We start from the raw sequence: 72,089 nt of genomic DNA, 5'->3' as shown, positions 1-72,089 counted from the left end.
GGCAGTGGCGTCACTCGGGTTGGTGTCACCCAGTGCGGTAGCTCATGGTGTCACCCCCATGGTCCTCCTTCCGTAACAGACCATTCAGAATCCTTAGTAATGTCATTTTGGTGTCACTCCCTCTGATGGTGTCATCCGGTGCAGTCCGCATCCCCCTAGCGACGCCACTGCTGTGCCTGCTAGTCATGTATTTAACTATGATCGGTTATCCGCTTATGAAATCCGACTAGACCAAGCAGTGTGTGCTCTGTAAAATTTGCAATTTTTCATTTTGGTGTCACCCGTCTGAGATGGTGTCACCCGGTGCGGTCCGCACCCCCTGCACCCCCCTAGCGACGCCACTGCACGGCGGTCACCTTAAAAATCTTGTTTTGGCAGCGCCTTCTGATGGATAGTTATAGTGACATTGGGTTGTTACTAAAAAACTTCTTATAACCTGTTAATGGTTCTAATACATATTTTACCAATAAAATGTCCAGCATGGCCGATAAGGTGGCCATCTTGAAAATCGACTTATTGTCCTTAACAAATGACCACATCGACTTATGGTTTACGCTAATAGCCTTCTTATGATGTCTATTTGGTCTTATATGAAAAGAGCTGTAAACATCTTGATACTTTTGTTTTGGCTTTTTCTCCTGAATAGATGGTTGTATTGACGTGAGATTTTCACTGAAGGATACCATATGACATCTAGTTGTTCCTGAATAAGAATTACGATGGTTACCTCCTCCATCTTGATGACCATGGTGGCCGTCTTGAAAGTCTTGTTATCTTTTGCTCTTGAATGTGGTAATATTGATATGGTACTGTTACTAAAACACTTCTTTAGTTAACCTTAACTGAATCAATGCCGATGTGATCAACCAAAATGAGAACAAATCTCGTCATAGTAACTTCTTCTCCATGTATGGCTATACCGACATGTTTAGCAAAGTTAATCAAATGAGACTTCTTCTGTCTTGCAAATACACAGTTGTTCTTATATTACAATGATGCTGATACAACCTAAAAAATGCAATCTTGACGGTCATCGTGGAAATCTTTATATGTCTGCTTCTCCTGAACAGATGGTCATGCACACATAGGAGGTTTGGAAAATACTTTAGCAATATATAACTGGTTCTGAATGAAACTTTTAATCATCCGACCTTCAACATGGCACCCAAATGGATATCTCGGAAATCTTGCTACACTACTCCTCTTTCACGGATCATGTTTTGACATGGGGTTTTCACTAAGCACCTTTAGCAATATGTATTTGGTTCAGAACAAAATGGTGACCACCAGCATATCTGCATTTGTGTGGAGGAATTCGAAAGCCGTATCTAATTGACCTTGGAGTCAAATCAAGGTCATTGGCTACCTTTTTGTACTTTTTGAGCTTATGAATATAGTGAATTTTACGTGTAAAGTTAAGTTTGACCAGTCAATGTATTTGGATGCATTCTAATTAAACAAGCTGATAGTCAGAACTCTGACATTGATGCAAAGGTCAGGGATCTTACCTAAGGGCTTTAGGTGTACTAACGTGAGAGCAGGATAACACAAATAAGTCTGATGAATTTTTATCAAACCCAGTTTGTGCATGTCTCTATAAAATTCCTTGAAGAATTCCAGTATAATAACTTGAGTTTCCTTTCTCTAAAAACATAATTATAGATTCAACCAAACTTTGCATTTGGTGATATATTAACAATTGTCTGAGACAATTAAGTTCAGCGATCTTTCATCCGTGATACCAGGTTCGAGGTCAATGGCCATGACGATGAATTTTGTACCGCATACACCACAGGTGCTCGACGCGAGCTTGATGTTAAGAAAAAAATAATCTAAAGGAAAAAAATCATACAGAGTGACAAAAATACCCTAGATTACCCCCATGACCCGTTCTGACATAGGACCTTCTCTATCATAATATATAAGAGAGAAGGTACGGAACTTCCAAATACTTCGCTCCACCCATGACCCTCGATTTCCTTCTGCTATTTCCGTCTTTAAAGGCACGCGACCATACTATATGGCTTGTTTTACTTCTGATATATTTTTCTATCTATCAAGCCATCATTGACTTTTCTGCGTTGTACCAAACTGAAGTTACGGGCTCCGAAACGTGCGATTTTAGCGAAATTTTCCTTGTGGACACTTCTGTGCTCATCCGAAAACCGGTGACAAGAGCGATATGGACAATGTTTTCAACTCTATGGTGCATCATTTCTTTTATTACAGAACAGCGGTAGATGCAAAAGTAAGTTTTTTACTTACCATTAACTCGATTCAACTTTAGGAATCCTGTTCCATGCAAGTATTATACATTGTCTTCTTCACTGCACAACACATCGTATACATGCATCTCTATTTTCAAAATAGGCGGCACTAACGTCAACGCCGAAATATGATTGGCTCAGAAGGTTATTCTTATTATCATAGGAGCACGGAAGTGTCCACAAAGGAAAACTTCGCTAAAATCGCACGTTTCGCAGCCCGTAACTTCAGTTTGGTACAACGCAGAAAAGTCAATATGGCTTGATGGACAGAAAAATATATCAGAAGTAAAACAAGCCATATAGTATGGTCGTGTGCCTTTAAAGACGGAAATAGCAGAAGGAAATCGAGGGTCATGGGTGGAGCGAAGTATTTGGAAGTTCCGTACCTTCTCTCTTATATATTATGATAGAGAGGGTCCTATGTCAGAACGGGTCATGGGGGTAATCTAGGGTATTTTTGTCACTCTGTATGATTTTTTTCCTTTAGATTATTATTTTTTTTTTAACATCAAGCTCGCGTCGAGCACCTGTGGCATACACTTGCTTATAAAACAAGGCCAACTGCAAACTACTTAGACCTAGATCTGCCGTCGCATAATGCGCTTTGTTGTTTGCAGTTTGACTCGAGTTATAAGCGAGTACATACGGGGATGCAGTTATCAACTATCTCCAGAACACATTAACTCAAAAATGTAAGAAAATATGTTTGCTTCCAAATTTGGTGTATTGCAATTTCTACAGAATATCCGATATGGGTTAAATACTCCGCAGTTAATAAAATACATAGAAGAAATAGACTTATCCTGAATCATTTAAATTCTTGTTTGCCCATTTAGTATTATATTTTATTATATTTTTCAAGTTTTTCATCATCGAAATGTATCGTTGATACAGATATACGACATCAGCTGTAGGAAGTGGATTCAACTAAATTAAATAAACACAGTTTGATACAGACCAGATATCATAACATATAGCTTGTAACACGATTCTTCAGAATATTCTTCATAGACCAATAATTCCGCGTGTAAGGTTTTCGGTCTTATTTTCGTTGTAGTTGTTTCCAATATTTTACATGTTCTGACTAAGAAGAATTTCCATTATTATTATTATTATTATTATTATACGAAGAATAAGATATGTATTTCTTAAAACAGATATGGTGGATTGTATGTGAAGACCTTTACCTTTGGACTTCCGGTAAGGACAGCAATGCGTAAGATGGAACAAAATGAACAAAAAAAACATTGATATTGATACAGCAAGAAACGTACTAAAAGTAATCTCGTTGAAATAGCTTGAAATGTACTCAAAGTAATCACATTGAAATAGTACAGAATGTACTCAAAGTAATCTCTGAAAAAGTATATCATGTACTCAAGGTAAATTTCTCTCAAAGAATGTACAGCATGTACTCAAAGTGATCTCAGTCAAATAGTACAGAATGTACTCAAAGTAGTATCATCAAAATAGAGAATGTACTAAAAATCACTGAATATTAAAGAATTTACCTAAGTTAAAATCATATCCTTATATTGCAGAAAGTCACATTGGATAGAATCATTTGTGTTAAAAACTGCCTAAGGTTGATGAACGACAGCGTAAAGAAAATATTTAAATACAACTAAAATACAGACAATAACAAAAACAGCAACAATGATGATGATGATAATAAAAGTGATAAAGAGGAGTATCATTATCATCGCCATATTGCAATGATGACACCATGAAAACGATAACGATTAGATGATGCAGAGGAACGTCGGAATATATGGAAATATACCTTACAAAACATTACTACGTTTCAAAAAGATGATACGACTTATCATATGATGCATTCACGTCCTGCTAAAAATGTATTTGTAAATCTAATTTAACATCTAAGCTTCTAGGGAACTAGCTTTTTGTGATAAAATTGTTTTTACAATGCAGTTTCATTCAACCTTACCTTTTGTCGCAGAATTGCAACCGAGTGGGTTTTTGGACTAAATGAATAAGACAAACACAATGTGAGAAAGATGGAAATTTATGAATGAATTAATAAAGAAAAATATATGATGTAAAAATACAATGATTCTCTCACGCTCTCAACATACGATTTACTCAAATCACTCTACACAACATTCACACATCGAAAATAAACAACACAAAAAAATTAAATCAAAATGAAGTACAGATCCAAGAACCCTCATGGACTGCACATACACCTCAAACAGTATTTTACACAATAAGAGATTCACATAATCTCGAACATAAATTCTGTTAAGATTCAAAATAATCTTAACACAACTAAGATTCAAAATAATTTTAACACAACTAAGACTCAAAATAATCTAATGAATATAAACAAACAAAAAATGCAATGGAACAACAATTGATCCAAACGTATGCTGCTAGACCCTTTGTACAGTCGCACGATTCCTTGGGTTGGTCCACACTCTTATCGACCGCTCGCACCCTTTATGAATCCACCACGAGTACAGTCATACGTTACACGTACAGACAGCATACAGCACTTTTTCAATTTTGCTACGCCTACGTCCGTGTCACAGACATACGTACATACATACATACGTATCGACAGCACGTAGCATTAATTGTTCTGGAAACTCCAGATAGCTCTAAGCGACTTTAGACGGCTTCGGACAGCTTCAGACCGCTCTAATCATATTCACAGTCACAATGATAATCACATTTCATAGACACAATCACAGCTACAAACACGGTCAACTACCATAACAATCAGCCACAAACACAGTCAGCTACGAACACAAGTCAGAATCAGCTACAATAAAACCAAATTGGACATAAAAATAGTTTCTGTATAATCTCTAGATATATGATAATACTTTAAATCTGCGTTGTAATAAACACATTATTACTCGATAAGAACTACAAACCGAATAAGCTTCGCATATCAAATAAAAATGTAAATTTAACACTTACCCCTATGGCTGGAGAACAATGGAGAGTGTATACTCCTTGACGTGATCCAAAAACGACCAGTGTGGTTTTTAGAAATTGGTCTTACTTAAATCCATAGGAGAGTGAGTACAAGTCAGGGTAGAATACCCGTGCATATCATGTTAGTCATGATACCTGTCACAAGTAATCTATGTGGCTAGGTACATGTTAATACAGTCGCTTACCTGGAAAAACACATTCACCCTAGATAACGTTGTACGCATGTACAACGAGAAATAGTCGAATTGTTTTAAGACAAAACCAAGTTATTTCTTTGCCTAATTCTGTGACACCTTTTTCTACGTGTAATCTTTGCTATCTGGGGCTCTGTTGAAAAAAGAACAACACAATAATAAATAGATAAATACAATTTTAAAAAAGAGCATAAAAATTAACGTAGCGGCTTTCACAGCAGTAGAAAAGGTTATTTCATCAGCTTTGAAAGCCGCTACGTTAATTGTTATTCTTTATTTAAATTGTGTTTATCAATTTATTATTTTGTTTTCCTGCATCATTGTGTTGATAGGATGACGTCACGTTGCACTTGCATATGAAACGTTTCATTGGCTGATTGAGAAATACCTCTGGCATCAGCTTCCGTGTTAATCTATATTATTTCATGGCTTTAATAGAATTTGATATGAAGGATTGCTGAAAAACTTTGCAGGCAAAAAAATTTGATAGATAAAATGTCTTTGTAGCTTCACTTCTGTAAAGTTTTACCATAGCACCTGCTATTGGTAACATTGACCATTTAAGCATTTTACCAGACAGTTGTAAGTCCAAGATTACAAGACGTGATAATATAATTGAATAAGGCTGTAGGACTACTTTTCTTTATGTACATAGCACATATTTTCTTTTCCTTTCTCAGGCAATTGCAATTGAATTTTCTCTATTCAAATACCTTCAATCGCAGGTAAGTTTATAAACATATAAATAACATTCATTGTTACTTCACTCACGCATTTGTATCAATCATAGTAAACTCATATTTTAGAAATATTAATAGGTATTGATCGTATAAACATCTATCTGCAATTAATAAAAGTTAGGCAACAAAATGAATACATTGTAGAACAAGTTCAAGACAATTAAAGATACACGTACAAGTAAGTACATCTGGTAATCTGTAAATATCCAATGACAGTTTATACTGTAGTTTCAGAAAAACTGATAGAGAGCAGAAATAATTAGAAAATATTATGTATTTCTGAAGAAATACAATCCTATCATCAGATCCATTTTTCCAAATAGTTTTTCGTGCTTATGATTGAAAGTCAATTCTGGAATGGTTTGTGTTCGTTATCCCTCAAAATGTTTGCAATTGTGAATATGCTGAATCGGTAAAGAAATGTGTTAATATGTCAATGGTGAGATCTCTTTCAATATCTCTGTGCTCATATTTATTCAGTGTAGAAGATAAAATAGCATCAAGTTACCTCCCTTGTGTAGCTCCAAATACATGCTATTGAATTTTAAGAAGAAAACAGCTACAATGAACCCTTCTTGATCAATCAATGTCGATCTTGTCATAGATATTGTTTTCAGTTTTGCAAACATGATGTGTAATATTATATAAAAGCTCTTGCAAGTAGACTTGTTTCTAAAGAAATCACTGAAAATACACCATGATTACATGATTTATACTTGTTGGAACCTTGGTGAGAACAAATATTGCATTATTCAATGAGCTTCGCACATTTCATTAGAAATAAACACAAATGGAAGATCCCATTTATGACGTCACTATTCCCCTCCCGATCTTATACATTATAGCGTTATGACTCTGAAATACATTAGGATGCCTTTTGGATATTTCGATCTGATTGCTGAAAGGGAATCAATTGTGATGCCACGGCTCTTATAAAACCGTGTATAGTATTGCAAAAAAAAAACCAAATTGGCCCGGATTTCATCAACACAATCCATTCTGTACTGTGTAACGTTACCGACTTAAAGTTTTGTTGGACAAATTAGTCATCGTAATTCTGGACTAACTGTATGACCTTTGTTGACCAGTTTCTTTAACATAAATAACACAATCGTCATGTAATAAAAGTGCTTTTTTTATAAGAATGTTCGATTACTCATTAAACTCAGAGCTCTGATATGATAATAAGGGTCTCATTCTTTTGCCCTGTACTTATGCCAGAGCATTGTCGCACCAAGCCTGGTTATTGGAGTCATCACAAACATATTGAATGCTGGAATGCACGGGTTAACCGTCTATCTCTGGGAATTTGGAATAAAGTAAGTCGGGGTAACATACTGTTTTATATATATATATATATATATATATATATATATATATATATATATATATATATATATATATATATATATATATATATATATATATATATATATAAAGCCATTGTATAGCAAATTTCTCACCGTTATTCCTATAATTTTCACTCAAAGAAATACTGAAAATAATTCACTAGCGAATGATCGGTCAAATGACAGCTGTCATATCTACGCATGCCCTGCGACAACTACTTGGAATGTTGGATTGGCTTATTAATGTACGTCACAAGGAGTTTATATGAATGTCACTATCATTTTAACAAGTTTTAGGAGATTCGTATTTTTGTTACATAAAGAAACGAAGGACAACTTAAGTATTCAATTTAATTTGTTTGTCATTATTGATGGAATGCAAACAGTATATATAAGTAATCTCTTCTAGACACATGATACAGAAATTTAAATTTAGAGTATCTTGTGAACAAATTATACATTCAGCCTATAAACTTGCTGTATAAATACTTATAACTGTAATGCATACATTCGTAATTATATAAGCAAGTCACTGCGTACTCATTGCAATTTAAAAAGCCATGAATTGTCAGGATATTCAACAAGGACTCAATTAAAGATTTAAAACATGTATAAGTTTTAATTCTATTATTAACTTCGTGAATATTTCTTTCGAGGGCATCAACATTTCTGATTGATTGGTTGATTAATTGATTGATTAACTGATTGATTGATTGATTGATTGATTGATCAATTGATTCTCTTTCAGAGGAGCAGCAGTTTCTCTTGTTTTAACTCATTGGTTTATTGTCGTGTTCCACGTTATCTATATCTATGTAAGCAAAGTTTACGTAGCTACTTGGTCCGGTGAGTAGTTTCTACCTCCTTTCTCTCAGAACTTTTTTTTTCAAAAGCATTATTTACTTTAAGGCCTTTTATGAAAAATGTTTTAATTTTTCAGCATGAAGCATCTACCTCCATAAGATTTAGAAGTCCGACAAGACTGAATGACATTTGAAACAAAGTGACGGACATTGAAGTTAGATAATTTGCATCTATAATTCATTGTTGTTTATTGTTATTTCTTTAAAATTTTGTCTCGTGTCAGACATTTTTATTATCATTATCAGTAAAAGCAAGCTTTGTACCAGAAATTGTTGCAAGCTAGACTTATTGTTTTGAAAAATTTATCTGTGTTTACAAGATTGAAACAAGTTATAATGGGCGCCTTTTCTCGGATGTATGTTTATGAAGAAAATAAATAAATAGTGGACTTGAACTGATTTAAGATCCTCATAAATCTTCTCTGACGGCATAAACTTTTTTCTGTCCTGCTATATACTTATTGAATAAACAGGTGCATCCACTTAACCAGCGGCCACTTTGTGAACAATGTTAAAAAAAATTGTACTACCATAAATTATTTACTTTGGCTTAATTACTCTAATTAGTTTTTCTTCTATTTCATCGACGTTATTTTTTCGGAAACATAGCAGTTGCGATAAGAAATTACTATCTTGTATTTTCACCGTACTATAATTCAGATATCACTGTTTTCGAACTATTTGTAAAGTCTTTTGTGAGTAATGAACAAAACAATTAGGAAATTTAACAGATGGTTTTGGCATAAGTTTAACAAATATCAGTTTTATGTCCAGATCAACCTTTTGATTTAATGAATGGATCCAAAGACCTGATAAAAGAGTATGACAGGACGATTCTATGTTCTTTTAGAAAACGTGTTCGTTTGGTGTTATGAAGCGGCCAAGTATAATATTATGTTCAAAATGTTCTGGATAGAAATAAAAATTCATTCACCTTTCTTCTCAGACTCTATTTTTGTTTATCTTGGACAATTCATCGTTATCGCAAACAAAAATACTGAACTTTAATTTTCTTGGGGTATCTATTTTAATCCTTTGTTTACCATGCACATTTAATTAGATTGTGTAGATTTTCTCGATTGGTAAAGGAATAAAGAACAAGAAACACTAAGACATTCTTAGAATCGCCTTTGATCAAAGGAATTTGCAGATACAGATCTACATGCTCAATGTTTAATACGCATTCTTCTTGTCTTTAAAGACAAATCTGTTAATTCCTCTTGTCATTATATCTGTTAAGGATATATAATACAAGTGAAATAGAAGAACATCAAGTGTTAATTATACGGAATCTTCTATTGTCATTACGTTTGGATGATACTATAGTGAGAGTAACATTTATGTTGCTCATCAAAAAGTGCGAGATTTTTTCTGGAATATAGCTTGGAAGTTATTGAATATTAAAGAATTTACGTAAGTTAAAATCATATCCTTATATTGCAGAAAGTCCAGGAAATGTTTTTATATTCGTGGATCTGCTTTACAATGAATTCCAATGTTTGCAGGATTTTCTTTCGAGTGTTTACAGGATTGGTATCTGTTCTTCCGCTTCGCTCTCCCAGGACTCGCCATGGTCTGCCTGGAATGGTGGGGAATTGAAATTCTGACGTTTATTACAGGTATAGTGTCTAGTCTTCCTTATTCTCTATCTGTGCGTAAAGACACGCAGGACATTTGGAAGCAATACTCTATAAGTGCTCGGAAACGGAAGAAAACTCAAGCTAAACTATCGCATATATTTGCAGCTTTTCGAAAAACGTTTGTTTTGATTGGAACTTTGTGACCAAATATACGTTCGTCCATTCCAGCGATTATTGTTGTTGTCGAACCTTAAAAGCAACATATTTTCATAAATTTATTTACATTTTATACGTCTTGTTGTCTTTTATAATTAAAAATGTTTTGCAGAAAATATATTTGTCACTTGATTATAATATCTTAATGGTGAAATTATTGCTTGGCAACATGCTTTGCGCATTTGTCAGTTGACATGGTTAGACTTTAGTTATTCTAATGACGGTTCACGACTGTAACCAACGCCGCCAATGTGATCAAAAACTATATATAAAACTAAAATCTAGTCTTACCACTGGTGAATTATCTGAAGTCAAGATTGTCTGGAAATTTGTTCAGCCTTTGCACGTGACAGGTCTGCTACACGTTTGATTGTTTGATTCACATAAATGGTGGCACCACTATGAAAGTTGAATTGTAGGGCTTTAAAATCCTGTTTATGATCAGCAAATTATCTGTTTAATCATATGTGGCTTTGTACAGTTTCAATATGACGATAATCGGAAAGCAAAAGTGAATCAACCTACAATCAGGCACCTTGTTTGTCAATAACGTCCATATCGTTTGATGAATGAGTCCTCTCTACCAAGCTAATTATATGGCGTGTGTGTATGTGTGTGATTTAGACTTTTAATGTAGCTTTAGCAATTTTCCAGTCATATTGCTACGATGTCTGCAGTGTGGCAGTTTATAGTGATGTCTAGCACTGGGGCATTATGCCGCAGACATGTGGCACCATGTCCCACCCAGTCACATTATCCTGACACCAGGCCGACCAGTCCTAACACTAATCTCTTAATAATGAGCGCCTAGCGAGACAGCTGTTAGTACCATTTTTAGAAATCTTTGGTGTGACTCTTCAGGGGTTCAAACCCACAACTTCCCGCATCCGGGGCGGACGCTCTAACCTCTAGGCCACCGGAGCGGTTATGTGGCTGTTAAACCATTACATATATATATGCTCGTATTTCATTGAGTTATCCACGGTACGTTTTCAGAGGACCTGTGGACCTGTCCTCGTTCTATATATCCGTATTTGCTTACAATACGGTAGTATTGAAATACGATAGAGGGGGTTATTGAAAGTTATATGCACATGCTGATTACCAAACATATTGTGGTTGTCGTTTTGTGTATATATGTCTTAAGGCGAATTTCTGAGGACAGATTGTCCATTTTCAGGTCTTCTCGGAGAGACGCAACTGGCTGCACATACTGTAGCGATAAACATAGGATCCTTTGGCTTTATTGTGAGTAAGCTTTGCATTTAAGGCTAGAAGGATATAAAAGGTACAGATTTTAATTTACCGTAATGTTTTACCACAGAAGTAAAGAACTTCCTTACATACGATTGATAAAAAGCACTAGTGAAGAAGGCGAAAGAAGCAGAACACAGAAGAGTAACTGTGGATCTAACTTTAATGAAAAATGAAGAAAATAATACCCTTGACTGGAATACGATATTCATACCGGTTTTGACTTATGATCGCGTGATTGCGAAGACTGCAAAAGCGAATAATCCTTTCGTGACAGGGTTTTAGAATTTTTAAAAATTTGCCCTTGTTCGCCGCAAGATATCTGGAGAACACATTATAACCCAAGACATTCTTTCACAACAAAGAAATCAGTAAACTTGCAGAGACAAATGCGTTATTTGGATTACAAAGTCAGCGGGTCATTGCAGATTTTGTTGGTTTTTAACTTTGCTGCAATAAAAGAAAGATCTTAAAGTTCAAGTGTAACTTATTAGAAAGAAGATGAATCATTATCCTCCTTGATATTTGGATAAATTTGTTCTAGGATGAAGTACAATGAAACCGATGATAGTACACATTTTATAAAAGGCAGTAAATTAACTGCCATTTTGTTAAAAAGATTTATTTGGCTTTTTGTATTGGCTTGTAAGTACTGTGTTGGGCCATAATATTGCTTCATATTGATTATAAGGAGACTGTTAACTAACAAAATTATTCTTTGAATGGTCAATGCATTTGTTAATTGTGCATGTTGGTTTATTTGTATGTTGAGAGAGAGAGAGAGAGAGAGAGAGAGAGAGAGAGAGAGAGAGAGAGAGAGAATGTTGTGCAAGTTGCAATATCCTATTTCAAGCTGAAAAAGTACAAGTCATATCAAAATTTGTCAGTACATTTTTGACCCCCGCATTTTTTATTTGACCCCCAGTTCTGACACCAAGGAGTTTTTTGTACCCTCAATTTTTACACCCCTGGGTGATACACTGGCTTGTATGCATGCGTGTGATTACGTATGCAAGAACGTAGGTAGTTGGGCAGGTAGACCACTGTATAACACATAATCCTACCTGGTCTGCCATGTTTATTATTGTCTATCATGCGATCATCATTAACTTTTGTTCTTTCTTTATAGATCGGATCCGGTATAGCAGTAGCCGCCTGTGTTCGGGTGGGTAATCACCTTGGTGCTCAGAATCCAGTAGGTGCCATGACAGCGTCAAGGGTTGCACTCACTATTGCAGGTTAGTTAAATTATTCAGGACCATTAACCTGTATCTAATTCTACTTTACTTTCCGAGATCAACAAAAGAACCTAAATTATTTTAGTGCCTTACGAAGTTTTCTACACCATTCATGGTTTTCCTGCCATAAACAATTAAAATCTCCTTTGTCTGGTTCAGGTCATTTTTCGTTAACGTAAACTCTTCATGCTCATAATGGTAACTTTAAACAGTAAAGGCTACAACTTTTTCTCCTTAGACTTTGTATTTTGTGATGATAATAATAATAATAATAATAATAATAATAATAACAACAACAACAACAATAATAATAATAATAATAATAATAATAATAATACGGTGGACATAAATTTTATGTTTTGTTTCGGTTGGTAGTTACAGGTTTCCATTGCTGCATTTGCATTAGTTAGACTTTTTCTCCATTGGATTGATATATTTGAACTGTTTTTTGTATGTGAAGTTTCCTCCCATTGTTAATAAATTTTGCTACCTTAAAAGATTGTTATAGTCATTTTCAAGTTTCACAATTTAACATGAAGTCACATATACTGCATGCAATTATCAAAGTCTCTCTATCTATCTATCTATATATTATCTATCTATCTACTATCTATCTATCTATCTATCTATCTATCTATCTGTCTGTCCATCCTTCCGTCTGTCTATATATATCTATATAAACACAGAGAGACACAATGAGACAGAGTCAGACAGACAGACAGATATGTATGACTGGTTTTCAAACACTGCAGAATATGTATATATTTATCCTTTACATCTTTTGTATAGTTTACATCTAAAATGCCTGTTTGATAAACATTATGTACAACGTGTCTTTGATTACTTTTAAATATTTTACTGTTATATAAAAAAAACATTGTGCTTTGTTAGCATGTTTCAACAGAGGACATATTTACGTTTGCAGTCTTGAGTGTTCTTCTTTATTATGATAGGTACTTTTTAAAGTGTTTCTCTCATCTATTCTTTCTCCGGTCTCTTCGTTACACTAAAGATTGCCCATTATACATTCGTTGTCTGTATCACCATCATTTGATAGTTATCTCTTTTTCTTCTGTTCTACTTCCATTTTCCAAAATGTTCGGGGTTTCTTGTTTCGTTTTTATTTTGTTTTCATCAATTACAATTGCTTATTGACTTTCTTCCGTATTACAATCTCACTGGGGCCTCCGAGGGGCCGAATGGTCTAAAGTGCTCATCGTTACGGATCACTGCCATCTCACCTCTGTCTGCTTGAGTTCGAGTCTCAGGCTCGGCTAACGTTGGCACGTGAGAAAGCCTGTCAGTAGCTTCTCGTGAGTGGATGGTTCTTCCCTGGGTTTTCCAGGGTTCGACCTCCACCAATTATACTGGCCGCCATGTATAGCCTATATTGTGCTGAAAAATGGCGTTAAACCCTACAACAACAACAACAATCTCATTGCAAAGTTATGGAGATTTATCTTTTTTTTTTACGAATATGTATCAACACGTTTTCGTTTCGTATTTTAAAACGTATCGAACAGACACACATACTCATCTTCATAACTCTCTTCCTGTCCACTGAACTAAACAAAATAAAATAATCTCTCAAATCTAAATTTGCTTAAATACGTGTTCACCATTTTCTGGCAAGTGGAGAAGATTCACGTCGCATAGGAGAGAAGACTGTCAATGATGTGCATTGCTTTATATGTCGACTTTAATAGCATGTCAGATATGTAGCACTTAACATAATACCTGTCCGTACAGACGATAGTACTTCATAACGAATGGGAGATAATCGCAGATGGTAGGTCATTTCCAAGAGCAACATGGCGCAGCTGTGGTTAAAAAATCACACGTTTAAATTGTATGCAATTTTCAACAACAGCAAAATTATGTATTTTACGAATATATGGTAAATAACAAAGTTTGTTGTTTTTAAAATCTGTGTCGTTCTTTTAAAAAAAGTTAATTTCAGTTATTGTTCTGAAAATAAAATCCTTTCAAGCTGACTGGTTATATAATTCAATCTGATTGATGCAATATGAAGATCACTCGAGAACAAAGCTAATATGAATACCAAATTGTCGAATTCATCGAATCGATTCAGACAGGATTCGAATGTTGGTCTATGTTAATACAATTATCAATTCCATCCTCGTCTCCTTGTCTACTTTTGTACTGATTGACACACGCACTCATACTACCACTCCGCCATGCCGCATTGTCAAAAATACTGAACTCAGTCGTCTAAATCTACTTAAATGACAATTTTGGGGTCCGAAATAAATTAAAAAATTCTGAAGATTTAGAGAATCAGATCAATTGATGCAGGTGTTATTTCCTCTGTTCATCTTCAAACTCAGTACTTTTAATGCTGAAGACGTATTGTGAGGAGGGGCAATCTTTTATGTTAACTACTTATAATACAGTGGAATTCTCTATGACGTGATTTGTTCATAATAAGAATCACACGGACATGCGACCAATTTAAATTAGCTAAAAATGGATATGTTGATTGCAGGTCTCTGAAAGTTGTCATATATACCAGACATGCCTGACGGAAATGACGTCTGACCGAGTATAAAATCAGCCAGTCAAGCATTGGGTGTTTTTACCAATCCGTAAGAAGCTCATACCAAGACGTATTAAATAAATACGTTAGCTGAAATCCATTCACTGGTATATACAGTATACAGCAACGTCTACCTGGGCTAGGTAGAATGGAAACTAGGTTTAGTAGTAGACCATACGTTTCCATGCATAAAACTGGATTTCCATCACTCACTCATGTCATTTTCAAAAAAGGCGTTGAAAAGAAAATGTGAAAGAAAAACTCCCTTCAGAAAAGAAAAAACCAGAACAAAAGAGATGAAATGAGAGCAAACTTCTTGCATTCTACAACTTAAACTGTTTTGTTTCAAAGTCATATATCAAGCTTATATTATATCTTAGAGATAAATTGCTGACTTAAAAAAAGAAAAGGATATCGTCGAATGTTTTAGCATATTGATAATTCCTTGGCTGTGTAATAACCATAAAAATAATTTTTAAAAATAGGAAACTTGGAAATATATTGGAGATAATTTTGAGAGAAAAGATGATCAGAGATGAGTCGAAGGGGGTAGTGGTGTGTGGAACTGACTACAACTGCTCGGGACGAAGCCACTGTCCGACAACCGTTAACAGCTTTTTAAATGCTCTGGTATATTGATAAATTAATGTTTCATTGCCAATATAATTACCTTCCTAGTCTGCACTTACATTTCATTTGATTTAGAGATTTGGAGTTGTTCCCCTTTAAACTACTTCAACGTTGCATAGTTTACTTTTACGTTCTTTCTCTTGAAAACTGTTACTCAACTCGCAGCGAAACTAAAGGAATATTCTAGTATTCGCATAAGATATTCTCATCCGAATGTTTTGTATTCATTTGAGTTCTTCACGAGAATAACTCACTATTTAGACTAGTTCACCTGCTATTTACTCAGATTAATCGATAGTTTATAATGCCCTTATTTTTAAATGTAGCGTTAACGCTTAGGCGCGGAACTGATGCAAGTATCTAATTCATATGTTCAATTTCGTTTACTACGTTTTCAGTACCACAATTGTAGTACTTTATCAACTGATTTATTGTACTACAATGCTAGATAGTCTTAAGCCAGCCTTCAGTGAGACTCCGTCAGCTCGATGATCCAGTGAAATAATATCCTCGAGTCTTGTTGCTCTAGGTCTATTTAATTATCCTTTTAATTTGGATTATACATGATTCGGTACATTATGAGATAATGATACACAAGAGTATGAGAGGTCTAGTAAATTTTAATTTTGATTTTCAAATCATCACGGAGTCTAGCTGGTCTTGTAATTGTTTAGATCTTTATTTTATGTTCTCGTGCCCATGTATGATACATTAGAAGCAAACATATGGCGTACTGGTACGTGCCAGCATAGAGAAACAGCGGCGAAATATCTTGGAATTGTTGATTTAGAAATATATTTATTAGAGTAATAATATAAACTGTCTCATATTAATAGGGTCCAGAAAGGAGAATGATGTTCATAATTGAAAATGTAAGAGAGTGGATAAATAAATTACCAACTTTTATTTCATTTCGCACATTTATGCCTTTGAAATAAAAGCTCATGTAAAACTTTCATTCCTAACTCTTACATACAGAGTTATGTTAACTATGATCTAAAAGGTCTTTTTATTTTCAGTTTCATTTGCCCTGAGCCTGTTTCTCGTCATTCAGATTCTTAGAGGTTACATACCCAGGATTTTCTCATCTGACATGTAAGTTAAACTCTTATTAGGGACATAATAAACATTGTAGCTTAATATTTTTATCGTATAAATACAAGAGTTTTAAAATTCCCTTTTTTATGTCACATACATTCAGGATCCGAGCATTACCATGGGTGGCAATCATTCATTCGAGTTGAGCGTACTAGTGGCTGCCTTTGGCAAACGTAACATTTAAAACACAACGCGATCTTGAGAGAGAGAGAGAGAGAGAATTGATATCAATGAACAGATTATTATAGATGTAATCGTAAAATATGTTCCTTTGCAAACCTGTCACTTGATCACGGCCAGCACTTTTACTGAATTTTTTTAAACCTATTTTCATGAAAGTCTTCAGATTCCAAATGATGTCATGAAACTTTGAGTGAAATTATGGATACCGCGAATTTGCTACAATTTCAGTGGCATAACGAATTCTATTGTGTTACAATATGACTGTAAAACACACACACACACACACACACACACACACACACACACACACATATATATATATATATATATATATATATATATATATATATATATATATATATATATATATATATATATATATATATATATATATATATATATATATATATATATATATATATATATATATATATATATATATTTATTATTTTTATTGCAGAGAAGTGGTGGAACTGGCATCAGAACTGCTTCTGTTCTATAGTTTCATGTGCTTATTTGATATCACACAGGTACTGCTACTATTACTACAACAACTACAAGTACTACTACCACTACTACCACTATCACTACTATACTACTATTACTACGACTACTACTACCACAACTACTACTCCTCCTCCGACTACTACTGCTAATAATAATAATATTAATAAAAATTGCATTTTCTGAGGATAATACAATCGCTTTTGAAACAGCCAATCTTGCATGTAGTCCTGTATAACAGAATATTAAAGCTAGAAATGCATCGTATATGTAAAAATATAACTCTTACTTACTACAGTTTGTGATACACATGTAACCATAAAATGCACACGCACACGTGTATGCATACAGTCGATTATAACAAAGACAAAATCTACATATAGGTTTGGGAGATCATAGCTATACAATATTGTTTAGTCTGCTTTAATTCTTCTTACAATTCATTGTTTCACCTACTGTCAAAATATACTATTTCCATGAAAGTTTTGATACCGCTAGTTTCACGTGCTAGTTTAGGTCGAACCGACACGAAAAGAAAATTAAAAGTTTCATGAATGCAATAAATAGAGCATGTTTTCTTTTCTACGTGGCATACCAGATATATGTGATTGCGTGGCATAAATAAACGTGATATTTTAACGAGTGGCTAAGCGACTATTTAACATATGTCGTTTCTGGTACTCCTAGACGAAATATATACGATATTTATGCCGGTAAAGAAAACAGTTTATAAAATATTGTCCCAAACTGCTCCAGAATCAATGCCAAGAAATTCAACTAAGACTTTACTCACCCCACCCCCACCCCACCCCAGGACCCTTGTAAATTCAGCCTACTTTCACAGGCTGATCATATTAATATCATTGACTAGCAGTAAATTGCATTTTTGACATTTTGTAAACTATATGATCACATCTGACCACAAAGACTGCCCGATTCATCAATGCATTACGACGGGTTTATCATTGTTGTCATGAAAGAAAGGCAAAGCACTTCATAGAGACGCGAACGGCATCAAATCAACTTTCTTCAGTCCTATATATGAAATGTAATTAAGATTATGTTTATTTATTCTCGTTTACAAAGGGTTCGCTTGTGTTGCTGCAGGTATATCTTCTGCAGACACATGCAATCAAGCCTCGCGTGTCATGATGTTTTGTTATTTCAAATGTGTAAATATAAGGATATATTTTTCGCGTGTGAAAATATAGAAATGGAGAAGAAAAAAATAATACTTTTATATATACAGGATTATTTACGAACTATTTTGAATGCATAACATCTCATTCATGCAGTTCCGACATTCGGGTTGTGATGGAAGCATCCATCTTTTGAATTCCAGCTATGTTTTCTTCTATTTCATTATAAATTTTCATCAAGTTATCAAGTTTGTAAATGGATGATTACCTCAGCAACATTCCCCTTCCATATCTCCGTCGTCAGGAAGGAACTACAAAATTGTTGACTAAGGTCTGTGCCAGCGAGAAACTTTCACTGTACGTGTACATCACTTCAAATCCAGCAGTCCGCCTGGCTTTGAGATATCCTCCAGTCTGGTTAGGTTAGTTACTGGAGGATGTGACTGAGTGGTCTCCAACAGGTGTTGTAGACGATTCCCTCGTAGCTGAGCCATCTGTCTGCCCTCCTGGCTTCAACCATCTACAATATATGTGGACCACGCTAAACCGTTTCCGTAAGATATAAATGCTCGACCTTTTTGTGACAAATAAGAAATCATTTTTATGTACAACAATATTATGGTTGAGAAAAGAGATATAATTTTAATTTTATTTTTTATTGTTGAGGGTGTAGCCAGTGGAATAATACGCGGCATGGGTCACCAGGCCTTCGGAGCTGGCGTTAACGTCACCATATACGTCTTGATGGGAACGCCTCTTTCAATATGTCTGATGCTATTGACTGCTCTGAATGTCAGAGGTAAAATTAATTTCATATTCTGCTTAAAATAGATAACTGATAGCTAAACTAAATAGCACGCACAAAGCAATGTAGCCAGCAAAGAAGCCAGCGTTTCGTTGCTTGATTTTAGAAGTCATTTTAGGGGTAACATTTGATTTTTTGGACTGGTGAAAGTAAAGAGTGTTGAATTCATTTTCTCCTCAGGTGCTTGGGTTGGTATCTGTATATGCGCAGGTCTGCAGGCTATCACGTTCTTAACGAAAATTCTGCTCACAGATTGGGACAACGAAGCTCTACGTGTGAGTATTACATAATTATTAGAGATATACGGGAAAGATAAACACTCATTCCGTTATACGAGTCGATAACTGAAGTAAAATATAATATATCATATGTATTTATGAGTGTTAGACACATTCCAAGACAGTACTAGTGGTTGATTATTTTTCTCATATATATGGGTAAACGATTATATCGCTACATAATCACGTAATGACGTCAAAAACAATATATCCACCAAAACAAAATTTGAACATTAACAAGACTTATGAAGATGAAGACTAATTCTAAATATCCATCGTTTAACAATAAAACGAATTGAATATTTTAAATAAATATTAAATGCTGGGGATATATTCCTCCTTGAGTATTCATAAAGTTGACAAATAACAGGAAAAGGTAAAAAAAAAGTACTTAATATATACACCATACATATTTTAAGGCCGTAAATTGAAGATGTTATTACATACTATTATTCACTGTACGATGTGTGCGCATCAATATATGATATGATTTCAAATGTTTACCACAAGAAATGGGTACCCAATCTTTATTTGGAATTTGCTCTTGACTATTTCTTCTTTTATATATAATATTACACGAGTTTACATATCCCTACAAATATGTTTGTGATAATAAAAAGTCTTGTTTCCCAGTCTCGTAAAGTAACGGATGGCGAGGTCTCACAAGTTCGAGAGGACGTTACTTTTGAAATACAAGAGACAGGTAAAATTACTGTTATCGCTAATTTTTTCAGAGATTATGCAAAAGAAATACAACTGGTTTCCCATACTTTTGAAAGTCTTGATCTAGCAGTTAAATTACGTCTCTGCAATGTACACTAAAGGATTATTTTTTTGAAAAATGTAATGTGTATATGCCAGTTAAATATTTCAAACATGCAATATATTAACGTACTGTAAGAGCAATGTGGACTAATTTAGTTTGGAAGTATAAATTTGCTTGAAATATTTACTGATTATTTTTGTGTTACTGACGTTAGTTATGGCCATCCTTGCAATGTCATAATAAAGATATTTCGCAATCAACAACTTGGCTTTCGTAAATGCTTCATCATACGGTGAATAAATAAAACCTGCATTCATCATATCTCACAAACAAATGCCTTTCATGTGTAAACAATAAATCTTCAAATTTAACATGAATAAGTAGCAAGATTGAAAATGGATACAGTCAGAAAAAGGAAAAATATGTTTGGAGATATGAGATTCGTCGAAATGTATATTCAGATACTCACCTTCAAAAGAAACACAGCGAAAAGAAGACAAAGCAAAAACTTGTTGCACAGAAGGTTACCATATGGTGCTGATAGTTGAATGAAACATAAGTGAAGGTTATAAGTTTGAAACATAACGAGTACATGTAACTTTATCAACTATTCCCAAGCTTCGAGAGTCAAACATGAATGAGGTTGTATGAAGCAAGTTTAATATCCGAATGATATTTATTTTCAAATGTGAATGAATGTATGAATGGCCACAATAAGAAATTCGTCATTCTTGTTTATTAATAACTTGACAATGTTTTCCATTAAACGCAAGTTTAATTTGGAAAGGTAATAATAAATATTGGTTATTGTCTGTTTATATGGCATGAGATGATTACGTAACCACGAAGATCTATTTCTTTGCAGAAAACTCTGGCAGAAATGGTTCTATTGAAACAGACCTGAAGACAAGAAGAGGGATTGTTCTCAGAAGAATCTGTACATGTGCTGTCTTTCTGCTCTTGCTTGTTGGAGGCATTCTTTCAGATTGGTATTTGTCATCTCTTCAAGAACAGAATGGATTCGGCAACTACACAAACACCTCTTTGATCAATTCAAGAGAGACCAACATATCGACAGTGTGGAACGCGTCTTTTGAACTTACATCAGTCCCATTACTTTCTGGCTAGATAAAACCACTGTGCCATGAATGCTCATATGCTTCAATGACTGCCAGAATTGCTTTTGTTTTGGGGAAGGTGTCATCGCTTAGTCACGGAGGCAACATAACTAAAGTCTTCCTTAAACAAATAAATGGTTTGTATACAGACGTGTATTGTTCTGTATTTAAACGGTTTGCCCTTACCGCGATTAAGTAATGCACCAAAGAGCAAAGACAAAAAGCTAATATCAAACTATTTTTTCTCTATCAAATTCTCTATTTTACTAAATATTTTCGATTTTTGATAAATGGTATTACTCTTGAGTGATTCGTAACAACGTTTGGCACGTGCATGATTTATCATCCAATTACTGTGTTGTTAAGGTCAATGTAACATTATTATTCATATGACACAGGTGTAATAACACTTCAAAATATCACAGATGTTATAATGATGTCATATGCGGAGGCCCCGAGTGGCCGGGTGGTCAAAGGTGATGGTATTTACAGATGACTGACATTTCACATCTGTCGGCGTGGGTTCTTTTTTTTTTTTTGGGGGGGGTGCACCAGACAGATGCCCCCCCCCCCTTGCATGCGTGCATAAAGTCGCGTAGCTCCAACAAGTCCATTTAAGACAATGACAAAACTTTTAAATGTGATTGGGAACGATACGTAGATATGCACAGTGGTTTTAGAAATTTAATTCAGCCCCTGCTGGTGGAGCTGGGGTAATGGAATATATATATATATATATATATATATATATATATATATATATATATATATATATATATATATATATATATATATATATATATATATATATATATATATAATGAGAATTAATTTTATGAGTTGAAGTTGTCGTTCAATTCCACTTCATCGTTCGAGACTACAACTGTGGGTGTTATGTAAATGCTGAGAAGTTTTAACCAACCGTTAGAGAGAGGCTTTATCGACTACACATCTTTGCATCTATATAGGTAGAGAGTGTTTGTCAAGCACATAGTCCTATTCTCCCCTGTTTTGTCTCTTCCCGTAGGATAATAGCCTGGGGATAAGGCTGAACCCATTAACAAAAATGTGTCTTCATGCCTAGTAAGTGTATAGCATGGTCATCGTATGGTAGTCTCCATACTTTCCAAATTTTGATCTGGAGTCAAGTCCATCGGAGGTAAGAATATCCCCATTCCAGTATGGACTGCACATCTGATTCTTTTCTGGTAAGTGCATATACAGGTGGTTACTATATGTACACAACGGTTTTAGTTTGATCTATGAATAAAGCTAAGTAGTTTCCCACTTCTTCATGTATATAGTTGCATATAATATGCGTAGTAATTTCATGATTTTTCTTTGACCTGAACTCATTCTATACTGCTAAAGATAGAGACCAGGCAATATATGAATGAGGGTGGACCGTAGATGTGTACAACGGTATTTGAAATTTGATCCATCGCAGGGTGTTGGGCTAGCAAAATGGTGATGCGGCCGCTGGATCATACTATGTGGTGCTAGTGATATGGTGATGCCGCCGCTGGTTCATACTATGTGGGTTAGTGAAATGGTGATGTGGCCGTTGTGTCATACTATGTGTGACTAGTGAAATGGTGATGTGGCTGCTGGGTCATATTATGTGAGGCTAGTGAAATTGTGATGTGGCCGCTGGGTCATACTATGTGGGTCTAGTGAAATGGTGATGCGGCCCCTGGGTTATGCTATGTGGGGCTATGAAATGGTGATGTGGCCATTGGGTCATACTATATAAACTATTGAGCCCCTAAGCCTATACATATATACCTGTATATACTTACTGGATATCAAAAGAAGAATTCATATACAACTGACATTGGCCTCTGGGTCTTTACTTACCCCGAGGGACACGTATCGAGGGCGTGAGATTAAACAGAGGAACTCTGAGAAACGTCTTTTACATTGTAGTTACATTAAGAGCTTTTTTTGTCATGATAGAGACATGACACCATGGGATATCATTTTGTCTGGTGTGTAGTTGTGCGCATAGCTAAGAATTCTGATCCTTCCCCTGTGAATAAAACATATTTACATATGCAACCGATATTGGCCCCAGTGTCCCTCCATACTCCCAAAAGGATTGGATTCATCAAGTCACGAAGCTCAAAAATCGATTATACGCTACATGAAATGCTGTAGTGAAGCGACGGCATGCACTCACAGTGTGTAATCGATTTTGTTACGACAGCAAATGGTTATAAAGATAGTAACGAATCTAAAGAAATAACTAACAGAACTGTATTTTAATTATTGTTTGCAAATAAGAAAGGCGCGTGAATACATAAGTATTTATTTTCTTGTGATATTAACTAATACCAGATAGTCCGCTGCTATTTATCATGTGATTGTAAACAATATGAGCGCTTTTTACAAAGGCTTAGTAAAATAGTTAAATACATGTACATTTCTGACATGATAAAGGCAATGCAAATATTTGTCTCATCCTAACAGGTAAACGTTTTCTCTATAGTGAATTAACAATTCTTTAGTAGATGCCGATTTTCGTGGATGTCTTGGTTATTTAAACCTCGAATAAAAGACCAAACAAACACTAATCCATCAATGAAGACAATGGTACCTTTCCACCATCAGAGGTAGATCCACTGTTTTAAGCCCTTACGAAAATGTTTTTTTTTCTCCAATACAATGAAAAACAAAATGTGTTTGAAAATAAATATGTACGTTGTATTTTGCAAAATGATGCTAACACTGCTCAAAACTTATTAACTTCCATGATGATACTTTGAATTTGAAAGTTGTCTAAGATTAATTCCAGAATAACGAAATGACCCAAATTTCGATTGTTTTATTTAACTATACATCTGGCTTGGATCTCCGCTATACTATGGTCTGGTAAAAATGTTTTGTTGGTTGCTGTTACCGATTGAATGCGTTTCGAGCTATCTAATTATTAACCTAGATAATTAATGTTAGCAATCATTCAAGTCAAAATTGTAATGTAAGATTAAAGTAAATTCAAAATTGTGTTTGTAAGCTTAAAGTAAATTCAAAATTGTAATGTAAGCTCAAAGTAAATTCAAAATTGCAAACTCATCTTTTATTTGACACATATATATATAGTACCGCCGTTGATCTGATTGTATGCATGCAAAAATCTTGTGATGTGCTATTGTCTTTACCCGAACATTATCATACACAATGCTTTAAAGAAACAGGAAATAGCCTACAGTGGTGGACGTTAGATTAATTTGAAATTAAATAGATTTAATCGATATATCCAGATTTAAATGATATGAGACAAAATCCTTTCAAAGCAATAACATAAAATTTTGACAGGAATGTGTTTTTAAGTTAGAAAGTTATTCCTCTTTTATAAGAAGAGTATTCAAAGGGATCAAATCATGCTGAAATAAATCTATACGAATTTTCAGCTCTGTAATATCGTCTTTAAGTATCGCTCTCTGCTATCTAGCGATAGTTCTGTATATTATATATGCGCTGTCCAGCTCAGCGAACACATATGTATGTTAAGAGTGTAACAAAATAGTTCCACACGCTTGAAACCTTTACTTTGTATGTTGTGAAAATCTGCTAAAGTCAGACTAATATATGTCTTGATTGTAATTTGAACAAAGTAAAATTCTTTTTAAAAATGTGTTGAGATGTGTTTTTAAAAAACTTAAAATTGTTTATGCTCATTGGAGTCCTTAGAAACAAAGACTGTACTTTCCGAATAATGACTTTCTTTAGGTAATGCTCAGTGCTGTGTAACCTTCACATAAACCTTTATTGCTGTACTAATTAACACTTTTTCCTGAATGAATATCTTGGCCATTATGATTATATTTAGACCGCTCCGGTGGCCTAGTGGTTAGAGCGTCCGCCTTGGATGCGGGAGGTCGTGGGTTCGATCCCCGGCCGAGTCATACCAAAGACTTACAAAAACGATACTAACAGCTGCCTCGCTTGGCGTTCAGCATTAAGAGGTTAGTGTTAGGACTGGTCGGCCCGGTGTCAGGATAATGTGACTGGGTGGGACATCATGCTACATGTCTGCGGCATGATGCCCCAGTGCTAGACATCACTATAAACTGCCACATTGCAGACATCGTAGCGATATGACTGAAAATTTTTAAAGCTACGTTAAAAATCCAAATCACATCACATCACATCACATGATTATATTTACACTTTGCTTCTTTAAACGTATAATCGTTAGAGCGTCCGTCTAGGATGCAGGAGGTCGCGGGTTTAAACCCCGGCCGAGTCGTAACAAACACTATTTAAAAAATGGTATAGTAGCTGAATTGCTTGGCGCTCTGCATTAATAAGTTAGGGTTAGGACTGGTCGGCCTGGTGTGATGTGAGTGTGATTTGGGTTTTTTAACTAACTCAACAATTTTTCACACATCACTATAAACTGCCGCACTGCAGACATCGTAGCGATATGACTGAATCACACACACACACACACATTATATATATATATATATATACTCACTTCTTGAAAAACGTTTAAAGCAGCTGTCAATTTTCTGCACACAATCGGTAAATCAAGTTAAGATCATCATTGATTTTGTTTAGATATTGCACCGATAAACTTTAGTGTATTTTTAATAAGAATTTGTTTTGTCGACCATTTGTCTACGCTCCGCGATCATGTATTGCAAGGTCTGTGTCATCAGAATGCGTCTTCGATCATGCTACACATAAAAACCCGCGCTTACCTTGGAATCAGATGTATGTCAATTCATTGCGATAGCTCAGTGGATGATTTAAAGTGACTATCGACCTTAATCCGGTTTAATCTGCCTGAATAAACATGAGATTCAAGGGATTACTGTTGTCACCCAGTAGTAAGGAAAGCACTACCAAAAGAATTTATTATTTATGATAACCTTCTGTGCCAGATGTCCGACACCCGTTGAGTTAAGAAGTATTTTTATTAATATGTGCTTGAAATGAGACCCCGCGTGGTTAAGAAATACACTCTGTAAACACTCTCGCACTGGACTTATTATATTTGTTCTGTTTAGAAAAGACCGTACAATCGAAGTTATTCATTTTTCTTGGTTGTTTTAGAGAAGACCCAGTCATCAAAACAGATCGTACTACTGCGTTATAATGAATATGCCAGAATCCGCTATACTTACCTGCTAACTGTCCTTCGGGATTTGGCAAACGTTGATCTCAGGCGAAATCATACATGATTTCTATATTCCAACAAGCTGTTAATAAACTATAGCCAGTGTCCCAGTCACACTATATTGTGCTATTGGGATAACTGGGACAATCGAAACTTCGACGAAACATGAATGCAGCTCTGATTTTCATGCCTTTTGTTTGTAAACTCAATTATAAATGGGATCAAGTTTTTATTTATTTTTTGCATTTACTAACGTAACTATCGAAAGTTATACCAATAGATACATAGGACTCAAAGATGAAGACTAAGATGGATCATATAGGCAATACTTTATGTGTTGTGTATACAGGAAGAAAATATTTGTTTTTATTTATGACAGAGTCTGATATAACTCTGAAAATAAATAAAGGTCTTTGAGTGCATTTTCCAATGCATATTCCTGCCAATACGTAATTAAAACAACAAGGACGATTTATGTCACGAGAAAGTAATTGATGACTGTCATATTATTCATGACGGAAATGACAGTTTAAAATTATACGTATGCATTATAATTCCGATACCAACGTAATCACAGTTCTCAACTCTTCCAATTTTCTCATTGTTCAGATTAAAAGATAGATTAGTTTCAGCACGGCTGTCTTCTCTTTTAACATAAGAGTATGGATTGGGTCTGGACTATTGGAGGAATTTATTTGTGAGCATTCATTAAATCAAATACAGGACTAACCGTTTTTGTCGACGTTTCTGTCAGCAAAGTAAAAACAAGTATTATACGAATCAGCATGTTTAAGAGCATTGGGAGGATCATTAACATAAATAAGAAACAACAGAGGCCCCAGGATGGACCCTTGGTGAATACCTGTATTGATGACCTTGGAGTCAGAAATGTAAATTAACTGCAATGAGTTGCTTTCTGGTTGACACATATTCACAAAACCACAGTAATTCATTATCCTTGATGCAAGAACTTTGACTTTGGCAAAACATTTGAGTGACGGACAAAGGCTTTCTTTGGATAAAGGGATACGGTTCACACTATAATATCATTCTAGATTTGTTAGAAACATTCAATACATCTAAAATATTCCGATTCATGTATGTATTCCTTCCTAAAGCCCGACTAAATGAAGAACAGAACATGAGAATGAACAATTCACTCTAAAACTTTGGAAAGTGTTGGCAGAATTTTTACTAAGCGATAGTTACCTAACTTACTACTTTTTTTGAAAAATAGCTGAATCAGAATCATTATCTTTAAGCTGTTTCGAATTTTATTCCTTTTTAAAGAGAGATTAATTACGTGTGCAAGCCGCTTAGAAATAGCAAGGGCAGATATTTCCAGAGCTGAGATTGATAGTGGTAAATTAAAAGAGACTCAGTTTGAAATGTGAATTTCTTTTCCAGGTAGTTACAAAACTTTACCAATACTGCTAAGTAGCTTGGCTAGAGGTTTGATATTTTAGCACAATTTTTTGACAGTTCTACAAACAATGCATTGAAGACATCAGTGACAGACAGACGTTCAGTCAGAAATTCTTTCTTCTATTCAGCTCAAGAGAAATATAATCAGTGTCTTTATCTTTTGGCAAAACTTTTTTTTTATAACAGACCATATTTGGTTAATGTCATCTTTATAATGAAACATAGTTGTACGATATAAATAATTTTGTTTGGGTTTGTAGGATATGGGGAATAGGGGCTTGATAAGGTTGTTGATTTTGTTTTCAATGCTACTATTAATATGTCAGTGTTCCGGTGTATTCGCGTTTTGTTTCTCGATAAGCATTATTTATGTCATGCCTTGCCTGGTCAGCTTCATCACTAACCAGCGCATACTTTTGTTTCTTATTTAATAGGACAATATTGATCAAGGATATTATTGAAAATATTTCCCCATGCCTCATAAGCAAGATTCTATATCATCATTTTATTTTACTAAAACACATTTTGAGAAACTAAAACATCAATGCGTCATCTACTTTGTTCGACATCTGGACAATCATTGATACTGGTACCAAATTTTTCGATTCACTTTCAGAATTTTGAATGCTGCATTTCCATTGGCTAATTCAAAGGTCAGCAGAACATGACCCTTAAGCGGTCGTGGTCAGATCTTTACGTAGGACAACGGAGATCTTATTTTAACTAGATTGTATATCTCCACATGTTAAACGTGTCGAGTAAAAGAAGTCTTTCAAGAAGCTCACACTTTGCTCTTTCAACGTGATTTTATTACATATATTCTATCTTAGAACGATCCCAATGTGTTGCGTCGTCACATATCTATATATTCTGACAGGTTCCGGGTCCGTTGTCAGGACTTGCAGGGATTCCATTTCTATAAGGTAAAAAGTGAAATTCGATTAAATGGTTTCCTTCATTGTCAAATAGCATGAGGATATACCCATATAGTGCGCTCTACACTACAATCATTGCAAATATGGGGTGGTGAGAGAAGAAACGAAAAGGGACTTAGTGAGAGAAGAAACGTAAAGGGGCCGAAATAAACAATGTAAACTTTGAACACTTGGATTGAGAAAGTCCTCCAAACTTATTGTACTGTCTTCTAAGTTTCTGCTCTTTTAGAGAGAATAGCAAGCAAGTTGTGCGAAAATGTTATGTTCCCCATCACTGAATAATTTGTTTATACGATATAAAAGTTCTCAAACTGTGTAATGGATTTTGTAACCGTTTTATAAGTGCCATACTATAAGGTGTAATACGAACGAGGAAGAAAATAACCTTGTGGATGTAACTTTAAATTACTCTTTTATAGCTGTTTTACGCCTAGTTTTATATGGTCACCCTCACTTTTAGTAGTGATGCATGTTTGATGTAATTTTATAATCTCTCAGCATTGGAACAAAGTGACGATACTTTTTCTCTAATCTAACATCATTCATTGTTTGATTTTGTAGCAGCAGGGAAGTTCTACAGACCAGACGGTTCCGCCAAAATAAAGCCTCCTACGAGAACTTTTCCCGTAGAAGCCTCAGAAAGCAGAAATAAAGCTTCCTACGAAAATTAATTTGCGTAAATTCAACCCCGAGTGCAATTTTTGTGAGCAAAATCAATGATTCTGGACAAGGAAAAAACAACAATTTTAGGGGGGGGGGGTGGGAAATTTATTCTGGTGTCAGTGTGCGCGCAAAGATTTGGCTGCGGATCTCATGAATAAATTTGATCGAGACCGATTCGATACCTACTACGCGGATCATGAAGATTGATCGTGATAAAACCATGCGGTGTTGCCTGGGCGCGGCTAAAGAAATTTTTGAATTTATTTATATCCATGTCGCCATTACACCAGGTCTGATGGATATTTCTCAACGTGTGAGTATCGACGCCATTGAATACCGATAAGATATTGCAATTGTCTCTAATAACTTTAGGAATTTGCGTATATCGCTGCGTCACGTAAATAACATCGGTGTTCTTGTGTCGGCCACGCGAAAATATCCTAGCCGGATTAGTCTGTTTGTCCAGCATAACATCATCGAATACGACAAGATTATTAACATCGCCATCTAAATTTTCCACGGATGGAGCTTCATTGATGTCCGTGATGAATTCGATCGTGCCCTCATCGGTATTGTCGCTAAATTCCTTTAGCACCTGATAACAACGCTGATCATCAACGGATGGCGCAACCAAATACAACTTATCCCATTTTAGCCATCTCATTATCAAATTTAGCAACAATTGTGTCTTTCCAGAACCAGATGGGCCAATAATTATCATTCTTATCGAATTTGGTAATACCGCGTTGTGTTTTATTTGCTCGCGTTTCTTCGTAGCGGAAAAATCAATTACATTCATGTTACTAGAATACATGGATCTATATTGTGTTAAGTGTCGCACTCACACAGCTACGCTAAATCCAATCGAAATCGTTACCCGCAACAACAGGAACGCAATCAAGGGGAAATGCGAAGTTTGTAGCACGCGAAAGTTCAAATTTGTAAAAAAAAAAATAGAAGAACCGGAGGAGACATTACCGCCTCCATGAAAAATCTACCTGGGCTGCCCTGGGCGAAATATCCCGGAGAGAAGCATCTGCCAGGATATAATTACTGCGGACCAGGGACGAGGCTCGATATAAGACTCAACAATAATAATCAACCAAATCCCGGCGAAGATCCAGTAAACGCCATCGATAACGCATGTTACTATCACGATCTTGCGTATCGTAGCGGGGATTTACAACAACGACATCTCGCTGATATTAGGCTAATTCACGCAATAGACGCGATTCCTGACAAAAGTTTCAAGGAGAAATTGGCAACTTGGTTGGTAAAGGGCGCAATGAAAGGTAAATTAGTATTCGGTGCTGGTAAATAATAATGGATCAGATATATTATTCTCCGCGAGGATTTTGGCGAGGAAAATCAGCAATAGCCAAACTTGCCAAAGCCGCAAAAGTAAAACAATCCGTTGCTGAATCGTGGCTATCGAAACAAGCAATCTGGCAAATATATCTTCCTCCGCCTAAAAAAATACCGTATGCGAGTTTCACTGTCAGCGTACCTAATGAAGTCCATCAGGCTGATCTTATGTTTCTTCCTCACGATACCGTCGACGGAGTCACATACAAATATGTGTTGACGGTTGTTGATATCGCTAGCAGATACAAGGAAGCGGAACCGTTATCGAATAAAACAGCAACGGAGATCGCTAAGGCGTTTAGCGAAATTTATTCACGATCCCCGTTGACATGGCCGAAGCTTCTCCAGGTTGATCCGGGTCGAGAATTTCTTGGCGCGGTTACTTCACTGATGAAAAAGAATAATGTTAAAATCCGTCGCGGTATTGTAGGTGTTCATCACAATCAAGCTATCGTCGAAAGATTCAATAAAACACTCGCGGAAAGATTATTCGGATACCAATACGCGCGTGAATTCATTCAAGATAATCGATCTCACGATTGGGTATCGAGGTTGCCTCATGTAATTAACGCGTTAAATAACGAGACAACGAGAACAATAGCAATGAAACCCGCAATTGCAATTACAAAATCGAATATACCCCTAAAGCGAGATTCTACTATTCCGCCTGTGCTAGGTAGCGTCACGGTCAGGTATTTATATAATGAAGGCGAAGCTGAAGGAGGAAGAAAAAGAGCAACCGATCCAAATTGGAGCGTTACAACACATAAAATATCAGCCGTAACAAGATCATCAGGAAGACCAGCAATTTACATCTTAGATTCACTAGCGCCACAACGCGGATTTACCAAGGAAGAATTACAAATAATACCGAAAGATACTCAACTACCGCCAGCGTCATTAAGATAATTTACTCGAATTCGTCCTAGCTGGGATAATTTTCTTACTCTTGACACAGCCAGATACACTAAATTTGACCAGGAAATTCTATCATCGACGATCCAAACCTGGCCATGCACGGTCAATCCCTGCGACGAATGTATCGTTGTTGCGTATCCTAGTTTCCATGGCGATCTTTCTGCGTTTATCGCGTCATTGACAAGATTAATATCAACGAGAATAATATCGTTCAGTACCAAGGTCTTTTCATTTCCGCATGGCAAAGTAACACTGATATTTTGTTTTCTGGTATCAGCGGGCCTATAGCATAACGGTACCTGTAATGTTGGAAATTTCTCGCAATGCAACTTGAATAACATTTCCTGAATAACATCACGAACAATTTTCCTGCTAGCAACAATCAGATGATCGGGACGCCACAAATTTAGAAAAATATCCATCGGAGTCTCGTCGATTATTCTTCTCATCACGTCACATTGAAACTTATTCGGTTGTAATCGAATTATTTTCTTAAATTCGGTCAGTAAAATATCATCGGATCTATAATCGGCGTCGATCTCTTCATAATAGTCAACGAAGTTCCTGAGCCATTCGTGAGGAGATTCTCCATCAATAGGATCAGGCTGACCATGATCGCCGCACATTACCACGGCGGTATTTTTCCCCTCCAGCCAGGTCAGGAATGATTTTAGCGTGATTAAATTTACCGTGCAAATTTCATCAAATATTATGATCTTGTTGATATATTTATTTCCCATGCGAGCCGAATCCCACAATCCACCGCTGTATTTGAAATAACTGTGATACGTACAAGAACCAACGCCGCGCTGCTTTATTTCTCGCGCTAATCTGTGAGTAGGAGTTAACACGATCATATCGGAATTTGAAAATAAATTTATCGCTCGCGTTGTTTTACCGCTACCGCCAGGACCATTCATGTAGACAAATTTGTTACGCGAAATCGGATCAAATGCGGATGCAGCCGTCGAAGATTCTTCAAATTTATCTCGATGAAATTTATCGCAATCTTCGACATCGGCGTCCTCACAATAATCTAGAATATCTTCGTTTTTTATTCTCCACGTCCCCCAAGAGCCATCGGTGATTAAATTTTCCAGCCTGTATTGGTATTTTTTATCGATATAAAACGAGTCCGTTGCGACCCTTACCGCGATATCAGAAAATTTGTTTATCATCGACAGTAAATTTATACTCACATAAGCGAGCATCGACGACCTCAAATGCGTATACTGCGCTGATTCTCCATCAAGGTAGCTAATTACGGTACCTAACTTCGCTCCATCAATGATAATATTCTCTCTGTTGCAGAATATCCCTCGCGATACCGTATCGGCGATAATAAAGTCCATCTCGGCATCATTGATAAATAACCTAGCGTGTCGGTGTTTATGATCAACGGATCCTCCTTGAGTAAATTTGCCAATTATTTTTCTTCCGATATCTTTCGCGTTGTCACAATCCGTCGGCAACCACACCTCAGTTTGTTTCCTGTATGATATAATCGCCTCACTCACCGTCAACGATATTAACATTGACGAATCCAGCATATATCTCAACAACACCGTAGGGACCCATTTACGCTGAGATAAATGCCTACCGAACCAAATATAACAAATTTTATGCAAATTTTCAGCAAACTCGAATGACGTAACGCAAGCGAATCCTGTCATGACAAAATCAGGCAACGGCCCGTTAATTGCTACCCTTGTCATCTCGCTGGTTGGATGGCCGAATTTAGCAAAATAATCTACACAATCGCCATATCCGAGGAAACTTCCAGGATAGCACGCGCTCATGTCAACGGAGATCATATCTTCGAAATAATACTTGGTATTCCACAATCCTCCATGGCCGTACTCGATACAGCTAAGTTGAATATCAGCGAGATATTCATTTCTCGTAGGTTTCCACGAGTTTCTCTCTCTGGCAGCGTGAGCAGCAACAGATGGAACCGTAAAGCAATTCGTTAATAACTGATCAGGATTTGACGAATATTTCACTGCGATATTTTTCATCGATTCATGTAATTTTTCATCACGGTAAATATCTCCGCGTGGCAAGATAAACTGATCATATTTTTCTTCGCTCGAGAATAACCAAACTGATATTGGATCAGACGCGGCTAATATTTTGATATATCTGAACATGGCATCGGAATTGTCCTTTGCAGCGTCCGCAGATTTACTATCTGTGGGATAAAATTTAACAGTACGATCTCGCGGAAATATCATTACCGACTGTGACCACGCATGTGAATTATGATCAACAATTTCGATTGGTACTCCTCGAGATTTATACGGTGATGAATATAATATTTCTCCCGATAGTGTTTTTACCGTGATTGGAAATTTAAGTTTCTTACTCAACACAGCTACATCGTCAATCGATGCACCATCAACAACTGTCTTCGCCCACGTGTTAATTTTATTCAACCTCAACTGGGTTAAACCAGATCCACGTCGAGCGTTTTTCATATGCTCGATAACACACTCAGCCACGCAGTTTATCATCGGAGATTCTTTCATCGCAGGTAGATTTTTCATGTCAGGATTATTATTCAGCCGATAAATTCCATAAACAACAGCGCTAGATGGATACGCCCTAGCATAATAAGGACCGTCAATTCCCAATAACAATCCTGGCTTCGAATTTTTATCAAGAACAACATTTCTCTTACCGCCACGCACGGGATCTCGTTTATCGCGAACAATCCAAGTGTCGTCGGGCATTTGTGCAATAAATTTTATTCCAAAGATAAATCGCTCCTCCTTATGTTCGGTTTTTATGTGCTCGATTATTTTCTTGGCTCGCTCCAGATTCATCGTAGCATCAACAGAGTTTGTTTTCCATGTCGACCAAGTATGAACCGCTCCATCATCGAAGAATTCCTTCTTCGCACGATCTACCTCAGGAATGATATATTCTGCCTCATCAAGATCAAATGTATCCATTATTATATTTTAGACAAATGTTTAAATTATATAATGCAATGCAAATGGATAACAATCGGATCAACAAAATCATGCGACAAATCCTGCAGAGGTGATTATTGTGGCGCTCACATATATGCGATTCGACGAGGCAGCAAAGGACCACAGCGATGTTTAGTTTGTCAAGTTGGCACTCGAGGAAAGACACGATTGTGTTTGTCCTGTGGAGGGAAAAATTATCGGGAGTTACGGAGATATTATGAAAAGAGATCCTCGTCGGTGATAACTTGTGAAGAAGATTATATTAATCGATTCAAGGCAAATTACGATTTAGACAAATGGAATATTGTATATGGATCTGAAATCAACGATTCCTCCAGCAACAATTACACACGAGTTTAGATCTCACCCAACCATCGAGGGTTACGAGGCATCATTGGATGGTACCGTCAGAAATGCAAGAATAAAGAAAAATGTCGGTAATGTTGATAACAGTGGATATCTTAGATTTTCTGTCGGCGAGAATAAAAAAAGGAGAAAAACGAATTATTACAATCACAGGTTTGTATTCGAAGTTTTCAACGGACCAATAGAAATTGGACTTGTTATCGACCATATCGATAGAAATAAACTAAATAACAAATTATCCAATCTCCGGGCTGTAACGCAGAGTCAAAATTCAAGGTTTGGTAATACCGGTAAATATCCGAAGTATGCCAGGGCCGTCAAATCGGTAAATCAAGAAACAGGCAAGGAGCTCATGTTCGGGTCGATGACTGCAGCTGCGAAATATTTCGTTATTGACTCACATTCGGTACGACGAGTTGCAGAAGGAAGGAGCAGGGCGGCATTTTCTTATGATGCTGATGCGTGGATCGAGTTTTCCTATCTTCCGATAATATTCGATTCGGAGAGTGATGAAGAATAATTGAATATTACAAATTTATATAATGAATGAGGAAAATATAAATAACATCATCGAAGCCATCGATGAACTGAGAAAAAAAATAAATCTTCCATCAGAGTTGGACGCGAATAAAATTCGATCCGAATTCGAGACGATTGTTCAGGGGAAACTCGAATATAAATACACGCTGCCGTCCGAGTACAAATTAATAAAAAAGATCCAGATTGCGATGTACCAATCACTTGCGACAGTCAGCGATGATCAAATCGAGGATTTTGTTAAATTATCGACGTTGGTTGAGAAAGCTAGGTTGATTTTATCGGATGCATATGAATCAAAAAAAATTACAAGTTCGCACGTCAGGCAGTTGAAAAAGCTTGTCGATGAGAGCAAAATTAGGGAATCCTGAAGATTTCCACAACAACAAAAAAAACAAAAATTAAAAAAATATATTAATTTTGAAAATTTCCCCGGTTTTTATTTATTTTTTTGGCCCATTTTTCCCTGGCAGACAGATTTGAAAATCTATGATTTTACCAGCAGATTGATACTTATCGTTTCCCCGCGTATATCAAGCAAATTTCCATTCTGATCCGTTAGTTTGAAATTTATCCTCGATAATAACCGATTATGACATCGCAGGTAAAACGGATTCATTGGTTCTTTTATTATCAAATAACCAGGAGAAGCGCTAGGTGAAAACGAATACAAGATGAATCCCTGCTGCGCTTGATTTGACATTGACGAATCAACATTGTAGCTGCCCTCGACAACATCCGCGTGAAGATAAATCGCGATAACTTCCGTTATATTAACGATGCCAGGAGATATATGCCGTCCACCTTTGGTCGGATCGTTATTGTGTTTGAGAATAAATTCTGATTGTACTTTTTTAGTCCACGCGGCATGTAATTTCGGAAATAAATCATCGATGGTATCAGTGACGGATTTTCTCATTTCATCAACATCATAATTGGGGAATTTGAAATTTGGTAGCGTTTCCTCGGTTAATTCAAATACTCTCATGAATTTTTGTTTTTCTCCTGAATTTCTGATCAACTCGAATTTGCTAATAGGAAGAACATAATCGGCAATTGATATATCGTCGACTATCGCCCGAATGAACATACCATGATAATATTCAATATCATTCGCGAGTTGATTTAAAATTTTCACGCGTCCGATAATTTCGCTACATGAGCCTGATTTATTTAAGATGCATTCATGAAAGTATTCCCGCAATAAATTTAATTGTAATTTATGTTCTTGAATAAATTCGTCGAGGGTTCTTCTTACCAAGATACCGTCTATGGGGGCTATTATCCTGTTAATGTGGGTAGCGTCGAAGATTTTCACATGGGGGGAATTTTAGGAAGAGGCAACCACGAGAGAATTCTTTCGTTAATAAAAGTAAAAGCGAACATTACCAGGTTAAATTTGTGGTTATTCATGAGGTTGATGGCGCTGTGGATCAGAGGCTTGTGTTTGTTATCTCCGTACCATCCTTCGTCGGTGGTAAAATCTGATTTTTTTGGTTCCGGTAGTTCTGGAGGAGCTTCCTCGTGCCAACCTGGAATAATAAAATCTGGTTTTTCTGGTTTTGCCAGAGGTGCGATTTTGGGCCAACCTAGCACGGTCCTAATCGATGATTGGTAAATATCTACCATGTACGGCGATTTCACTTCTATCATCGACGATAGAGTTGGATCGTGCGAGTATATTTTTATTCCCGGAGTAGCATCGCCGGTTATATTTGATATTCTGGTGGTAAACTCCTTATCCAGCTGATCAATTTCGTAACTGCCTGTTGGTATGCCAACGACGATCCAATCGGGCGTTCCATCGGGTTTGTTTTTGTTGGCAAAAACAAGCGAATTATTTGATAATATTTTACCGAATGACGTCGATCTAACATTGGGCCAGCTGTTGTAGACACGCAGTTGTGTTAGTGCAATTTCTTTGACGCTGATTGGTGTTGAAAAATTAATGCTAAATTCTGGCTTGGTTGAACTTAACGATATCAGTGTTGTTGTCGGCGGTGTCGTGTTTGTCACGATCTGGGCTAGTTCGGACATTATTAATATTCATTTGTTCAATCTCCGAGTAAATGCTGATCATCGAGGAAAATTCTAGATCGGAGATAACGCCATCGTTGAGACTTTCAGAAAGAAGCGATGATAATTTCGAGTACGCGTCGTTGACCTGGGATAATTTATTCTTGTACAATGATAACTTTTCACTTGTGCACGATGAGATTTTTTTCGCGATGATATTGAGAACACCAGCGATTGTCGTTGTTGATGAAATTATGATCGTTGCTACGATCGGCGCGATTGTTGTTACCGCGGATAAGATTATTCCCGCACCGGCGATAATTGCACTTACCGCGTACACAGCAACATCGATGGCAACTAATCTACGCTGGTATTTCTTTATTTTTGTTTGATATTCGTCTAGGAGTTTTTTTAGCGAATCCTGCCATGAACGCGCCTGATTATAACGGTAATCCGATGCGGTCATTTTATTAGTATCTAATGTTAACAATTACGAATTTATAATTCTTCCCTTATCATCTAGTTCGAAAGTTGGTTTGGGTTAACCAACTGTGGCCCATCCCGATAAATATTCGAAAATTACAAAATAGGGGATTGGTCCTGTGGTGGTTCTATCTGGTGGTTCTAGTTCGAATAATGTATCGCTATCTTCACTTAATGAAATAATAAAAGATCCAGGGTAGAATTCATGGATTTTACGATGTTTTCCTACATCTACCTTAAATTTTATCTCGGAGATAATATATACTCGATATACGCCAGTAATTGGCGCGATGAAAACAAATCCGAAACCTTGGGGTTCCCAAGTAAAATTTAGTGTCTTTACCACAAATGGTACATGGCAGGGAAGATTTTTTGTTTCTACCTCCGCTGGTATCGAAATACGCGCTAATCTTCCAAGATTCATTGACGATATTTTTGTGTTAATATCGCTAATTTTTGTAGTTGCGTCGAGAAGTTTCGCACTTAAATCTCGAATTTCTCCGTCGTACACTGATGTATCTAACTTTTGACGCGCCAATTCACGTACCACGTTAATTTCATCGTTGATTTTGGCAATATTCTCGTTGATTTTTTTTATTTTCTCATCTATCGATTCACGTATCGCGTTAATCCCCTTGGTAAATTCGGGAGCAACAACATCGCTGAGTTTATTAATTTCCTCGCTGATTTTTTTGTTGAGATCGTCGATTGATGTTTTCTGACCCATCGAGATATTTACTTCGTTAATTTCGCCATGAATACTAGCAATTTCCTCGTTGATTTTTTTTACTTTCTCGATGAGATCGCTGTGTGTAGTTGAGGAGGCATCGATGAATTTTTTTATATCTTCCTCGATTTTTTTACCAAGTTTACTTGATGTATCGTCGAGTTTTTTAAGATCATTATTTAGCTTGTTAAATCTTTTTGTTATTTTTTCCTGGAAATCATCCTGTGATGCCTTATCGGACTTTAGAAGCATCGCCGCTGATAACTCGCTATTTTTTTGTTTTATATCCACGAGATCGGCCTTTGGTGGAAACTCCGCGATGATATCGTTAATATCAGCGATAGATTTTAATACCATCTCCGATTGGCGAGTAAATTGACTAATGTGATCATTATATTCTTCTCGCTTGATTATATCAGCTATTTTCACGTTGCTGGTGTGTAATCTTCCCTCGGTATTTTGAAAAACAGCAACTTCGCCAGGATCTACTTCTGACAGCGATAGAAGATTGTTAATATCACTCTTGGTTGCAAATTTTGATGTATCGATGTCGCCTGTTTCTGTTTTTTCCTTCCTGTAGAGGGATCTACCATAAATGTCAACCATGATATTTATCTACGGCGTATTCAAGTACAATTTTGTGATACGGACCGGATGATTTTGAAATTGCGTCAAGAACATTAATTGACTCCGGGCCGCATATTGGTGGATCAGCTAATGTTTGTGTTGGAAGCGTCGAATACCAAACCGGAAGTTTTAGTTTTGACACGTAGTTGATAAATTCGTTTGGTGGTGCTAATCCGTACGAATCAAAATAAACAACCTCGCGAGGATTAATCGCGTAGGCGACCCAGTGTGTTCCAGGGCCGGTATTTTCATCAAGATTTATTATTCCTGTCTCGGTAGGGTTTGGTTTGTCTGGTAGTTGATCTCGCATAAATACACCCCTGAAAAATTTTATTTTTTTTTTCTTTACTTCGCTAAGTAAATCTAAATTTGAGGCTGGTAGGCTCGACTTAGGCCGGATCCGTACGGGGGTCGTCTTAGATAAAGGCCGGATCCCTTTTTTTTACGGTATCTTCCTCCGGTAATTTTTCGCATTATTGTGGAGCCTAATTCAGAACCCACACCTCCGAGCGCGCCTAATCCTAGTGCCTTTCCAATCGCCGGAAGAGCCAGTTTCGCCAGAGGTAATAGGAAAGGAAGAAATCCGCCTGTTTTGACCATGTCTCTGATGGCGCCTATAGAAAGGCTCACATGAACGCCGGAATTTGCTGATTTGGCCTTGGAGAAACGTTCACGTTGACCTTTAGTTAGCGATAGTTTGTTAGGCCCACCCTGAATTTGATCATTTTTCAGGGTTAATTTCATACCGCATCGCTTTGATATCGCTGATTGGAGTTTTTTCATCTGACCCGGGGTCAGAGTTACACTAACGTGTTCGTATGGCATATTAATAACCGCTTAATCTAAATTTGGAATTTGTCACATTTTCTCGACAGGAGCATCGATGACTCTCATTCTACCACTGATGCCTTCCAGGATCATTGTTCTATCGCTGAGAATAACCGCGATGGCTCTTGCATTTCCACCTGTGTTAATTCTGGCCTTGAAATGAATATCGACAACGGATTGTTTTACCAAGTCGAGATGTTCCAAGGAAAAGTAATAGATGGGATAGTGAGTATTAAAATCCAGCTGTGATATTTGCAATCCGGTATCGATATTTTGATCGCGACCCATGAAACTTAACAATCGATGATATGCGCGGGCCGTCGAATAATTTTCAAAATCGATGGATATTTCCTCGGATGGTTCTTGTTGGCCGTTTATTCTCAATGATACGTTTGTTGCCTCGAATTGATCGAATATCATATGACTGTGTTCTTGATCGTATCTATTTGCGTTTTGGAGAGCAACAAAGATGTGTCTAGGTGCCGAAGCGCCCTGTTGTGACGCAATTCGCCAAGTAAATATTCCGTTAATATTACCAATATCGGAGGAGTCGGTCATAGTTGTCAACCAAGACATGACGGACTTTCCGCCTTGATTCATGAATGATAATAATTTTTCTTCCTCGAGCGTTGATGGAACTATCGCTGGCATCCACAAGGTAATTCTTTCAAGGACAACTTTACCGTCATCACCTACACCCGCGCCTGTTTCTCGCCAGATGGCTCTGTTATCGCCCGCGGGGGAATCTCGAACGAAAGTTATCGTATGTTTTGCTCCGTAAATAACTTTTCTGAAATGCCTGCAAAATCCAAAAATGTGAGATAGCGGAATTGCACAGGAAAATCTTTGTTCTCCCCCTTTTAGCATATTCTTTCGCGTGTGAAATCCAAGATTGTAATTGTTATTGGGGGCGATCACTACAGGTGAAGTATCGGCGGCGGCAGTATTAGCGGTATTTGTCGGTATACCAATATTATACCGATTATGATCAGCTTCATCAGAATTATCCTTGGCAAACATCATGCTAGGGCCGGCTGATCTGGTAAAATCATCCGAGTATCTGGCTAGGCCTATGATCGTCGTTGCTATATCAACGTTGTTCGTGATTGATTCGATCTCTCTTCCGTCGATCATGTAAGTGGCGCTCTTGAATAATGCCATGATACCGTTGTTGACGAATCCGACTTTAAAATCTACTGCGTAGTTGGTATCATCGTTTTTTACAACTTTCCCAACAAATTCGATATACGCCTCAGATGGAAGAAAATATCTTGTTGTATCGTGAACTTGAATTTCCTTGCGATTAGGTGTATTTGGGTCAACTACATCGTACGAGAAATATTGGAAATCTCGCACGGATGCGTCCCTACCTACAGGCTCGTCCATGTCGAACACTTCGTTTGACACTTGTGCGAACATTTATTATTAAGAATATCATCTAAAACGAAGACCACCGCCTGAAATGAAGCTTGTATTAGCAACTTCCTTTGCAAGATTTGTTTTAGCAACTTCCTGCGCTAGATTTGTCTTAGCAACTTCCTGCGCTAGATCGTTTATTTTTTTATTTGCTGCGTCGTTTATGGCTTTGCTGATCTCGGGTGGCATTTCTCTGGTGCTAGGTAATTTGACGGGTTGTTTTTTGCGCATTAAATTTAATATTTTACTTTTGACAGCATTGAAGCCCTTGCTGGCCAAATTACCGATACCAGAAATGGCAGTCTCGCCAATCTTTCCTATTGCTTTTAACCCGAATTGTTTGACCGTGGGTCCGATTTTAGGTATTATTCGCGTAACGAGACTTCCAATGATATCGCCGAATCCATTGCCGTGTATATATTTGTATACGGGCAATCGAGAGTTTACTATGCGGACCTGTCTGGGTCTACGCTGATGTTTGTGAACAATCATGTTATTTCAATTGTGTTGTTTTAATCGATGAGTTCATCGACAAACTCCTTGTAAATGTTAGAATCGATGATGCCACCGCGGAATAATCGCTGACAAATATCTGAGGCTTCGTTGATTATTTCGCGGGAGTTATTTCCGGCTCGTTTTCCTCCGATTAAAACTTTGAGGCGAGATACGTCGTTGACAACGCTATCAGGGCAAATGGTATATCCACTTCCTGTCTTTGATTTTGAATATGACGATGGCGATAATACGTTCTCGAATACTTCTTCTGACGATGGCCCTGATGACGACGTTAGTGGTGAATATATTTGTGGAGGTGAGGGGCGGCTACCAAGTGGCCAAGCCTCATCTTTCGGGATATTCCATTTTCCTGGGGGTGAAAGTACGGGACCTTTCCAGTTTGTCGATGATGGTTCTGAAGGTGGGGGGCGGGCCCAGGGGGGGCGCGTTGTAGGACTCTCCCTTGTAGGTAATGAAAGGGAAATGGGGTGGGAGCGAAGGTCAAGGGGGGAGGAAGATATAGGACTCTCCCTCTTAGGTGGTGAGCTCTCTGCCACCTTTGTTATTTTGTATTTACCAACATCCGATAAAAAGCTTAAAAAATCTTCATCTCCATATCTTATTGGTTTTCCTAAACTACCAAAATAAATTATCGCCCGCCAATCAATATCTTCGATTTTATCAGCAATAATATCTTTTCTCAAAAATAATTTTTTATTTCTTGTAGAATCATCCGCAGCAATTACAATTCTTGCAATATCGTCATCGATTAAACCTATTTTGTCCTTGTCCAAATAATTATCAGCGGATATATTAGGATCAATTTTAAACGAACCATTGTACGCAGATGGTTTGTATTCGGGTACAACTATCGGTTCCAGATCACTCTGATCTTTTTTCTTTTTCGATTTTCTTTCCTTTTTCTGAGGTGGAATTTTTTCTTTTGGTCTAGCTCCTAATTCCTGCGGTTGAATATCTTCTTCCTGTGGTTGAATATCTTCTTCCTGTGGTATTACTTTTCTCTTTCTTGTTTTAGCTTTTTCTTCCCTTTCCTGTTGTCTTCTTTCTTTCTCTTGCTTCTTTTCTTCCTTTGCTAGCAACTTTCTGTCTTCCGCTATTTGCTTATTATATCTTTGTGTATCTCTTGCTGCTTCTAAAAATCTTCTGAAAGATGGATCCGTTACCACACTCACATGTGTTTTTCCAGTGTAAACTTTATATACCATGTTATACCAATTATCACGAGTTGCATATCTTTTTTTTCCTATTGCAGTCAGATATTCATTTCGATAGCTAAAATAATTTTCCGCAAATTCACCAATTTGATCTATGGTATACAGTGCCGAGAGCGGTCGTGATATCATATCCCATCCCTCATCGGTGAAATTTTCTCTTAAATTCTCGATATTAAACTTCCCTTTTATCATTACAGGTTTTCCTACTCTAGGTTTTCCCTTACTTGCTCCAGATTCAATTGCAGGTTGTTGCCCCTGTTGTGCTGCTGCTATTGCTAATCGCTGGGGTAATGTTCGTGATTGTTCCTCAATACCTTTCAACATTGGAAAGATTCCACTTTTCCTGGTATCTGGATCTTTTTCGTCACCAAATACAACTTGTTCGATTGTTCCGGTCACTGGCTTCAACCATTTCGATGATACCTCGGAAATTCCATGTTGTACATCTTCGTAACCACGAACATTTCTCTTGAATAATTGTTTTGTCGGAATGAACTTCTTTAATGCAGCTAATTGCTCTCGCGCTAATCTAGCAGAATGAGGCTCTCCAACTGTACTAGTTTTCAGACTCATATTATTTTCAAGTATATTGTTTTAATGCGAGGTAAAATTAGGATCTGCAGCCCCTCCGTGATAACAAAAATCTACACCAGAATAAATTCCCCCCCCCCTAAAATCTTTGTTTTTTACTTGTCCAGAATCATTAAATTTGCACACAAAAATTGCACTCGGGGTTGAATTTACGCAAATTAATTTTCGTAGGAAGCTTTATTTCTGCTTTCTGAGGCTTCTACTGGAAAAGTTCTCGTAGGAGGCTTTATTTTGGCGGAACCGTCTGGTCTGTAGAACTTCCCTGCTGCTATTTTGTTTATATAGGGCTAATTCTCGAATAATAATAATAATAATAAGAAGAAGAAGAAGAAGAAGAAGAAGAAGAAAAAGAAGAAGAAGAAGAAGAATATATTTTCACCAATTGGTAAATCGTTGGTATTTTTTTCAAATAGGTTGAAATCTAAACATCGCAGACTGAAGTGGGATTTGGTCTGGATTATATAGAACCTAAATGCAAAACTTATGGTAAAATTAACCTTAAGGACAGGATTTTGAAACGAGGCGATTGAATATGTACGGTTCGAGTCCAGGGCTGGCTTTCTAAACAGCCAAGCTCATAATTTACCAATCAGGTCTTCTATTCGGAGGTCTGTTCACCTCCACAGACAGGGTGAAAGTGACATGGCTGAGTTAACCTTCCGTTTCTATCCTAACCCTGTGCTTAAAGACGTGACGCCACGAAATCAGGCATGATATTCACTGAACTTCCTTACAATATCATTCGGCATCGGTGCATCACAAATCTGTGCTCTGCTTCATTTGGGTTCTTTAATGATGCGGAACTCCATAGTCTCTCTGCTACAGCTGATGCACGAGGCCTTAGTTGAGAAACAAACCAATAGTGAACATCTTACAATACAGATGATGTTTGTTTCTTTTTACTAGAGAACAACGTATGTGTGGAGAAATATATCTACTTTGCAACTTGTGACAATTTTGACATTACATTGTCTTAAAATAGCCGAATACATATGCAAATAACTTATGAACCTTACTTTTGTATGATTTTTATTTTTTGTGGTCATTTTTTCCTTGTCATAATTGAAGCTTGAGCGCAGTAATTTCATATCCGTCCAATCTCTTGCTGTCTGATTACGTTTATTTTCAGAAACACAATGACGCTCTTCTGTGTGAAATTAGTTACTGTATGTTTCCAAGTATAATTTTCACCGTTCTTTAAAACATTATTCGATATTCACAGTCATATAATTTCAGAAAACTTAACGTTAGTATTTTTGTACCGGAGTCTCCTTTTTTTCTCTAAGAGAGCTTTTAGTGTTTATTCTGCACAAGGCCGCAGCGATATTTAATACTTTTCCATTTAACAAGTCACCAGCTATCATATTTATAATAAATATTTAGCATAAAATCCAAGTTTTTTTAAATATTTGTAAACTTTATATATATATATATATATATATATATATATATATATATATATATATATATATATATATATATATATATATATATTCCAGCTTTCTGACAAAATGTTGACTCCTTTTGATAATAATAAATTCAATTGCATGAAGTTATATAATCTTGTTCATCTTGAAACTCGTCTATTTTTGTTTAGAAATATATCGGATATCAAAAATGAGAAATAAATAATAATGTTTAATTTAGTGAAATCTAGTAGACTTAAACTATACCTCTTGCATGCAATTATTTTTCTAGGATCTCACAAAATGTGTTGTCCTAACCAATAAAAACAAACGTGTATAACCTGAGTTTGAGTTATATACTTTTACTGAGATATTCAAAATGTAGTGATGAATAAAGACAATTTGAAAAAAAATCTTATGAAGGCAGTGCTTTGTGACCTAAAGATGGACAACTATTAAGAGTAACAATAAGAAAATGAGAAGTGACTCTAGATAGCGAACTTTCAAGAAGCAAGAAATCAGCACATATGCTTACACAGCCCTGTATGCTTACACAGCCCGGTATGCTTACACAGCCCTGTATGCTTACACAGCCCGGTATGCTTACACAGCCCTGTATGCTTACACAGCCCGGTATGCTTACACAGCCCGGTATGCTTACACAGCCCGGGATTTTCAAAACAAAACTAATGAATCAGTATATTTTTATCTACCCACGCCAAATTCTCCATATTTACCAAATGCTCTGTAGAAGATTTGTGCCATCGACGTGTTCTCCCCACATGCATGTTTCACCCCCGAGCACAAATCCAGTAGGAAAGGAATTACCTGTCAATAGAGGTGTGTTTCGCCTATAGATGATATTTTACAGGTGGTGATAGTACACATCAATAGGAGCCAAATTAGCTAACCTGCGCTGACTTCGTCACTATTTATGGTGGTTTATAGATTATAAGATAAATACGAAAATCCTTAATTGTAAATATTATTTACACTAGAAATAAATGACCATAATAACTGTGGCACTGAACAATATAGTTTCTCATAACTCAAAAGTGACAAACATTTTTCCGCCGCATGTGGCCAAGGTTCCCTCTAAGCTGCGCGTGCGCGCGGCCGCGCAGCTGCTCAGACATCCCCGAGCAGCAGAATTGTTCTCCGCGTAGCAGATAAAAATTACCAAATATTCAATCCAACATTAATGCTAAAATCACCATAATGCTTGCACAATACAGCGCGTATAGCGCGGACATCTACCATTCGCTTAGAGGGAACGCTGCATGTGGCCAATATTTTGTTATTGATTATATGCTATTGTGATTAAAGGGATGAAGTTTTTAATATTAAAGATATCATCTAGAAGACAGCTTTTAAGTCTTATCTGAGAATTAAACTTCAAAGTAGAACGCATTTTTTAGCTTATTCATAGTGCTTATATGTGAAGGCTGAAAAGAACTTCTAGCTTATCTCGGTGGAATTTTTTTTAATGAACCAACAAAGTTTGATTTTTTATACATAACAGCATGTGTTGGATATTGAACAGACTATGGTGAAATATCTAATTGGCTTCAGTAATATCCAGCGATGTATAATGTGTCAGCTGTATGTTAAGCTTCGTAACTCGATTGTACAGCAATATTTTCTTAATGAAAGATTTCTGCTGGCTAAGGAAAGCTAATGTAGAAACATTCTCGTGATCAACGTTTCTGTGTATGTATTTATTGAAGTTTCGAAAACAAAAGAAGTGCAACTAAAGACCAAAAACAAAAACGGAGATAGATAAACAGTGTGGAAAGACAGGAAAACAATATAAAAATAAAGACATGACAAGCATACCTATCTCTTTGATTGGATCTACTGTATAAAAATCTCTCCACGAATATCCACGGCCGGTATGGTCCAAGTACCACTTAGTGGAATAAATAAAGTCAAAATCAGCTTCAATTATTTTCCTGATCGAAGTATACTGAAACAAGTCATCTTCCCATACTTGAATGGTCAGTGAAGGTGGTAACTGGAATATATATATATATATATATATATATATATATATATATATATATATATATATATATATATATATATATATATATATATGAGAGAGAGAGAGAGTGGGGGGGGGCAGGGAGATAGAGAATGGTTGGGTGTTTTGAGTGGAAACTATAGAGAGGTTTTGTACATTTCTATGTGACACTGATGCAGATTTGTTTTTATTTAAGACTATCAGCTATGGACAATAGTCACTAAAAAATAGACATTGTACTAATTTTCTATTGCATTATGTTACAATCTTTTCGCACCATCACCTCATTCGTTCAAATAACATATATTAGCCCTTTAAAGCTTATGCTCTGTGAATGAAAATAATGTTAGTTTTAATCCATAGCTTTACATAATAATATGCATTTTTTTTATATATCCATAGCTTTACATAATAATACGCATTTTCTAAATCCATAGCTTTACATAATAATATGCATTTTTTCATATATCCATAGCTTTACATAATAATATGCATTTTTTCATATATCCATAGCTTTACATAATAATATGCATATTATATATATATATATATCCATAGCTTTACATAATGATATGCACTTTTTATATATCCATAGCTTTACTTAATAATACGCATTTTCTAAATCCATAGCTTTACATAATAATATGCATTTTCTAAATCCATATTTTTACATAATAGTGATATGCATTTTCTACATGCATACCTTCAAATAATAGTGATATGCATTTTTCTACATGCATACCTTCAAATAATAGTGATATGCATTTTTCTACATGCATACCTTCAAATAATAGTGATATGCATTTTTCTACATGCATACCTTCAAATAATAGTGATATGCATTTTCCTACATGCATACCTTCAAATAATAGTGATATGCATTTTTCTACATGCATACCTTCAAATAACAGTGATATGCATTTTTCTACATGCATACCTTTACATAATTATTATATGCATTTCTATGCATGTGAACATTTACACCAGCGATATTCATTTTACATGCATATATTTACATATAATGGCATGCATTTTCTATATGCATTTTTTCACATAATAGTGATATGCATTTTCCATATATGCATATCGTTTTATAATAGTGGTGTGAATCACGCCCTAGTGAAATAGAAATAAAAAAATTCACAATGCATGAATCTTTCACGGAAGCGTTATTACTTTGCTCTACACTATTGGTGTTCAACTTCTGTCGATTTCTGCATTACTGGTATGCAACGCCTACCCATTTTTACATTATATGTATTGCAAACTTTGCCCATTTCTACGTTACTGGTATGCAACTTTTGCCCATTTCTTCGTTATAGATACACAATATCTGCCCATTTTTACAATGTTGGTGTTCAATAATTACATTATTGGTATTCAACTTCTGCCCATTTCTATATTATTGATTGCATCTTCTGCCCATTACTACATTATTGGTATGAAACTTTTCACCGTTTCTACATTATTGGCATGCAACCTTTCCTTGTTTCTACATTGTTGGTGTGCAACATCTGCCTATTTCTAAACAGGAATGATTGATTGTTTGGCTGGAAATGAAAACAGACTTAATGTTTAATAAGGATTTTGTAAGGAAATCTGTGGGATTGGGCTATGCTTTAACTACTTAAGCCTGAAATGTCCAGCTTAAAAAGACTTTAATATGACCCACCTGACGTTAAGCGCACTGATTTATGGTAAAGGAAAGTAAATCGAGTACTAGTTCAAGTGGTAACTTTATGCAAACTTTCAACTGGAAGAAATTCTGTGCGATATGTTTGTGAACATCATATAATATTAGTCAAACACGATGTTTATTGATACTGAGATCAATGTAAAGGTTAATGGATAGAACACAACTGTGAGTGCAAGACATTTCAGAAATTAAAGTTACTCAGGTACTGAATATACTATAGCAGAGTTGCTAATAAAGGATTACAAATTTCGGTCAGCGAAATTCCCAAGCGTCAATGCCTGTATTTTGATTCGATGCAAAACTCAGCGGTTTCTGATCCAGTCATTCCATGGTCAAGCAGTTTTGATATAAACAAATCTTTACCTTAAATGGTGATGATGATGAAAAGGAAAGGTTGATATTTAGATTTTGGACTCATTCGCTCATTTCTTCTGCTGTAATGCGTTTACCATTTTATGTTTTGTTCAGTTTGTTAGAATATCCATTGTTAAATATACATAACAAATTGCCTTAATAAACAACCTTTTCTATCTTGTTATAGTTACAAAAATATGAAGATAATGTATAAATAACGAAAGATTTGTCTTTATTCAATTATTGGGAGGGGGTGTAACTTCAGGCTCCTTTGCACTTGCGCAATGCTTGGACTCGAGACTCCAAATTGAAAACAATATCTAAGGTCTTTTGATTATAATAGAAATGTTTCCAGTAAGTATATATACAAACAATCAGATATACCTGAATATACGCTAGCACTGAGACAAGTTAATGATGACGACTTTTGAAACTTGAACACGACTTTAATTTTTGTGCTCAGTTTCGTGACTATTTGATCTGGCCTTTTGTGCTTACATTCAAAGATTTCTCGAACAAGTCACTCCAAACGATCACTCTTCTGTCTGATGCCAGGTTTGTTATCATGGACTGCAATCTACAAATATCATGGGAATGATACAAAGATAACAAGTTTTTATTAATAGGTACGCAACCAGATTCAAATGAAATAATGGATAGTTTTCTCAGTATAAATCATAATTTTTATATGTCAACAGAATAAAATGAGAAATAATGATGAATCGTCATAACTTCCCGTCCAGATGCAAAGGATAACTACCTTATGCCCGGTAAATTTCGCGGAAGGTTTACCTTCGTTGTTGTTTTCTTTTCATGATAAAGTCAGGTTTCCGCGAAAATAAAACTTCATTAAAATGCTTACAAATAACATACAAAATTAATAATGTCAAAGAGTCAGATGCACTAAAGTAAACTTTGTGTGTTACCTTTTCTACGCCATGGGTGTGGTGTGTTTGTTTGTTTGTTTTTTGTGCTTGTCTATAATCAGCTATTCATTTTATATTTCTTCACGCCCTCTGTGCTTTTCCATTTTGTTGCCTAACCACTTGTTACCGTATTGTTATATATTAGCTTGCTTTATGTGTGGTATTTTTTATATTACATGCTTAGTGCCACATCAAGTACATAGATGTACATGTACAACACTTGTAAGGAAAAAAAACTTTGAAAAGCGATGAAATTCTTTTATTTTATCACATGGATTTTTTAATTGAATTGAAACTAAAACCTCGCAAAAACGTCGTAAGAACGGAAAAGCGAAATATAGACACAGGGAAAATAATATGCAAAATAAGTAAATCCTACCTTTGGAAGTATCGTCCAAGGTGGCTCTTTGCTAATAGGTGCGCGTCAACACTGGATAGGGAATCGTTCTGTTTTATGAGTTCCTGTTCTCTGAAAACAGAGAGGCTGATTAATAAAATATGGATTTAATGTCCTCTGTATCATTCTTGTAAGCACTAAATGCATTGTTACGAAGATATCTAGGTAAAGACATGAGAGATTTGATCTTTCATCTTGGATTACCCAAGTTTCATAACAGATTGTCTCTTATTATAGTAACGATATACAATACGCCAGAGTCGGAGTGGCACTCTCATTGAGAATGGTGTCTTTATGAATCCTGTATCGAAGTTCAGAGACTGTTATTGTTCAATGTTCCTTATCTATCATCTCTGCGAACTATTTAAACTTATATGTTCACTACCCACCAAATTCACTGCTCGTTTCCATATATACTTCAAACAAAGCGATATTTATTGAGGAAGCAATTATGCCTGTGTAAGATTTTACGTACGTAAATTACGTATGTTATCATAACACATACAATCTTGAGTGGAGTGGGAAGCCAATCTTCATCTTCCGCATTGCCTAGCAACGAACCTATTTGTAAGATGATGATATAAACGGCAAAGATCAAGTAGAAAATGTTGGAGTTCAAAAGAGACAATGGCCTTAAAAAGCACAATGAAGCAGATATTTCAGTTCGACAAAGAAAACGCGTAGATTATTTTTGTTGGCACGGCAATATCGGCTTTTCTAAGATCAAACGATGTAGGTTAATGTGGGGTGTTACTAATTAATAATCAACGATACCTTGTGAACCAGCACATACGAAAAAAACTTCTCCATATCCAAAAAGCAATTCACAAAATGACACCTGTTTTAAAAAAGAACGGCACAATATTCTGAAGAACTGTTCAGAAGTTTTTTTTAAAAATTATTTATTATTTAGACACTGAATCAACAGTGTCTATGAAAATGATTTGACGTTTCCATTTGCATCTGACTGACAATCACAATATACTCCTGCACAAAATTATGATGCAGAAAAAAAAAGCTAAACTTATTTGCAGCATATGTTGCGGTGACACTGAATTTTAAATTCAAAACCATGATAAACATGTAGGTCTTTTAAATTTGAATCATCAGCTGTCTTTCATAAAAGATATCTATGAAGATAGGTGGATGATTTTAGAAGTACAAAGTTGTATTTTCCACGAAGCCATCGCTCTGTTAATGAGTTTTTCAAACTATACTTATGATCACTTACAAACATTTCAAATTAAATTCGTCTCCTCCAAGATGGATATGCGAACTTGGAAAAAGTTCCAGCACATCTGTATAAAACTTTTCTAGGAAGTCGAATAACGCCTCGTTGGTTATATTCATAAATGATGGCTTGTCATTCGAGCAGGACATCATGAGCTCGGGAGTACCGGTTTTCCATGACGCCGTATGACCTGGACATGAAAGGAAACAAATGCATAACCTGTTTCAATATATAAAAAGTTACACCTTTGAAATATTAATTTTTTTCTCATTAAAATATGAGTTCATAAATGCCATTCGTTTTATAATATTTTCTTGTCATATTGAATGTCCGAGACCTACTATAACATAAGACATCTATGCAATACTTATTTAAACTTCAATGATTGTCCTGGGTGGAATTCGTTTTTACTCTTGCTTTAAAGGTCTTTCGCATTCACGCTCGATGTTTGAATCCACTTTCTTTATGGATCCTGGGAAAATACCATTCGTGATTTAATAGTTACGAAATGTATTCTTTTTTTATTAAAGTAGTTTTTGTATGCAAATTCTGGCATGACTATTGTTTCATCTGAGTCCTTTACTATATTATTATTTTTGAAGTTCTCAATTAAATCTTTGTTACCAAAGTGTGAAAGTTTTATGCAAGAAGAATCAACATTCTTAATTGGGAATTTTAGGTCAAATTTCACAACAAATATTTATTTAATTTCAGATTATATCCAATTAGACAAGGTCCTAAACTTATTTAACTACGTAATATCAAGCTTCATCTTAAAATTGATACATGAAAATACATGGCTTAAGGGAGTGTACCTTTCTGGTGAAGCGATAATTAAAGCAAAGGAAAAAAAGGAAAACTTTTCAACAGGCAAATCAGTAACAATCTATATTCTTTTGTTATTCTGCATTGTGATATCTACTGCTAATCCGTCCAATATAGGGGTCTCAACAACAAATTATAATGCGCAATGTTAACCATCTTTTCACATTTTCAAAACGTTTGTGTTGCCTTCATTGAAAATTGTACCTGACATCAATCATACTGCAATATGTCCTGGATAATGTGAGAGGATATTTTCATGCTTAAACAAATCATGTCCCTCAGATATGTTGAAGTTAACCAGTCTTTGTAAAAGTATGCGCAAATAGTGTAGAAGTGTTATCTTGAGACAAACTATAGTCTGAATCTACCTCCCCGTTTGTTTGTACCCGTCTATCTATTTAAAAGATGAAAAGCACAAATGAGATAAAGCATGCACAGAATTTTGTTCATTTATTTATTTACAATTTCAAACCTGATTACGCCCATGTGAGACCCTAACACCGTTATTATCTGCGGGTTTCATTCCAAACGGAAGTTTTGATTGTAAACGACGACCTGATCGCCAGTTATTTTCAGTTCCTGGACAAGTCAGTTTTCAACGAAGGGGTGTGTGCACGACTACACATATATGTACGTAGAAGGAAAATACTATGTTGTAAGCTTCGATATTTATAATGTCGAATCAAGCAAAGGAAAAGAATGCCAATTACCAATTTGCCTTTCACATGGATTTAGCAAGAGGTGTAATTTATATGTACATGTGTGCAAAGAATATAACCCTAAACTCTCAACATTATTGCTATTTACGGAATTATTTGGCAGTTACCGAACAGGATGAACTACGTCACAATGTTGTCTGAAGAAATCAACTTGCCCAATAGGGTACACAACATGGCGCCTTGTTAGTATGGAAGGAAGCGTAAAAGGTGCAGAGAATACCAGTGTTAGGGTAACTCTGGTCACATTCAGGTTAGACATTATAATAAATCAATGAATAAATTGACTAAGTTCTGTGCACTTTTTATCAAATTAAAGATTTCCGTTATTCAAATTGATGGGGGGGGGGGTAGAAACAAACGGGGAGGTATAGTCAGGCTATAATCAACTAATAATTTATTTGCCAGAAACACAAAGTAAAAATTTAAACGACAGATACAGTATTGTGAATTAAATTCCAAATAATTTTAAATCACAAGTCCAAAAGTATAGAATATTCCGAATAAATTCCAAAAGTCTCGAATGGCTTCGTGTGTCAAAATGATATAGTCTAGAATATCTTTGAACGAATTCTCAATAATTCCATACTAGTGCTTTTTGTTTTAAAAAGTCAATGATCTCTTTGTAAGTTCAGTGAGTAATTTAAATAAATAATTCTTCTAGAATCGTATATGAGCAGAACTACAAACTCTGATCACAGATTCCCAAAGACTTATAATGAAACAGTAGTGAATAATTGTTTACCATACATCTTTATATACAACAACACCTACAATTCACCTACTTCGCAAATGATTGCCCTGGAATACCAAATCTCTCATGGAAAATTAAACCAAATTATAAAAGTTCATTTCCAGAAAATATTAAGCTCATAAATGGAGGATCCGAAATAGGTAATGATTTAAGATTGAATTTATGAAACCAGTTGAATAATGCCCATAATAATTACCCATATGAGATTCTATTTATCACATAGTTTTTATTTCAGTGGAAATTATTTAGATAGAAAGAAGAATGAATAATTTAATTCGTTCTGACAGACGTCGTACCTTTCATTTGCTGTGCGTAAAAAATAGTCCAAAACAAATTTGAAAAAGTATTACTAGCTTAAAAGTAGATTACAAACTATAAGTCAAAGTACAAGCGCCCTTCCGAATAAACAGAACATTTTGAACAGACAAAATCGTTTTTCAACACAGAATGTCTTATGCGCGTGATGTATTGTTTGATGCAGTACCCGTAGACGTTCCACGTTTACGTAACCTAACATGTCACATTCACAACTAAACATTACATTGTTGCAATATTCATGTGAAAGGTTTACTGGATGCAGAAATTCCCATATTTACTTAAAGTATTTGTGACCGGATATTTGTAGTACTTGACTTGGAACAATAGAGTACAGAATATGTAAACAAATTTCATTTTGACTCGGAATTGCATAATCTATTTACTGCGTAAACTTCTGTCAGTTTGGAGACCGGTTTATGTCCACATTCTTCTGTGAACACGGGTGGTTTTATTTACTTCTGTAGGTTAACATTTAAACCACGCTTGTATATAGTGTGGATTCCATGCTACATGTTTACTGCCCACTCTCACCCCACCCGCTATCAACTGAACAATATCCTTAGTTTTACTTGTTGTTGTTATTGTTCTTGTCTTGGGGTTTTAGCCCATTTCCACGTTATGATATGTTATACTTGACATAACAAGCCCCTGTGGGGGTTTAATGGCCATATTCAGACAGACGAGGCCTATTTTTTCCAAATCCTTTCGAGGCTCGAATTAAACAATGGCTGCCAAATTTTCATTGAAAATAAACAATTCCAGAAGGCGGGGTTAAATAAAAGCTTTTTCAAGATCGCAGCCAATCAGTAAAGAGAATACTGCACGAGAATTTCATTGGCTTATTTGGACCAATCAGGATCACATAAAGTGATATGTTTACATGTTATAATATAAAAAATATGAAACTGCACACATTATAGGCAACCTGTACTGACTATGTGATAAATATGGTTAGGCATTGAACTCAGACTTCAGTAAATATCTTAAAACTATGACAAGGGTGGGCTAGGCATTAACTCCATTCATAACCCTCAGTTGCGATCGCGATAAAAGTCAGGTACACAATATCAATTGAATATACATATCAGTCGAGATGAGATAGTCTTTGTCAAATTTATGTAAATAGTGTTGGAGACTATTCCTCTTATGCATTTTCCTGGATGTGATTTGTACACTGAATGGAAGCTCGGCAAAATGATTGAAGGAAAAGTTACATCTTGAGTTTCTAGCAAATGATGACAGGAAAAGCTACACACCAAATTATGGCAGAAAAAGTAACATATCATGGTCTTCCCAAATGATGACCGGTAAATCAAATCTTATCTTGGACGAAATATATCTTGAAAGTTATCAAAATATTAGCATTGTATATTCGCCATAATGTATGCATTACCTGGTGTGTCAAATTCAGGTACAATTCGTATTCCTCTCTGTCGGGCGTATTCTACCAACTCTTTTATGTCGTCAGCTGTGTACACTTCATTCTTGCTGAAAGAGCCCTGAAAGTAACTCATAATAAGCTTACACACACACACACACACACACACACATATATATATATATATATATATATATATATATATATATATATATATATATATATATATATATATATATATATATATATATATATATATATATATATATATATATATATTGTTATCTATATTTAATTACTTTGTTTGTTAGTTATAAAAAAATTTTATTTCGTTTATTTTTGTAAACAACTAATAATAGCTTCATTTTGTCTCTATGTATGAGCTTTTTATTACGCATATTATTAAGGTAAAAAAGAATTTGTAAATATTTTCATCAGGGTAAGGGTTTTTGTAGATTCCCAAGTGAGTTTTATAGGTTATTGTGTTGTAAGTAAACAAGGCTCATTAGATCATTCTAGAAGGTTATTTTCCATTAGGTAATGGTCGATTTAGAAAATGCTACCTGTGACGTGAGGTCAAACAGAGAACTATATTATCTTGTGACTGTGAGGATTTTACCAGTCGTGCTTTAATATCTAGCAAGTTAAGTTGTATCATGTTGTGACCAGTTTGGGCTGAATTTTATTTTCTTCAAATTATTGAAGTCAAGTGATTATTTTCTTTGGAAATACAAATGTGCTCTGACAATATTCTTGGATAAAAACAATCATTGCAATTTATAATGAGTTTAAACATGGAATATGTCTGTGATTCAACAAGAGACTGTTGACACGTCAGTACTTCATCAGCTATAACAGACACGTCATCGCTTACAATTTTGCATCTCTTCGGGACTTGAACTGAGTTTTATTCAAGACTTTCTATTACAAAGACTTGTGTCTTTAATCCTTGGATTATTTTTGGATTTAATTCGCAATACCGTAAGTTCTTTTTTCTCAATTTTTCACTTTCCGTTCTTAGGAAATACATTATTTTTTACATTTTACGAAGCTTGTTTTCTTCACTCTTTTCTGTTACTTATTTTAAGAACATAGAATCGAAATACTATATGCGTGTATGTATGTATGTATATAGGTAGGTAGGTAGGTATGTACTTATATCGGTTTGTCTGTCTATCATTGAATCAGTTTAGTATTATACTGATTGCTAAATGTCTCTCTGAGGAGTTGATGGATAACATTAAACTTTATTGCGGCAGAAAATAAAACACAATGTCACAAATTTAAATAAGGTATATGAAAATGAAAAAAAAAAAATTATGAGTGGAATAGTTTTCATGAACTTTATGAAGAAAAAGAGCAACACCTCACCTTGTTTGATAATTCTATTACAGCACTTTTATATGGGAATGATTCATCATCCGTCATGTGCCAATGGAAGACGTTCAGCTTACTCATTTCCATAGCGTCCTGGATCAACGATAAACACCAGCCCGTTTACAGATTTTCTTAGAAGACATAAGATTTACATCCCAGATGACATTTAGTATAACACTAACTTTGTTCAGTTCAATGGAGAATGCAAGAAATATGCAATATTTAGGTGTCATTTCACAGTAAACATAATTTTCTGTACAACATCCCCAAATTTCTGCGTTATTCAGAGTTCACGCGCTGAAATCGTACCTAAACATAGACCTTTTACCTCGATTCTACCCCTGACCACTGAAGCTCTTCAATGCATAACGTACACGCCATCTTCGCAAGCCATTGTTCTGGTATGTTAGCCTCTATACACCTTGGCGGATCGATCAGATAGTTCAGTGCTTCAGGTCTGTGCATTTTATTGGTTCCACTGCATCCACTCAAGATTTGACATTATTTCTACATGATATAGACAAGGGGTGCAAACAAATGAAATAGACTCATAAGTAAGCGATTTTCCAATGCCGGTACGTGTTTGCACACATGCATCCTTTTCCTCAAATACACCTGTTATGGCTTTTTTCTAGTATGTAGTCAGACATTCGATATTAAACTTACAAAGTATCCGTTTGAAGTCAATTGCCACCACCGTTTTCGGACGATGTAATGCTGTTACACACTGTTGGTAAGTTGGCATTACGTACTAACGGAGGAAACTCTTGAATCCAATAGGTTGTAAGTGCAAAACATTCAAATATCTGATCGATCCACCAAGGTGTTTATAGATTAACATATCGGAACTTTGGCTGGCGAAGATGTGTGCAAGCTTGGTGGCAATATTGGCCAAAGAATCCATTTATGTATACTGAAAGAAGTATTTCAAAACTTTGAAAAAGTAACAGAAATACATCTAATAGTTTGTCAGCTGCATTTATGGGCTAACATCCAAGATGATGGACACTAGAGAATAATGTTCTTTAAAACTAGACAGAGATGTTTTGCTCTCCGTAACACGTATTGAAAAAATGGCTGTCTTTAGTAACATTTGCAATGGAATTGTTAACGCTAGAGCATAATTTGACTACCATTGTTCTATGACGTGCACTTGTAGCTATCCGTCAGTGAAATAATGAATCATATATACAACACATGTCCATGATTTCATACAGTACCAAATTATACTGGAAGTTTAATCCTCTCAAACTTTACTGGCTTGGAAGAGACTATTCCAAATTCTGATGTAATGCTAAAAGGGGCTTGGAAGAGACTATTCCAAATTCTGATGTAATGCTAAAAGGGGCTTGGAAGAGACTATTCTAAATCCGGGCGCAATACTAAAAATTTTTTTAAAGACTTTTCCAGATCCTTGCGTCTTATTAAAAAGGACTTGGAGGAGGCTTTTCCAAATCCTGGCGTCATGTTAAAAAGGGGTTGGAAGAGATCATTTAAAATCCTGAAGTCATGAATAAAAGCGTTTTCAAGTCTAAGAAAATGGCTGTTGGGAGGATATATTTTTTTAATTACTTTTGGAACAAAAAGGATGAACTTTCATGTTTTAACAGGGGCCGAGTTGTTTAAAACGCTTGCCTGCAATTACCGATCATTGCCATCTCACCTTTGTCCGCGTGAGTTCGAGTCTCTGGCTCGGCCAATTTGTGTATATAGGAAAGCTTGCAAGACGCTTCCCGTGTGCTCAGTGGTTCTTACCGGAGTTTCCCAAGTTCTTTCTCCACCAGATATACTGGACGCCATGTATAATCATACGGTGAAAAATTGCGTTAAACCGAAAACAACATATTTTAATGCATCTTTAGCATTGCAAAGGGGCGGATCAAGGAAGAGAGTAGGGGTGGCGAATTTGCGCCCACTAAAAGAAAAGTAGCACGAAACAACCGGAATGTTTCCTGGAGTAAATTTTCTATGCAGCTAGGTGGTTAAAAGTATGCCGTGGAAACGGTGAAATTGAAGGAGCTTATCGGGCCCCCCTGGGTTTTCCGTTCCGCAGACCTTTCGCCTACTTGATCAACCTACCATACGCGCCCCCCTATGATATTTCTGGATCCGCCCATGGCACATGGCCTTGTAATTAACAGACTGTTTGAATGCAATGTACTATTAGATACGATATTATGTTACTACTACTACTACTACTACTACTACTACTGCTGCTGCTGCTGCTATTACAACAACAACAACAACAATTAATAATACTACTACTACAAATAATAATAATAATAATAATAATAATAATAATAATAATAATAATAAAGACACTAATAATAATAATAATAATAAATTATACCAAATTCTGTCGAATGACTTCTGTAGGCAGGAAATGGCGGGCAGTATCAAGCAATAGACCGCGATACGGATATCTGGGAAAGTCACGTATGTAAGTTTCGGGTAGATACATCTAAAAAGAGATTTACATAATTTTCAAACAAGAAAAGATAAGTTTTTCCTCGGTGATTCAAAAGGGAAAGTGTGAGCAGTTTGATATAAAAGAAACAACATGCACTTGTAAAGTAATACATACATCCAGCTAGGTTAATTCTTCAGTAAGTTTGCATGTTTCTTTGAATCCTCGAACTATATTTCTGAAAGATTTGCTTGTACTAACTTTTTGTAAAGAGGCTAAAATAACAACCGTTACAACTCTCGTGGTATCATTGGCAATATACACTTCTAATCCAGACATCAATAAGCCGACAATAATCTAAGAAAATTCATGTACTGCGGAATCAGCAAACATACTCGAACTATTATATAATATCAAGATACATGTGCCCAATATATGCATCTCATTTTGATCCACAACAAAACAAAATCACATATTATTTTTATTTAATGAGTTTATCTGGTGAAAATAAGGCGATAATTTTCTTTCAAATGTTAAGTGATAGTTTGAAATGAATACACTGTTTAATGGGATCCAGGCAGAGAAAAGTTTTTTTGTATTAATTTTTTATTATTTATTTTTTAAACAAATTGGGGGGGGGGTCACCAATATATTTGAATAAAGTGACAACTTTCAACAATATAAAAGTAAAATGTTTTACTACCTTCAAAAATACAGCCTTGGGTAGTATTTGCTGTTATCAAGACCTAAATATGGCCGAAGTTGGTGAATACGACTTCATCTGTTTCTTTAAATAATCAAACCAACACACACACTCCACAAACAAATATCAAATTTGCCTAATGCATGACATTTAATGGTAAATGCAATAAAGCTTGCTTTAGTGGCAATAGAAGCATGACACGAACGAGTGGAGACAAATATTTAGCGTACATGTTGAAGGTCTTCGGAAGGACAGAGAATCTGGGAAATGGTCTCCAATCCACGTAAAGCACCCCACACGTCTGGAGCGGCAATTCTGAGACCATTTTGATCAGCCATTACTGTATCTGGAAGCGAAAATGAAACGTAAGTAGTATAGATTATAAGCGAATGTTGCTTAGAAAGCAATGTGTAAGACAGAGTATGAATGTATGTTACCAAGCAAGCAATGTGTAAGACAGAGTATGAATGTATGTTACCAAGCAAGCAATGTGTAAGACAGAGTATGAATGTATGTTACCAAGCAAGCAATGCGTAAGTCATGGTATAATTGCATGTAACTACGCAAGCAATGTGTAAGTAGAGCACAATTGCACGTTACTAAGCAAGAAATGTGAAAGACAGTATAACTGCATGTTACTAAGCAAGCGATGTGTAAGAAGGAGTATAAATGCATGTTACTGAACAAGCAATGCGTAAGACAGTATGACTGCACGTTGCTGAGGAAGCGATGTGTAAGACAGAGTTTGATTGCATGTTACCAAACAAGTAATGTTTAAGTCAGATTATGATTGCATGTTACTAAGCAAGCAATGTGTAAGACAGAACATACTTGTGTGTTACTAAACAAGCAATGTGTAAGACAGTATAACTGCATTGTTACTAAGCACACGATGTGTAAGACAGTATAATTGCATGTTACTGAACATTCAACGTGAGGAAGCTTAGTGTAAGACAGTATAATTGCATGTTACTAAACAAGCAATGTTTAAGTCAGATTACGATTACATGTTACTGAACAAGAAATGTGTAAGACAGTGTATGATTGGATGTTACTAAGCAAGTAATGAAAGACGAAGTACGATTGAATGTTACTACACAAGTAATGTAAGACGGTGTATGATTGGATGTTTCTAAGCAAGAATTGTAAGACGGAACACGATTGGATGTTAGTAAGTTTAAGATACGTTCAAGATTCACAGTCCTAATTGGAGAGATTCTTTTTACTAAGAATTTATTTTTCCTTTTCAACCAGTCATAGTCAGACAAACCAGAAAATCCTTTAAGAGATAACATTTATCAATGAAAGGGCCATGATGAAGAATATTACGGTCCAAACTCTTACATCTAAACATATACAACACATGACTTTTTATTTTGAATAAAACAAAACCATTTTGCCTACAATTGATTTCACGGCTTGTTAAAAATAAGCAGCAATAATCACTGAAAGTCAATAACGTATTAGTGTTTCTATGACAATGACCAAAAATAGCGCCAAAGTGTTTCTTTGACAATGACCAAACCAGATGATCTTCCTTAACAGCAGTTATCATCTGAGACAAAATTAAACTATCTGATTGTTATTCATTATGGTCTAAATTCCTTAATCAAAACGTGATCTTAAAATATTGCAATAAAATACATACATGACTCGTCCACATGTAAATCGGGATAATGGGTGCAGGAATCGATGTTTATTTTGATCGTTTTTAATTCATTTGTTCTCCCCGATTGTCCTACAGCTTTGTTCCCACGAGTTTCTATAATACCATGCAACAACCTCTTTCTGTATCTGGTTAGTCCTATGTCAAGTGTGGTACAGTTTACTCCCAATGTGACAACTTTTAATTTTTTAAAATTAACGAAATACATCCTTGTCCTATTTTGTACAAAAACGTTAGGCATCGGCCAGGGTAGGCAATATCTCCCATCGGGCAAAGATATCTTGTTTACATATGGCCAAAGGTGATCTGAAGGAAAAAACAGGAAAATTATTCAACTTGAAATTTTAATTGTAAAATAATTTTAAATAATGTTTCACCAAAATTTTGCACATCAAATCATTATTCCCGTGGATCATAAAGTTATGTCGATTTAGAGTGAGTAAAACATAAATATACATCATTATGCAACGTATGTGTTAATCTATTTGATAAATGACAAAAATAAAAGAAGAAATTGCATTAAATAGGTAGATTTTTTTACATTTTCAAGTGCATAATGTATAATGAAATAAATGTATTGTATATCGGATACATTGAAAAAATATATATTCATACCGTAGGATCTCGTAACAGCAGCACTGTCATGCTTTCCGGTTCCTTCATGTCCTTCGAAAATTACAGCCCTATGTAGTACACACAAAAAATAAGAAAGCATTCCAAATGCAAGCAAAATAAATAAAGGCTGCATTCTCCTTACAAATCTCCATCTGCGCATTTTCGAAAGAAGTCCTGATTAATGCAGAAGCTACATGAAATACAATAGAAATTCACTCAGATTAAACTCTAGATCTATTTATAATAATAGATAGCACGTCATTGATGCAAGGCATTGTTCTCCTCATTTTTGATTCACCAATTAAATCACAAATTTCATAACTTTGAAGTTAACAACGGCATTCAGAACAGACAGCTACAAACGATAACTCGCTCCAACACCAAATACAATGCTCTATCCAAAAGGCTTCTAAATATAAATAGACCAGGATTTCCAAAGCTCAGGAAGTACATGAACTATTTTTGATACCTGTTAGATCTCCTTTATGTAGCAGATATCGATCTTAAGCAGATTTATAAAAATTCATCTTAATTCCCAAGTAACGTTTCCAGCAAGTATTGATCTTCAGAGGCGACCTCTTATCATGGGTTATTAAGTGCCTTATCACCGGTGATAACCATACGCGTTGAAGGTACACGATAACGGGTGGAATAAACTCAAGTTACGTGCGGATTTTCCTCGATTAAACATTAAAGTTGTAGCCCATAGATAGTTTGTGGTTTATACAATTGTTTAGACACAATGTGCCATGGTTTAGCAGAATTTTTTAATCCAAATTGTTTGTTGCATAAAGTTTTCCCCTGAATATACACCAGTGTTTGACTTCCACAGCTATCGAAAAGTATATCGAAGCTGTAAATAGCATTTGCATAGTTTCTAGGAAGTTATCTTGCCAATAACGAGCAATGCGTTCCGTTGGTCGCCTAAAGAGTTCGTTAAAAATACGCTTTGCTGGCCGTATTTCACACACTCTATCATTTGTTCAAAATTATAAAATTAACTTCACAGAGTATACTTTCATTTATATACAATGTAGACTCAACATCGGTAAAAAGTGGAAACAATACTTTCAGTAGCATGAATAAGTATAGGGCGACGGACAATAAGAACGAGATTCCTAAACCCGACGCGGCGCGTCATCACCCTCACCTGCGGCCTGTAGTCAACTATATAGCATCCAGTAGATCAATATGCACGGATTATACTTCTGCTCTGAAGGGAATATCAAAGTCGAAAAAGATACACTCAAGATCATGCTCTTGACCTTTTTCTTGTGCTGGTCGTCCTTTAATTCTTAATTGAGTTCCTGGTCATATTAATGTAGTAACACTGATGATTGAAGTCAACGATTTTGCCACATAAACGGCATTTGTTCTTTTCTAGAGAAAAGTATGATTTGGTTATTTGTTCGAACAAGATGTCTAAAAGTGGGCATACTGTCAATAATTTGTAAGCACTCTTCTGTGGTAATTTTTTATGTGGTTTTGTTCGCAAGGTTTTACTGAAAAATTTCCAATTGCAAGAAGAGCAATGAATTCTTTCTTTTCCTACTGTAATGAAAAATCAGGGAGCTAAACACCCATGACATATTTCATCACAATGAACATAGCGCTCCTGATGACTAAATCCATGGTCACATTTCTAACTAACATATCCGCATCCAAGAAATCCTTTGATGGCATTAATGGCGTCCAAATGGTGTTGATGGTAACATATAAAAAGCATTTTCCATTTGGGGAAGACGGCCTTCCACCAGCAGCGTGTAAACTTTCGAGATATAGAGAGGTGCCAACGCATCTTAACGTTTTTGCACTTCGTAAACTCTACACCCGATCTCTTTGAAAAAAGAATCCTGCTTGCTGCAAACGAAAGTCTGCTTCTCTTCGTTGTTGTGTATTTCCAGTTTTCAAATCCTCTTCCATGATCGTTTTCATTCTACGGTATCGTTTTTCTCAACTTAAGTTCGATCTCTACGATAGCACGCGCTAACGACGCTGATAATACTTCAGGGATTGACCTCGCTAACATGCCCTTGTGCCAATACTCTTCTTATCATGGACGTCGTCGCCTCATGGATTCATCTGGTTTCTACTTGGAAATGTGTGACGCTTTCGTCATGATTGTTTATTCAAATATAATTTAGCTAAGTTACTTCACTAGTTTAAAAAATCGATGCGTCACGAGAAAACTTCTAACATTCAATCTATCGTTCTCAGTAACTAGTGCAGAAAAAATGTTTCAGTACCATCAGTCTTAACATATGTGTTGATTATCATAATTTGCACTTAGCTGTTTTCATTCAAAGCAAAACACGAGTTTACAAAAAAAAATCGGCAAAACTCTCCAATTATATTGGCATTTTTTTACCCTTTAACACATAATCTGGCTCAGAGGAATTTCAGACTGCACTTTGAGTCATCCCATCAATCAAGCCGCTGACAGGATTAGATTTGTGATAAATGAACATATATACCAGAGTGGTGGCAACAAATAGAATTGGTGTTTTGAGTATGATGTTTGTGAGATCTTTAAATCTAAGGTTTGAAAAGAAAGATTTTAGTATGGCGCCAATTAAATTACACCATGTAACCAATTATGTTGTTGTTTCTGGGTAGTAAATGTTATTTCCTAATTGCTTAAGCCTCAGAAGTATAGAAAATGGCAATTATTCCCCACAAACTTTGCTTTTGTGACCAGGACAGTGTTATTTTGAAATTTACCTATTTTCCAGAACGTTCCAGATAGAATCAGTGCTGAATAAACTTGGAATAACTTCTAGAACATTCTAGAACTATCCAGTAATATAAATAGTAGTATAAATAAGGAGGTATTAAGCCCAGGTGGGCAGTGGCAGATGCTTTATCTGCTCGGGAAATGGACGCACCCGCCCATCCACGAGTCTCCTGCTGTCTTGCAGGTCGGTTTTGGTTAGCCAAAGGCTAAGAGAGTAAACCCACTGATAATGCTGGACAAATCTGAGCTTACAATACCGGATCGGTCGTCGCCCGGGTCAACAAGGACCGCGCCTGCCGTTGTCCACCAGGACGGAGGTGACAAGTGTGCTACTGGTACTATGCATACAATCAGAGCGAGAGACAACATTGCCATCGCCACCTGGAACATTAGAACTCTGGCGCAAATTGGAAGACTCCAAGAGTTGACACATGAGCTGGAACACTACACATGGCACATTCTGGGTCTCTGTGAAGTTAGATGGAAATCCCTAGGAGAACACCAAACCGAAGATGGGCATATATTATACTATAGTTGAGAGTGTGACAAGTCCATAAATGGAGTAGGCTTCCTTGTAAACAAAGCCATCAAGGGATCTGTGCTTGAATGCTGCCCCATATCTAGCAGAATTATTTCCATTCGTCTGAAAGCATCTCCCTTTAACATCACAATTATCCAAGTCCATGCTCCAACTACCGATCATGATGATGAAGAAATAGAGGAGTTTTACAACAAACTACAGGGTATTCTAAACATGGTCAGTAAGAAAGATATCCTCATTGTCCAAGGAGACTGGAATGCCAAAGTTGGCAAAGATGCTTTAAAAGACTGGGAAGTACATTGTGGACCTTCTTGCAATGAGCTTACCAATGAAAGAGGGAGACGGCTGCTCGAGTTCGCAAGCTACAACAACTTGGTACTAGCCAACACCCTGGGACAACATAAAGCTTCACGATGCTGGACATGGCACTCACCAAATGGAACCCATCACAACCAGATCGACTACATACTGGTTCAAAACCGTTACCGATCTGGCATCAGTAGAGCAAAAACAAGGACATTCCCAGCTGCTGATGTTGGGAGTAATCACGACCTCATGATTATGAACTTCCGAGTGAGGCTGAAGAAAATTAACAAGCCAAAGAACATCAGGCTCAAATTCAATCTTGAACAACTGAAGGACCCTAACATCTGCAAGTCATTCCAAGCCACAATTGGAGGAAAACTTATTCCACTCCTTGTGATGGATGGTGATGTCAATGAGATGACAGACACCTTCAACACAGTCATGACAGCAGCTTCCAAGGACATCATTGGCCTCCATCGCCTGAAAAAAAAAACCTGGGTTACAGAAGAGATCCTGAAGTTGTGTGATGCCCGAAGAGAACTAAAAAACACCAGACACACAACAGGGGCATTGAAGCACCGAGAAATAAACAAGAATATCAGAAAAAACTTGAGCAAAGCAAATAAAAAGTGGATTGGACAAGAGTGCACAGAAATGGAGAACAGTCTGATAAAGAATAACAGCAAAAAGGCATTCCAAATTGTGAAAGACCTCACCAGACAGAAACAACCAAGAGTCAGTACCATTCAAGACAAAAATGGAAAATGCCTCACAGAAGCGAGTGACATTGCAGAAAGATGGACTGAGTGTTGCAAAGAACTCTACAACCATCAGTCCATAGGAGACCCAGAGGTGCTTGAAGTTCCAAACTCCTCAAATGATGATGACTTCACCATTCTCAAAGAAGAGGTGGAGTCAGCAATAAGAGCATTGAAGAATGGGAAGGCAGCTGGAGTAGACAACACCCCCCCCCCCCCGAACTTATCAAGAATGGGGGAGAATCAGTCTAAGAGCTACTAACAAAAATCTGCAACAAGATCTGGCAGACAGGTGAATGGTCAACACAATGGACCCAGTCACTGATTATAACACTTCCCAAAAATGGCAATCTCCAGCTGTGCCAAAATTACAGAACTATCAGTTTGATCAGCCATGCTAGTAAGGTAATGCTGAAGATCATCTTGAACAGACTGAAACCACAAACAGAAGAAATAATCGCTGAAGAACAGGCCGGGTTCCGGAGTGGAAGAAGCACAACAGAACAAATATTCAATCTCAGGGTTCTGTGCGAAAAGTACTCGCAACACCAACAAGACATCTATCATGTGTTCATAGATTTTAAAAAGTCCTTTGACAGAGTGTGGCATGAGGCATTGTGGGCCACAATGAAGAAGTATAACATGGGTCAAAAGTTAACCAATACCATCAAGCAGCTGTACGCCAAGGCTACCAGTGCAGTAATTGCCCAAGGTTCTGTGGGGAACTGGTTCCAGACAACAGTCGGAATACGTCAAGGCTGTCTCCTATCACCCACGCTTTTCAACATCTACTTAGAGCGCATCATGGGCGAAGCCCTGGAAAACCACTGTGGGACAGTCAGCATTGAAGGGCGTAACATCACCAACCTCCGCTTTGCAGACGACATTGATGGGCTGGCAGGCAGTGAAGACGAGCTAGCCACCTTAGTGAAGAACCTGGATGAAACATCTTCCAGATTTGACATGGATATAAGTGCTGAGAAGACAAAAACAAATCTCAGCCAAGATTAAATCAGAGGACATGAACTGGAAACAGTGTACCAGTTCAAATATCTTGGTTCCATAATCACTGAAGAGGGATCAAGAGCAGAAATTTTGTCAAGAGCAGCACAAACAATGGCAGCTATGTCAAAGCTAAGACCCATCTAGAGAGACAAGAATATCTGTCTGAAAACTAAAATCAGACTATTGCGAGCTCTAGTCATCTCAGTCTTTTTGTACTCATGTGAGGCATGGACCCTGACAGCAGAATTACAACGAAGAATCCAGTCACTTGAAATGGGATGCTACAGAACCATCCTTGGCATCTCTTACATGGACCACATCACAAATGAAGAAGTGTGTAACAACATCAGGCGCGAAGTAGGCCAATATGAGGACCTCCTCACCACCGTCAAAAAGAGAAAGCTGAAATGGTATGGCCATGTCACTACAGCCAACAGTCTATCCACAACAGTCCTGCAGGGCATCGTCCAGGGTGGCAGAAGGAGAGGTAGACAGAGAAAAAAGTGGACTGACAACATCACAGAATGGACCAGGAAAAGTTTTGCGGAGACACGGGCATTGGCACATGATCGAGAAAATGGAGGGAACTGGTCAGATGTTCAGCAGCACAGTGCCTCAACGACCACACTAGGTCATGAGACTGATGATGATGATGATGATGATTAAGCCCAGCCCACCAGTTCAGTTTAGTTCCACCTGCCTAAGTGGATACATATCATCATTTTTCTGACATGGCATTAAGAGGATGCAAGCATGCGGCAGACGCATTTTGCTATGTCTGCGCCAATTTATCAAAACAAGAGCGAAAAAGTACTCCGTGGAAGCATCTGCTACGATGTGTGAGGTCTACAATTGTTCCTCAGAATTTTTTATTATAAATGTGTCTAACATTTTAAAAATTGTAAAAGTTTTAATTTTAAAACGTTTTACAATTTTCAATGTCATTTAAAAAATATATCATATATGAAAAATAATCCGGGAATCTATTACACATTAGACATGGGTGAAATAAACGTATTTTTGTAGGATGGTACAGAGGGGAAAAGAGAGCCATGAAGTTTGCTATCCCAAAAATTTGGCGGGAACCCACTGACCACTCAAGCAACTGCTACTCTGCATGGTGGGCCAGTCCAAACATAGGACTGGCAAGAATGCACCTGCTATCACGTATCAGGACCTTCTTTCATGCATCGCCCCGGTGTCACGCTGCCCTGATCTCTTGGTACCCACTCCTCTGGAGAGAGTACAGCCGACTTTAGAAGAGAGCTGCAAGTCAGAGAGCGAGGAGGACGTTGTAGATCCAGATGGCAATTTCAAAGACGGAGCTGCGAAGATGAATCCCTTACTACCCCAACCAAAAAGACCTCAGCGACTTGATCGAAGATCTTCGTCTCACCAAGTCCAATGCCGAGCTTTTGACATCGAGGCTCAAGCAGTGGAACTTGTTGGGTGGAAGTGTGCAAGTCGCAGATCAAAGGAAGCGTCACCAAGCTTCTGCCACAATGTGATCAGTCTCTTTGAGGCAGTCGAAATCGCCTGTAACCAGAATGAGTGGCACCTGTTCATAGACCGCTCATCCAGGAGCCTCAAAGTCGTGCTGCTTCATAATGGGAACAAGTACCCGTCTCTTCCCCTGGCTCACTCGGTGTACATCAAAGAGGATAACAACAGCATCAATACCTTGGTGGACGCATTGAAGCATGATGAGTACGACTGGAAGGGCATCGGAGACATCAAAATGGTGGTATTCCTATTGGGTATCAAAATAGGTTTTACCATGTTTCCCTGCTATCTTTGCCTTTGGGACAGCAGGGACACCGAGGCGCACTACCACAGGCGGGACTGGCCACAGCGGATGAACAACGTCAGGTGGGACCCACTGGTGGAGCCCGGAAGGTGCTGATGCCACCGCTGCACATCAAATTGGGCTTTATGAAACAATTTGTCAGAGCTCTAGATAAGGAGTCGTAAGCCCTCAAGTTCCTTCAAGACTTCTTCCGCAAGCTGTCTGAGCCAAAGGTCAAAGCTGGTGTCTTCGTCGAACCACACATAAAGAAGATCCCGTAGTGCAATGAATTCCCCAAGAAGGTCACTAGTAAGGAGAAAGCTGCTTTCAACATCTATGTCGCAGTGGTGCGGAGCTTCCTGGGCAATCTCAAGGCCGAAAATTATGTGGAGCTGGTTGAGACTCTGTTGAAGAACTACGGCACAATGGGCTGCAGACTGTCCCTCAAAATTCATATCAGTGATGCTCATGTTGATAAATTGAAGGAGAACATGGGAGCGTACTCGGAGGAGCAAGGTGAGCGCTTCCACCAGGCTATATTGGACTTTAAATCCGCTACCAATGACTGTATAACGAGAACATGATGGGATACTACATTTGGGGACTAATTCGAGAAAGTGATATTAATTGTATAATCGTAAATCTAAAAAACTATTCACTTCTAAATGTTTTGTGGTCATTTTTGTATTACTTTAGTATAAATAAATGTTAATTTGTATTCATATGTTATTTTATTTCTGACTTTATGTGAACGAAAAGATGTAAATTTCAAACTGTCACTGTCCTGGTCACAAAAGCAAAGTTTGCGGGGAATAATAGCCAATTTCTATACTTTTTAGGCATAAGCAATTACGAAATAACACTTACTACCTAGGAACAAAAATTGTGTTACATAATATTATGTAAATTTTTTTAAATTGACATTCCTGTGTGAATATTTTACTGATGTGTGTTATTGCAATTTCACAGGGAAAATCTACCATAAAAGTATGCTTATTTGTTCTTTGATTGTTTAAAGAGAGGAACATGGCTGGCTTCTAAATCTAGCAGAGAAAAAAATCTTTCAGTACAAGAAATCTTCAACTTGGCGGTACATAGTAATGGTTCACATCTTGAATTGGGGGTGGGGTAGGTTGGAATTGATGAATCCTGTTGATTGAAAAAATATATGGCCTATATTTGGCTCAAAGAGATAGCACTTGAAAAAATATTTCGCTGCACGTTTTTCTTACGTTGGTGTCAGTTCAAAGAAGATTGTGTATTGTCTATATTCTCAAGGAGTGTACTAAGCCGATAAATCAGCCTCTCGCCCGTGATGATATTGATTTTCGGAGCTGATATCACCTATTCATTGAAAGCTGCAAGTATCTGCTTAAAAGTTGTGTTTTTATACACTTACCGGTATTTCTCGTGGCTGTGGAGCTACCGTCGGCTGAAGGGTTCTTTCAGTGGCATGTAAGCTATTTTTCCGGGGCATCTCCTAGGTTTGTTGACTTGTATATCCACGTGGAATAGCACAACCATCTGTCATGTAACCGTTTTGAATTTTGCGCCAGATATGGCTGTTACCAATTACCAGTATGTGTCTAAAGTGTATTCTGATTTCTTCCAGAATGATTTGTACGCAGCAAAATTTAACAGTTTAATGAACAGGTGACATCATACCCATATATCGTCTATCAGTACCAACACAGATT

General features: G+C 36.4%; 2 protein-coding genes across 5 annotated transcripts in view; one reads left to right on the top strand and one right to left on the bottom strand.

Annotated features, from left to right (window-relative positions):
• The window catches only part of LOC149785536 (multidrug and toxin extrusion protein 1-like), a 26,731-nt gene extending 4,840 nt beyond the window's left edge, over window positions 1–21,891 (top strand). The window contains exons 4-16 of one of the 3 annotated variants that reach the window (XM_089931205.1): window positions 3,425–3,467; window positions 6,106–6,150; window positions 7,387–7,484; window positions 8,263–8,360; window positions 9,883–9,996; window positions 11,354–11,421; window positions 12,557–12,665; window positions 16,872–16,947; window positions 17,594–17,663; window positions 19,443–19,575; window positions 19,762–19,856; window positions 20,493–20,562; window positions 21,491–21,891. In XM_089931205.1, the coding sequence (XP_089787331.1) occupies window positions 3,425–3,467; window positions 6,106–6,150; window positions 7,387–7,484; window positions 8,263–8,360; window positions 9,883–9,996; window positions 11,354–11,421; window positions 12,557–12,665; window positions 16,872–16,947; window positions 17,594–17,663; window positions 19,443–19,575; window positions 19,762–19,856; window positions 20,493–20,562; window positions 21,491–21,753 (1,282 nt within the window). In that variant the 3' untranslated portion in view covers window positions 21,754–21,891. Of the gene's footprint in view, window positions 1–3,424; window positions 3,468–6,105; window positions 6,151–7,386; window positions 7,485–8,262; window positions 8,361–9,882; window positions 9,997–11,353; window positions 11,422–12,556; window positions 12,666–16,871; window positions 16,948–17,593; window positions 17,664–19,442; window positions 19,576–19,761; window positions 19,857–20,492; window positions 20,563–21,490 lie in introns of those variants that run through there. The other 2 variants (XR_016413513.1, XR_016413514.1) reach the window with 2 other exon arrangements.
• Window positions 21,892–28,925: 7,034 nt separating this feature from the next.
• On the bottom strand, window positions 28,926–64,145 carry LOC149785535 (beta-hexosaminidase subunit beta-like). Of its 2 annotated transcripts, XM_089931204.1 has the most exons (14): window positions 63,732–64,145; window positions 63,263–63,330; window positions 62,630–62,953; window positions 61,212–61,327; window positions 60,222–60,332; window positions 57,866–57,964; window positions 56,510–56,615; window positions 52,504–52,693; window positions 51,255–51,344; window positions 50,448–50,526; window positions 47,713–47,890; window positions 46,614–46,704; window positions 45,205–45,309; window positions 28,926–29,209 (listed from the first exon to the last, which is right to left on the bottom strand). In XM_089931204.1, the coding sequence occupies exons 3-14, from the start codon at window positions 62,886–62,888 to the stop codon at window positions 29,155–29,157; spliced, it is 1,479 nt and encodes a 492-aa protein (XP_089787330.1). In that variant the 5' UTR covers window positions 62,889–62,953; window positions 63,263–63,330; window positions 63,732–64,145; the 3' UTR covers window positions 28,926–29,154. The 2 variants fall into 2 exon arrangements, with proteins under 2 accessions (XP_089787330.1, XP_089787329.1); XM_089931203.1 differs by lacking the exon at window positions 63,732–64,145 and having other exon boundaries at window positions 63,263–63,696.
• Window positions 64,146–72,089: the final 7,944 nt, after the last annotated feature.

This window comes from Sinohyriopsis cumingii, chromosome 13 (assembly GCF_028554795.1).
Source record: "Sinohyriopsis cumingii isolate HCF-2022 chromosome 13, ASM2855479v2, whole genome shotgun sequence".
Classification (NCBI taxonomy): domain Eukaryota; kingdom Metazoa; phylum Mollusca; class Bivalvia; order Unionida; family Unionidae; genus Sinohyriopsis; species Sinohyriopsis cumingii.
This window is presented reverse-complemented; position numbering and strand designations above follow the sequence as displayed.

Bases quoted from the DNA above. Each gene is read 5' to 3' on its own strand.
- LOC149785535 (XM_089931203.1), bottom strand. From the start codon at position 63,422: ATGCGCAGATGGAGATTTGTAAGGAGAATGCAGCCTTTATTTATTTTG. The intron at 47,891-50,447 runs GTAAGCACAAAA...TATATATTCCAG, and splicing joins TGTTCGAGAAATCTTTGAAT to TTACCACCTTCACTGACCAT. The intron at 45,310-46,613 runs GTAAATATGGAG...TTCTCAACTAAG, and splicing joins AATCTTCTACAGAGCATTTG to GCCTCGTGCATCAGCTGTAG.